The 71,315-nt window shown below is 38.8% G+C and overlaps 7 protein-coding genes across 7 annotated transcripts; 2 read left to right on the top strand and 5 right to left on the bottom strand.

Moving 5' to 3' along the window:
• The first annotated feature begins 11,955 nt into the window (after positions 1–11,955).
• LOC126686438 (protein BREVIS RADIX-like) lies at positions 11,956–16,966 on the top strand. Its single transcript, XM_050380491.2, has 7 exons — positions 11,956–12,121; positions 12,450–12,505; positions 13,559–13,681; positions 15,446–15,825; positions 16,028–16,157; positions 16,276–16,628; positions 16,711–16,966. The coding sequence occupies exons 3-7, from the start codon at positions 13,577–13,579 to the stop codon at positions 16,787–16,789; spliced, it is 1,047 nt and encodes a 348-aa protein (XP_050236448.1). The 5' UTR covers positions 11,956–12,121; positions 12,450–12,505; positions 13,559–13,576; the 3' UTR covers positions 16,790–16,966.
• A 714-nt stretch (positions 16,967–17,680) lies between these two features.
• LOC126686449 (uncharacterized) lies at positions 17,681–18,918 on the top strand. The gene is made up of 2 exons (XM_050380503.2): positions 17,681–17,915; positions 18,104–18,918. Exons 1-2 carry the CDS (start codon positions 17,855–17,857, stop codon positions 18,718–18,720), a joined length of 678 nt encoding a protein of 225 aa, XP_050236460.1. The 5' UTR covers positions 17,681–17,854; the 3' UTR covers positions 18,721–18,918.
• A 381-nt stretch (positions 18,919–19,299) lies between these two features.
• On the bottom strand, positions 19,300–20,153 carry LOC126665594 (E3 ubiquitin-protein ligase SINA-like 10). The gene is made up of 2 exons (XM_050358432.1): positions 20,067–20,153; positions 19,300–19,980 (listed from the first exon to the last, which is right to left on the bottom strand). The coding sequence occupies exons 1-2, from the start codon at positions 20,151–20,153 to the stop codon at positions 19,300–19,302; spliced, it is 768 nt and encodes a 255-aa protein (XP_050214389.1).
• A 23,680-nt stretch (positions 20,154–43,833) lies between these two features.
• LOC126665568 (uncharacterized) lies at positions 43,834–45,653 on the bottom strand. Its single transcript, XM_050358402.1, has 2 exons — positions 44,754–45,653; positions 43,834–44,661 (listed from the first exon to the last, which is right to left on the bottom strand). The coding sequence occupies exons 1-2, from the start codon at positions 45,651–45,653 to the stop codon at positions 43,834–43,836; spliced, it is 1,728 nt and encodes a 575-aa protein (XP_050214359.1).
• Positions 45,654–47,088: 1,435 nt separating this feature from the next.
• LOC126665559 (uncharacterized) lies at positions 47,089–47,919 on the bottom strand. The gene is made up of 2 exons (XM_050358391.1): positions 47,479–47,919; positions 47,089–47,394 (listed from the first exon to the last, which is right to left on the bottom strand). The coding sequence occupies exons 1-2, from the start codon at positions 47,917–47,919 to the stop codon at positions 47,089–47,091; spliced, it is 747 nt and encodes a 248-aa protein (XP_050214348.1).
• A 5,849-nt stretch (positions 47,920–53,768) lies between these two features.
• On the bottom strand, positions 53,769–57,638 carry LOC126665550 (uncharacterized). Its single transcript, XM_050358379.1, has one exon. It carries the CDS (start codon positions 57,636–57,638, stop codon positions 53,769–53,771), a length of 3,870 nt encoding a protein of 1,289 aa, XP_050214336.1.
• Positions 57,639–57,706: 68 nt separating this feature from the next.
• LOC126665542 (uncharacterized) lies at positions 57,707–58,732 on the bottom strand. Its single transcript, XM_050358368.1, has one exon. It carries the CDS (start codon positions 58,730–58,732, stop codon positions 57,707–57,709), a length of 1,026 nt encoding a protein of 341 aa, XP_050214325.1.
• Positions 58,733–71,315: the final 12,583 nt, after the last annotated feature.

The following is a 71,315-nucleotide window of genomic DNA, read 5'->3' as shown; positions in this document are numbered from 1 at the left end:
CATATTGTAGATGTACTTCTTCGTAACTTTCTTTTACTTGTCATTAGTTAACCAATAGGATTCATAGTCTAAATGCTATGATTCTTTGGTGTTCTTCTTGCGTTCTTTATTTATGCTATTATCGGGTTTCTTCATTATCTTTCCTTGCATTCTATACTTTCCCCTTCAGCGTATCTTGCACCTCATGTACTACTTGCGTTTAATATTCACAACATCAATCATTAATAGAGAGTTGTGCCCTTCTTCATCTGAATTCCTCGATGTAATGTGCTCTCAGTCATATACGTATCGTCTTATCATATTTGTACTGTCATCATGGCCATCTGTAAAGCCGATCCTATGCTGATATCGTCCTTATCATATCTCGTATATCTAACATTTCTTATTTCAGTATTCTGAACGTCGATCAATATTGTACTATTGTACCTTTACTGACATCTTAACTGTAAGTGGATTCGATCCTATGTCTTTGCCCTCTTTATCTTCCTTTATCTCTATATGTCTGCGACTATATAGAGTTCTATTCCTCTGATCTCCTTGTCAATTCTCCATATGACTTCTCTCTTTTTCTTTTCCTCGATCACTCTTATCGAGTCCCTTGCGTCATACGCAGGTTGTTCGTACTTTCCTTAACTCTAATTACCTTGACTGGTTTCTTCTTATCCATAATCTACCTTTACATCCTTATACTTTATCATACACGTTGCATACCTTTGGCATACTTTACTTTCATCTCCTATCTTCTGCCTCGGTTTATCTGCTATTACTTTCTTTAGTATGGCTCAATTCTGATATTGAGTCTCTTCTTCACATTCTTTCTTGTATTTCGATGTACAAACTTCAATCACACATCAAATACATTCAATACTATGTAGTGCATCTTAATCCTTCATACATGTACCTATGTTCTTCCTTAACCGGAACTAATGATAGAAAGAATTTCTCAAATCAGGTCACAACTTTGACCTATCACTGCTCTAATTACTCGTCGCAACTACTCATGGATTGAACCTTTTATCGACATCTTGATTGACAATACTGTTTATCCTTCATCCGTTCGTTGTATACGAGCATCTTACTTTACCTTTCCAGTGGATCTAGCATACCGCTTGATCCACCAAACTCCTTCAGTCTTATATTATGCATACCATTATCAATCTCTATAGGTGTTCCTTTCTTCACGTTGATATTATCTTTATATTCATCGTCTCATCATTGGCACACCATTCCTTATATTGGTTACTTTTACGTCTAACTGATTTATAATGGCGTTGGGTACTGCGGCACTCCCGATGCCTGTACATTCCCACTTTATCGTGTTAGGTTCCCGTTGACCTTCATCACATTTCTAGCCTTTACAGGCCAATTGGACTAGGTTGCATTCACCTTTGTCACCTCGATCTTCTTCTCGTGTCTTGTATACTTTCTGTGCAACAGCACGCGTTCGCGCAGTTCTTTATTCATAGTATAGCGATTATATAAAGGAATACTGATAAATTCCTTAAAATATAATCCTTACTAATCTTCACGTCTAATCGATGTTCACGTACGCTGGACTCTAGGGACGTCTCCTTCCTTTAGACTTTATAGGGTTACGTCTCTTATTGCAAGTCTTATGAGTGTTATAACTCATCGTATACTGGCCAATTATCTAAACACATACTCGCGTTGTATATGTTAAACGCATATTACTATCGTAGCTATAAGCATCTATGTTGGCCGAATTCAAGAAAATCAGTGTCCCCTAGATTTTCTTGATTACATATCATAACTTAAGTCTTGTGAGCATTCCGCTCACATGGACTTAATCAAACATCAAGAGTATTAAAAACATAACATACATATCATACATTTTTAATCAGATATGTTTTACTATCCGAACACATATCTATTATCCTAGTCATATACTAGTCTGTCTAATCAAGGCTAAGTTCATTAGCTAGAGGTACAAATCTTATGTTCTCACACTATACATATTCATTCGCCTCATAGCCTAGATCACAGCTTGCTCGCGAGCACTCTACTTCCTTTACAGAGTTCTGGTCTAGGTATACTCACATTAAAAACGAAACTCTTTGAAAACTCTTTCAAATAAAACGACTCATTTAAAAAATTTCATTTAAATCTTAGCAAAATTGTGCACTAGGGTGATGACGTCTCTCATCCCCAAAGAGTTGCCACATCTCACCTCTTCGTCTGAACATAATGCATATGATGCATGTTCTATTAATGCATGAATTGATGTATGTAGTGATGCATTTCTATCAATGTCGTGGCAATTATCAATGGCTATTACGGGTCTAGGCACAATTATGCTTTTAGAATCGTTAAACAAATAACTTTTAAAAGTTATAAACTTCGAGTTTTGTAAGTTCTCTAGACCTTTAAACTCTGTTTCTGGAAAGTTCCTCAACTTCTATAACTTTGTATTCCTTCTTCTCACTCTTTTGTCTGACATCGATAGCAAAGCCAACCGATGTACCTTATCTGCCTGACATCGATAGCGAAGCCAACCGATGTATCTTATCTGCCTGACATCGATAGCGAAGCCAACCGATGTATCTTATCTGCCTGACATCGATAGCGAAGCCAACCGATGTATCCTATCTGTCTGACATCGATAGCGAAGCCAACCGATGTATCTCATATGTCTGACATCGATAGCAAAGCCAACCGATGTATCCGATTCAATTCATACAAATCAATCTCATATCATGCAAGCACACCTTATCAAAAACAAAATTATACGTATATTTATCTCGTATATACGTGTCACGAAAATCGACCAAACATTTCACAAGTCAATCTATTATTCTTATCACAGAACACTTAACACAAACGACTGGGATCAGACAAAGCTCAACTCTATAGCTGCAGTAGTTCCTAGATTACTTAACCGACAAACAAATCATAGCAGAGGTAACTGGACCAACTGCTCTGATACCACAATTGTCACGACCCAAATTATTGAGCCGAGACCGGCGCTAGGGAATGGGAGTGGTAGCTCCGAAACCCGTAGCAAGCCTAAAACCACTATTAATTTTTCGCAATTAAAAGTATAATATCATATATAAACCTTTTTAGAAAACTCTTTTACATAATATAATTGAAGATATTAAAATATCATATTACAGTTTACATCCAAAACTAACTATTTGAAATCCAAATGTTTATCTAATACTGACATCTACTGACTACTGCAGCTCTAGGAACTCATGCTTGTGCAAGTCCAATGACTTCTGGCACAATGGAGATGGTTTGTCTGATCCGACTCTGCTTATCTGCAAACATCAGAGTGAGGGGTCAGTATTTGGGAAAATACTGAGTGAGTTTGCAAGTTACTTATAGTATTATCAAAATATAGCGTCACACGCTTAATACATATATAATTTTATGATATAAGCAAACATTATTAATTTCAAAAGTGTGAGTCCAACTCACTAGATACGGGGACTTCCAGACTACACCGTAGCCGAGTTCACTCTGCGTATCTAAATCATAAAGTGTGAGTCCAACTCACTGGTGGCCCAGCCACTAGATACGGGGACTTCCAGGCTACACCGTAGCCGAGTTCACTCTGCGTATCTAAATCATAATATATAATGCATAGATATATATTAATTCTTAATCATAAAGTCAAATACTCTAGACTGATTCACCAATGATCATGTAGCCTATTGACACCCAATAGGTAGTTGGTCTCTTCGGACCGCACATTAGACACTTATCTCCAAAACAACGAATACAACAACATTCATATAATCAAATCTATCAAACCAAACAGCTTATACGAGCAAATCATATAGATACGAGATATTTAATATCAATACTCATAATATAAGAAAATAACTTTTATAATAATACGCAAAAGTAAATTGCCACTCACAGTGACCGCTATCCAAAACTGCATTATTATAATCCCGCAAGCGTAAGCTCCATGCATTGTCCAATCACGTAACCACTCCGGCCCAATGGCTTGGTAGCTCGTCGATACGTCAGTTACTTAGTCGAGTTACCTGTTCGTTTAATCCATAAACGTAGGCTCAATATCAAAACCCTAAGTTTTAAACTTAGATTAATATAATCGTAGTTCAAATACGACTTTTAACCTTAATCGTATTCTAATACTTAGTCGAGATACTTGTTATATCTCTTAATCGTATTCCAATACGTATGATACCTTCAAACTTTAGGGTTTAGTTTCATTCCGATGAAGTTTCAAGTAGTTTTCAGGACAATGCGCAGGTGCTGCCTGCGCACTGACACTGTTTAGTAAAATGACGATCTCTCCCAATTGAACCGTTGGATCGAGCTGAAATTTGACAGAGGCGTTCCTAAGAGGCAAATCTATAAACTGACCGTAGGATTTCTCAATCTGGCAACATATAGGTAGTTTGCGAACGCACACAATGAGTGTGCGAACGCACACCCCAAAATTCAAGGAGTGTGCGATCGCACACTCAATGTGTGCGAACGCACACCCTTGACAGCCCCCGGAAAAGTCATTTTCCGGGCGCTGCGCCGCTTTCCGACACTTCCGACATGCTTACGCTTCATTTTAACATATAACCCAATTCGAATCTCACCAAATACGACTATAGAAACGCGATTACAATTCGTTTAATTCGTTAAAACGATATAACCCTAATTCAATCATTTCAATCTCAAAAATCACCAAATTACCTCGATTTGTTGCTCGTGGTAGATAGAGAATTGAATTCTTAATCCAACGGCGCGAGAATCACTCGATTCGGACGAGAAACGGCGAAACGGCGGCGGAACGTAATCGTTCGCCCTTTCCTTTCTCTCTTCCTCTTCTGCTCTCTGGAATCATCTGATTCCTTCCTTTCCTTAACATATAAGTTGGCTAATTAGCCACTTTAATCCTTCAATTTCTTAACTTAAACCATTTCTCTTTTAAACTTTCTTATTTAACCAAACGGTTAAATTATCCTTTTAACTCGATCATTTACGTATTATTTATATCCATATAAATAATACTAATACAAGATTATTACTTTCTGTCAATAATCTTCCAATTTCTATTCTCGAGGCTAAATTGGCTAATTTGCACTTTGGTCCTTGAATTCTTTAAAATTGACAATTTAGCCCAAAATGAATCCGCGTCCAAATTTTAAAAGGTCTCTGATTGACCTGAAACTTTTACCACCAATACTATAAAACATTTCGCGGACCTTGGCGAAATAATTTCCATTTCGAGATTTATATGGTCAAATTACCACTTTAGTCCTTGAACTCTAGTTCAGGACTTTTCTTGACATTTTCCCTTTTAATTTAAATTCCAACTTTAAAATTGGAATATGATATTGAATTCCTTTAATCTCTTGAAATTTATTTCCGATATCACCACCCTGGCGAATCAGAACTGGACACCTAGTCCAATTAAATACTTAATTATTTTGGGGTATTACACTGGGCTTTCAAAGTTGTCCTTGGCTCGTACCTGATGTCGTGCTCTCCCAGTTGTACCGACCAACTGACCAATCGTCCTGAAGTCTCAGGTCGGTACAATGCTTTCCTCAAAGGCTGGTTTGTGCGCACTATGACTGTGTGTCCTTGGAAATACGGTTTGAGCTTTTTGGTGGTTATGACGACGGCAAGTGCAAGTTTGTCTATGGTTGGGTAATTGAGCTCTGCCCCTTTTAGCGTTCTGCTTATATAGTATATCGGCCACTGCTCCTCCTCTTCCTCCCGTACTAGTACTGAGGCGATGGTCTCTCTCCCTACCGATAAGTACAGGTACAGGTTCTCCCCGGCTACGGGCCTACTTAGTAGGGGCGGGTTGGTCAAGAATGCCTTTAATTCTTCGAATGCGACTTGACAGTCCTCATCCCATTTGAATTTTTTCATGTTCCGGAGTTGTTTGAAAAACGGCAGGCATTTTTTGGCTGAGGAAGAAATGAAACGTCCCAGTGCCGTGACTCTGCCATTCAACTTCTGTACGTCCCTCACACTCTGGGGGGCCTTCATATCTATCACTGCTTGGATCTTTTCTGGGTTTGCTTCTATTCCTCGTTGGCTGATCAGATAGCCTAGGAATTTTCCTGCTTTAACACCGAAAGCGCATTTTGCCGGGTTGAGTTTCATTCCGAACTTGTTCAGGACTTTGAAGGTTTCTTCTAAGTCTTGGGCGTGTTCCTCTGCTGTTAGGCTCTTCACAATTATGTCATCCACGTAGGCTTCTACATTCCTCCCCAGCTGGTCTTGGAATATGAAGTTGACCAGACGTTGATAGGTGGCTCCTGCGTTCTTTAATCCAAACGGCATGACTTTGTAACAGTATGTCCCTCGGTCTGTGACGAATGATGTTTTCTCTTGATCCTTCTCCTCCATCGGTATCTGATGATACCCCTGCGCTGCGTCTACGAAGCTATATAGGAGATAACAAGCTGTTGAGTCCACTAACTGGTCTATGTTGGGGAGCGGATAGCTGTCCTTTGGGCAGGCCTTGTTCAAGTCTGTGAAATCGACACACATCCTGTACTTCCCGTTTACCTTCTTTACTAGGACGACGTTTGCCACCCATTCAGGGTAGAAAACTTCGCGGATAAAATCTGCTGCCTCCAAAATGTTTACTTCGTCTGCGATTATCTTCTGCCTCTCCTCAGTGAACCTCCTCTTCTTTTGGACTTTGGGTACGCTGCCTGGGATCACGTTCAGTTTGTGCGACGCTACTTTGGGATTGATTCCCACGATCTCCGTTGGTTCAGTGGCGAAAGATTCCACGTTCTTTTTCAGTATCTCTGTAATTTCATGTGCTACCTTTTCTGGTACTTCTGTGCCTACTTTGACCATCTTGGTCTCAGTTAGGTGAAGCTCTTTCATGACGCCTACTGGTTCTGCTCCTTGTGACTCCTCCTCTTCTACTGCGTCTCCTGGGAACGCCTCAATAGTCAAACTCTCATCTTCCTTTGTTGTTACCAAGCAGCATTCCTTGGCCATCTCCTGGTCTCCTCTGACCACTACTATCCCAGATGGTGTTGGCATTTTCAGGGTTAGCAGCCTGATGCTAGTTACTGCTCCCGTCTGGTACAAGAATGGTCTACCCAGTATGCTGTTGTAGGCCAGTGGAAGGTCTACTACATTAAACTGAGCATGCATCTTTTTGACTGGCCCTTCACTTCTATTTCCCAATTCTACATATAAACTTACTGTCCCTTCTGGACGTATTGGTGCTCCTCCCAGGCCTACTAGTGGGACTGAGGACTTCCGCAGGTCTGTTGTTGAGCCTTTCATCTCTTTGAATGCCTCCAAGGTTAATAAGTTCACGGAACTGCCTTCATCTACCAGTATCCGTTTTACTAGGTGATTCCTGATTATGGCTTCTATCACCAACGCGTCATTGTGTGGTCCCTTCACGTGATGTCCATCGTCTGGTCCGAACGATATCTCCGGGATTACTTCTCTTTCAATTGCGAACACCGTGGCCGACCCTCTTCTGTTTCTTTTCTTTTTTTGATTATTGCTGTAGGGCTCTCCTCCTTCTATCACGTTTACTACGCCTGCGACCTCTTTCTGCTTCTTGTTTTGTTCCTCCTTTTCTGTTAACTCCCCTTTTCTTTTGTCTCCTGGTCTGTCGTTGACAAACTTCTTCAAGAGTCCAGACTGGATTAGCTGCTCTATTTCTCTTTTGAGGTCCCAACATCTGTCCGTGTCGTGGCCATAGCCCTCATGGAAGCGACAGTATTTGCTCTTGTCTCTCTGGATGTCCGGGTCCATCTTCCGGGGTGTGTTGAACATCACTCGATTCTGTTTCATCCAGCTGAGTATGTATACTGGGGCTTTATTCAACGGGGTGAAGTCGTAGGGTCTGTGCCCTGCGCCATATCGCTGAGTCCGTGGCCGTTCTTCCTCCTTCTTCCCTCGATATCTGGAACTATCCTGCTTGGTGTGCTCATGTTGTTTCGTGAGGGTTCTTCTGGCTTCGTCTAGTTCCACATATTTGTGAGCGATCAGCATTAAGTCTTGAAAGGTGGTTGGCTTTTTCATCAGGATCTTGTCACGGAGTTCTTCAAACTTTGTTCCCATCTTCATTGCTTCGATGGCTGTGTCATGGTTCAGGTTTTCGATTTGCACTGCTTCCTTGTTGAATCTTTCTACGAAATTTTTGAGGGTCTCCTGCTCTCCTTGCTTGCACTTCCTCAAGTCGCTGGAACTCTTCTGCATGGGGATATTTGTTCTGAACCTTGCTTTGAATGTCGATGCTAAGTCGGAGAAGGAACTTATTGACCCTGCCTTAAGACATGAGTACCATTTTTGCGCCGATGCTTTTAACGTCGCAGGGAACACTCTACAGAGCATGGGATCAGTCACATCTTGTAGCATCATGATCGTCTTGAACTTTGAGATGTGGCTTTTCAGATCTCCTGTTCCATCAAAAGGCTCAAAAGTTGGTAGTTTAAACCTCGAAGGGAACCTTACCGACTGTATCTCTGAGTTGAGTGGGGAATCTTCGTCCTCTCGCTCTTCCTCTGCTCCCTTGCCTTCTTTCTGATATTTCTTCATGGCGTTCTTAATTTTCTCGTCAATGTTGCTCCTTTCGTCCGCTCCCCTCCTCTTGTTGGATGAATGGCTTTCTGCGTCCTTGCTGTGCTTCCCTGGCATCTTGGTTCCTTTTGATTTGTCGTCTTCGATTACATGAATTCGACCGCTATTCCGCACCGCTGCTTCTACGACCTTCTCCTGGGCCGTCTTATCTCCCAGGAGCGGGACTGCTCCTGGTCCCTTGTCTAGCTGCTCCTTCTCCTTTTGTAGTATGGGCTCCGATGTCCTCTTCTCGGTGCGTTTCCTCTTTCTTTTTCCTTGGTGACTGGGGGGTCCTTTCCACGTCTGGTTCCTACGTCAACTCCCTGGTTTTGCTTTTCTGCGAATTTCTCCTGATCTCTTGCTAGTCCTATCAGGTGGTCCTGGAAGTCATTGATGCTCTTCATTACTGCCTCATGATAGAGGGGTGGCATAGGCACCCCCTGGGGTACGTATGGGGGTATCTGCGCCGTTGACGTCACTGTCCCTTCTGTGTCCAGGGACGGGAAAGGAATAGGCTGGACGGGTCGCGGATACCCTGGTTGGTTAGGTTGACTCCACGGATAGTAACCTGGATACCATCCTCCTGCCTGTTGCTGATAGGTCATAGGTGGCTGGTATTGTGGAGTATAATATCCCCACGGCGAGGTTGTGTTCCTCAGTGGGTGTATGCCCTGAATGTTTCTCATCATGGGTGGTGGTGTGATGTCGTACGCGACTCCCGTGGTTGCTGGTATGGTCCCACTGGAGATCGGAACGTTAATTCTGATTCCTCCTTCGGGTATCAGGGGTGGGATGATCGGACCACTGCTTGCTGGTAAGCCTGTTGTTGTCACGACCACTCCCGGCGGTGGTGGTTCTTCTCTTCCCTCCATTCCGTCTTCAAAACCAAGATTAAAACTTATATTAGAAACGAATGTCGTTCCCACAGACGGCGCCAAATGATGGTTTTGATGATCGTCTTTGTCACTATTGTCGCTGAGCTCCCACCTGCTAAGATCAACAGGTTAGAAGGATTCGAGCCGGTGTTGGCTCGAACACCCTCCGATGCCTAAGTCAGTCTCTGGTGAGGTATCAGTGAAAGTAATGATGAGAAGTGAATATGGGAGTTACCTGGCTTAGGCTTCGTTTATATATATATATTACATAGTCTTTGTATCATAATAGGATTGTTTCTCTATTTGTCTCAGTTATCTCTTTGAGATTCGCTTCTATCCCTGATCTTAAGGGATTTCGGTGTTATCTTGATATCTTCAGCTGTTATAGCTGCGTACTGGGTCAGGGACCTGAATAAATCGGTCTCTGGGTCCATATTCAGGGCCGTTGTAGTGAGTCTTGTCCCTTGTTCTGGTCCTTTATCCATCAATTCCATTTGTAACTTGTTATGTCACATTGATATAGTTCATATTCTAAGATTTTGTGATTATTCTGTTGATTTATTAAATTATAATTTTGAGGCGCTATACATTTTTTTTGGCCTTGGCCTATCTTCAACATCTTGTAGGCATTTGATAACCAAAGGGCATAGAAAACTTGAAACTCACATTCGAATTCCATAGATACTAATAAACAACAATACCATGTGACAATAAGAAAATTGATTTACCAGTTATCCAAAGTTAGTGTATACTGTATACTGTATACAACTTGTCGTCCAGAACTCATGTCACATTATTAACCCATTTTAACTATACGTTTCTTTGTTTATCCGGTCTTTAAACTTTCATGTGGACTTATTTGATCCTTAATTTTATATTTTTTTCTCTATCTGATCCTCAATTTTATATTTTTTTTATTTATATAGTCCTTTAGTTTTATATTTTTGAGGACCCGAGAAAACAAAAAACAAAGTTCAGAGACAGATAAGATCAAGTGGAAGTTCAGGGACCAAATAAACGAAAATGTAGTTAAACGATCAGAAACAATAAATGAAAGTTTAGGAACCAGATAAATAAAACTTGTAAAGTTAAAGAATTTTTAAAATAGGTTAATCCTTTCCATGATCAATAATCGTATCTCGTTATGATAAAAGAAAAAAAAAAGAGATGAGAGCTAATAATTATAATAAAAAAAATACTAAAATTGTTCTTTGTTCAATTTTTTTTAAAATGAATAAAATCGGTTGTTTTGAGAAGGGTTAATGTCAAAAAAAATCACGAACTTTACACGTTTTCTCATTTTAATCAAGTAGTTTAAATTTTCTCATTTTCATGCACGAACCACCACTTTTTCCCAAATTCATGTACGGCGCTGAGGTGGCACTCATTCATTGGTGTAAAATGAACTCCACCTCAGCGAATTACACCAATGGAGTCGTGACACCTCAGCACCGTGCATGAATTTGAGAAAAAGTGATAGTTCGTGCATGAAAATGAGAAAATTTAAATTACGTGGTTAAAATGAAAAAACGTGTAAAGTTGGTGAATTTTTATACATTAACCCTTTTGAGAATAAGATTAGGAGATGGAGAGAATGGATTTTTGATTCTATTATGAAAAACATAATAATCAAAATTACATATGTTCAAATCAGTGATTCAAAAATAGGATCGCCTTCGGTTGGTGAACCGATAAATCGCTAAGTAGCAGCCCTTTCTGTTCAGTTGCCCCTTATGAACCAGAACTCCAATTTAACCAGATTGGATCGAATAAAATCGCTCGAACATGAGAGAGCTGGTTGCCTAAAGAACCGTTTGATTAGCAAACAAATAAAAAAAAAAGGACAAAAAGAGATGCAATTTCAGTGACTGGATGGAGTTGCATTTATTTAGCTAATTTATGTGATTAGTCCATTAATCGGTTAATTTTGATATGCTTTTGTAAAGTACGTTCAGTTGGTATACATGTAAGGTTAGAAATACTTTTAAACCTCGTTAACTTTTTAAGTGTCTAATACTCGCGCTGATTTTGATCATCGGTCCGGTCAGAACGGGTTCTCAATCAAATCATAAGAGTTGAGCGTTTCGTCGATTCAGTTCTACTGGTTTGATCTGGGGGTCGATATCAAATAGAGCTGAAATTGACATCTTAATATTGTTTTAAAATATTATTTGACCTATAAACTATACGTTTTTAATTTTTTGCAAGTTCAAACTTTTCAAATCAATTCTAAATTTTTTAAATTTGTGTTAAAATTAAAAAACACGCCAAATTTTATGATTTTTAAAGTAATTAAGTAAATATTTTTTTAAATAATATATAAAATACATCACTTTTCATTTTAAATAAAAATATATTTATTTTTTTGTCTATATGACCTCTAAACTATTTTATTATTCTATTGAATTTTTTAATTTTTTTTTTTATATAACGCCATGTCAGCAAAGGTGGGTAATTGACGGCAAAACTTGGATGGCGTCAATGTTGAGTATTATTGTATATAAATAAGAGAATCCCAAATTGTTCTTTTTCCTTGTCTGTACGTTTGGTTCGACAAAATCCGATTCTTTTCCCTTTTTATTACAAAAACTTGGTGAATTTTCTCTTTTCTTCTTCTTCTTCTTGTCATAAATTATTTATGGAAATCAACCCCATTCAAGGGATTTGATTCACCACCATTCTCATTTCGATGATTTAAGGTGGGATTTTCTTCTCCATTTCATTTCATTTTTCAAAAAAAGCTTTAAATTTGAGCTGATTTACAAAACCAAACCCATCTGGGTATGGTTTTTCTTTTCTTTTTCCAAGAAAAACTCTACTTTCTTACTAACCAAACAGGCCATTTTTATCTTTTCTTTTCTTGGACGCTGCTTTTGCTAAAGATTAAAGAAAAAAAAAAGAGTTCCAATCACTCCATTGCTTTAGTTTGAAACCCTTTTCAACTTTCTCGGCAACCAAACAGACCATCGCTTTAATCACTCCTCTCCATTGATTTTCTTTCACATTCTAAGTGAAACCCATTTGCAGGTGATAGTTGATGAAAGCTGATTTGAATTTATAATATTGAAGAAGGGAAATCAGAGGTAAGTCATTTTCATGTTTAATATATCACAAACATATAAACACAACTCATGTCTCCTTGTCTATTCACACACCCCTTTCACCTTTTTAGGTACGCTCGGTCTACTACGTTATTCATTTATGAACTAAACAAATCACTTTAAAATAAATCATCTAAATTACGGCATTAATCGTAAATTTGTCTGCTAAAATCCATCAAGTATTGTATTCTAAAATGATCGGTTTAGTTTGCAAATGATGTAGTAGACTGAATCTATTAGAAATTCCGCTTAATTCGTTTTCATTTTATTTTATTTTTGTGTACATTAATTAAAGCAAATGGGCATAGAATGAGACACCCATTTTTCTTTAGTTTTAAAAGAATGGAATGGACCCAATTTGTTTTCTCTTTTCTATCACTCCGATCCCGAGTCTTAGTTTAGTTTTTGCTTTTGCTTTTGTCTTCCACTTCATCATTTGTCTCATAGAAACAAAAAATAAATCCCTTTTCTTAAAAGAAAACAAAAACCATTTTCAGTTGTAATATATTCATATTAATGATTAGTATTTTGATATTATTTTTTACGAACTCTAAAATTGTAAAAATAGATGTAATTAATGTTTTATTTGAAGAGTCGTGAGCTAAATTATTAAAATAAATTAAATTTCGTTTACATGAATTCGTCCGGTATATTTAAGGATTAAAATGTAATTTGGTCATTTTTGTTATAATGTATTGAAGTGGTGTAGATATATAGATAAAATAGCATAAATATGGTGTTTTAAGATAAAAGGGTATAAATCCATAGTAGGCATATAAAATTATTGTACGTCAAATAATATCAAAAATATTGCTTTTAGAAGACGGAATGTCTAATTTTTTTCACCGGGTTAGAGTCAATCTTCTCGGTCTTTATTCGCTATAGTAATTTATTCTCGAAAAAAAGTAATTTATGTATGTTTTTTTTTTAATGATTAGAAGAGAATGTTTATTAATGTTTGACCATTTATAATACTACTGCTACCAGTTTGACCCGAAATAATGGCTAATAAGGTAAATATGATGTGATGAGCAGGGGTAGAAGAGTAAAAAGATGTTTACATGTATAGCCTGCACAAAGCCCGGAGCTGAGGAAGGTGAAGAAGCAGCCCGTGGTACTCCCTCTACTAAAGAAGCCGTCAAAAGCCTGACGGCGCAGGTCCTTACACTTTTATTACTTTCACATTAATCAAAATAAATATTTATTCCGTCTTAAAATAATAGTCCACATAGTTTGAAAAAAACGTAATTTACATTTATATTTTTTAATTCTTTTTCTATTGTCACGCTTTACTATAGTTAAATCATTTTTTAAATAATGATAATGAAATATAATTTTAAATATAGAAAACATAAAAAATTTAGTTTTAAATTTATGGCTTAATTGCACCAAAAATCACCAACTTTCGCGTGTTTTTGGTATTTAACATAATCTTTTTTTCTTGGCATAAAAAATCATCAACTTTCATTTTTTGGCATATTCGTCCACATGCCGTTTCCTTTGAAAAATTAAGCGTAAAACGACGTCATTTTAGCGCAAAACGACGCCATTTTACATTCAAAACGGCGCCGTTTCACAACTCGTGGACTAATATGCCAAAAAATGAAAGTTTGTGATTTTTTATGCCAAGAAAAAAAGATTATGTTAAATACCAAAAACACGCGAAAGTTTGTGATTTTTTATGCAATTAAGCCTAAATTTATTGATTTACTAGAAATGGATAATTATTTTGAAATGGATGTAATATAAGTTTTATACTAAATTACTATAGTAATTAACTTTTATTTGATACAAAATTAATAAAATAAACAAATTTGTATGGATTGGGGGGGGGGGGGAGTTTATTTTAGCTAGCTAATAATAATTAGCTATAGTTTTAAAGTTTTTATTATAAATTTGATAGAAGAATAATGTAATTAAGTGCATGGACCTCACGTGGGGACCATGGTTTTGATATAATATGAATTTGGCAGCTTAATTCATATACGTGAAAGCTGCCAAAATTCACCTAGCCCAAATGATGTGGCTAGAGTCGAGACTCATGTAGTCGATTTTTCATAATGAAATCTAATCTTTCGATAAAAAAAAAAACCTATTAATGCATATAATTGTATCAAATTCATTCATTTTTTAGTCTGTAACAATTGGATTATTCTTTTTAATAATAATGCAATTCTTTTCTTTTCAAGTATGATAATCAGCCCCTCTTCAATCTCTTATAAAGGCTAGTCATGAAAAATTTAATAAAGTGTTTTAAGAACATAACATTGTAGAAGAATTCTTATCCACAGCACAATATTAGGATTTTAAAGTGGTGGGAGATTCATTAATATTTTGTTGATAAGAAGAAAAAAAGAAGGCAAGTGATTAATGTGTGTCTGAGGGAAGAACCGATTCCGAATAGAATAGACCTCCGGTTCTCGGACAAACCGGTTGGTCGGGTTGGGTTGGTAAAGTAGTACCTCAAAGCTCAAACAATAAAATAGAATCTGCTGCTGCTGCTCCTATCATTAATTGTCTTCAACTACTGCATCTATTCACATGCTGCTTCTGCTTATTAGCTTGTTCAAAGATCCCTTTTCCTGCCGTAAATTCTACTTTTCTAAAACACACAGCCTTATACATTCTGTCATTCCAGGACAAAGTGATTCTGCTACTTATTCTCACATCAATAAACATTACAGGAAATTTCAAATTCTTTTAGTATAGCATACTCGGTCGAATCCGATAGGTCCAAAATTAATGATTCTCATGCACGCTTTATGCGGACCATTATTCGTAATGAAGATGATATTTAATAATGCACGCACTTGTACAATATTTTAGTGCTTTATGAATAACTCGATCGTTTCTTAAGTTTGCAATGACTGATATACTGCTGGTATGGACTTCTTATCAACTTTGAATTTCAATGATGTACAGATAAAAGACATTGCACTTAAATTCTCGGGTAAGCAATGCAAGCCGTGCACGGGATCCAGCAGTTATAGGAAAGGACAGAGACCTTACCCGGACTTTGATGTGGCTTCTGAAGGCGTTCCTTACCCCTATTTCGGAGGTGGAAGCTCGAGCTCGACGCCTGCATGGGATTTCCCAAGTGCAGGTCACCATAGGGGCCCAAGGGGTGACTCAAGATTTACCGGGGTATTGAGTGGTGATCAGACTCCAAGGGCAGATTCTTGTGATGTCTTGCTGGAAGAGGATGAATCTAAGGAGTGGATGGCGCAGGTTGAGCCGGGAGTTCACATCACTTTTGTGTCTCTTCCTAATGGGGGAAATGATTTAAAGCGTATTCGCTTCAGGTTTGAATGATATGTTTTCTTTTCAACCTGCTAACTTAAGACTCAAATTCAAGCGGACAATTGCAAAGTCCTTTCATAAAATTCAAACTAATATGAAGTTGGAATTAGCAACCTTAAACAGTAAGCAATACGCAATTGATTTAAGGCTAAATTATCTTGTACAAAATCAAACTGACACTGCTGGACGGTTTTGGTTTTGAAGCCGAGAGATGTTTAACAAGTGGCAAGCCCAGCGATGGTGGGGTGAGAACTATGATAGAATCATGGAGCTTTACAATGTCCAGAGATTTAACCGTCAAGCTCTTAATACTCCGCCGAGGTCTGAGGATGAGGTAAAGACATACTATACACTTCACTTGGTCTTAAGTCACACTGAGCTGTTATCAAATTGTTGATTATGTTTTTATACCACTAGAAATGCATAACTGGTAGTTGCTTATTCATTGGCAGCAAAGAGATTCTTCTTATTCAAGATTGGGATCTGCAAGGGAAAGCCCTATGGTCCCATCATACACACCAAGAAATCACTACAAACCCTCGGGAAGTAGAGGGTATTTTCCATCTGACGTTATGGAACAAGTTGGCGGCCAAAATTACCATGCGGGTTCGAGTGGGCCAAGAGGTGAGGCATCTTCTCTGGATGCATCAAGGACAACAACATCGTCTAGAGACGAGCCTTCTGTATCTGCTAGCAATGCTAGTGATCTCGAATCAGAATGGGTCGAGGAAGACGAGCCTGGTGTGTACATTACTATCAGACAATTAGCGGATGGCAACAGGGAGCTACGGAGAGTGAGATTCAGGTAATTTCTCACACAAACTATCACTTGAACGGCTATTGCTACAAGAAAATATGAAATTTACTTTTTCGGTTAATTTTCGCAGCCGGGAAAAATTCGGAGAAGTGCATGCGAAGACATGGTGGGAAGAGAACCGAGAAAGAATACAAACTCAATACCTATAAATAGAATTTACAATGTTAGCAGTTGAATTCAGGGAAAGAAGAAAAGTTTTGTCATTACCTATGAAGGTTTTTTCATTATTAATTCTTTTTACAGAGATATGGCATTGCAACATATACTGTCACACTCATTTCTTTATAATGCCAAGTTTACTAACATGGTTTCAGGTTTTGTCTCAATTCTTGTCATTTGATTTAAAAACACTACTTGTTTGGTCTGTTCTGTTCACAACTCTTAGCATCACACCTTTACATATTCAAAGGAAATGCCATCAGTTTTATGTCATGCTGTGGACCTACCAATTCTGTGATTTTTTAAATATTTGTTTTAATTTACGAAGAGTGACGATATTTCCAGAGCAAATTTTGATATGCCCAGAGCAGTTTCTAAAATTTGGACATTATTACCTTTTTACAAAGGGTGGCTCTATTTACAGAGTAAGAAGAGCAAATCTTCATATTTTTACAAAAGTTTTTCCCTCTTTTCTGACTAATAATCACCCATGGCACCTCAATTTTGGGGGTACGGGCGCTAAACCCCCTGATGTTTAAAAACGGGCAGTAAACTCCCTGAACTTTGAGGCGGCGCTCACAAAACCCCCTAAGATCAAATATCGCCGTTTTTTTCGTTTTCTGTCGACGTGGCATCCAATTTCTCGTCCGGACACCAAATGGCGGCGCCTGTCCCCCCTGCATGCATGTCTGACACCTGCTGCTTGTGTAAGAATGCGTCAGTTGACTTTTTATAAAAAAAAAAAATGAAAATTAACCGCGGTAATTTATTTTTTTCTCTCTCCTACTTTTCCTTTTCCCCACTCGCTCCCCTCACTTCTGTTTCACTATTTTGTTCAAATATTTTCGCCACGCTTCGTCTTCTTCCCCCTCACTGCCGCTTTTTCGTTTCTTCGCTGACACTGACCTAGGGTTTGTTCTTTTCCCATTTTTCTCTCAATCTTTCTCATTTTTCTCGCATTCTTCCCAATTCTTCCTCCATTGTTCAACATTGTCTTTCATTTACCGAAGTGTTTTTAAATTTTTGTCTTGTCTGTCTCTGTTAATTTTCAGAAAATGGGATCCAAAAAAACGACGAAATTGGGAAAAGAAGAAAGAGAAGGGAAGAAACGAAAAGGTATGATTTTTCTGGTCTCTGTTATTTTTTTTTTATTATTTTGAATTTTGGGGTTGATTTTTTATGGGATGTTGTTTTTTGTGGGTATTTTGTTTCTAGTTTGTCATTTGATGTTGTTTCAGTTTGGGTTTTACTTGTTCAGTAATTGAAAATTGTTTGTTTGTTTTTAAATTTGTTGGTTTGCGCAGCTACTAGTGAAGAACGTTTTTTTGAGGTCTTTGAAATTATTCTTAACTACAATGGAGACTTTGAATGGTTTGGTTATTTTAATGAGGATGTGGCTGTCAGAAAATTTCATATTGAGGATATAGGATTAAATAGTCTAGATAAGTGGTTACTTGAATTGAAGGTTCAGGGATTGTTAATGTATTATTGGAGGCGGGCTGGCATGTATACTGAAGAATTAATTCCTATGGAAAACGATGACCATGTCATGGACATGGCACTGGCTGGGGCACAAGATGGTAGTGTTGATGTGTATGTTAGGAAGTTAAGCTGTGATGACGTGTGCAACCTAAGGCCTGTATTTGGACAAACATTATTTGAGTTGAAAGAACTTGAAGATGGGGATGATGCATTGGAGCTGCAGGCTGTTGCTGAGGCTGAACCAGTGCAGGTGCTGCAGATTGAAGGTCCCGGTGAACCAGTGGAGGTGCTGCAGATTGAAGGTCCCGGTGAACCAGTGGAGGTGCTGCAGATTGAAGGTCCCGGTGAACCAGTGGAGGTGCTGCAAAGTGAAGTTGTTGATGAACCTGAAGTTGTTGATGAACCCCTGGAGAAGCAGCAGTCTGGTGGTTCAGACTGAAGATTGACACACTTGAGTTACCTTTTTTGTGCAAAGTTATGCATCAACAGTTGTAACCTTTTAGGTTAATATTTATTTTGCAATTAGTATTAATACTGAGAATTTATATTTTTGCGCTGGTTGATTAAATGTTGGAGAAGTATTGTTTGTTTGCTTATGATATTCCCGTTTATTATTGTGAATTGGTCGTTATTGAAACGTTATTTGTGTTTGTACGTGTTGGTTGGTTTGGTTTTTAGGAAGCTAAACTTAACGATCATACGTGGACCCTGAACTTTAGGACCGTTGTTCAGTTGTGGACCTTAAACTTTATTTACTTGTTCAACCAAGGACCCTGATCTTGTATTATGTAATCAAGTAAAGACCCTAAAAATAATATGTTAAGAAACATACAATAATTAGTATATTACGTCTATTTTAAAACACATATTGATCAAAAGTCTTACATATTAAACAAACAGAAAAGGTTACTACAAAAAAACTAACTTATATATTCTCAGTTTTCTAAATAAAGTTACGACACAAAAACTTAATACATCATCAAGACCTAGAATTTGACTTCGGGCAGCATCCTTGTCATTATATGTCATCCTCCGAACCAAGCTCCCATGATCGACATATACAAAGCTCCATCTTTACCAACCCGTCAGGAAAAAAATCACGATCACTGCTATCAATAAGTAACCCTGTCAACGAACGGTAGTAACTGTTGGTGTCTTGAAAATTCTTCGTAGAAGAATGAAACCTGTCAACGGAGGATTCAGTAAATTTTATTTCGATGTCATAAGGACAGCGTCCGTTTGACATTGGTCCCAGACAAAACACAGTTATAATATTCCCATAAGAAGACGTTGTGTTGTTCAGAACAAACACAGTGTCTGATGTGTCCTCTTGGAGAAGTAAGCCCCTATCATCCAAGTTCAGAGAAACACCGAATCTACGTCCAAAATGAAATGGTATAAAAGAATCTGTATGCATCTCTTTGCAGTGACCATAAATCATTTTGGACGACCCTTTGACGGTGCAGTCTGGAAGCGGGCATGAACACGCTACGAAGGAACAGTACTTCTCGTGTTTTGTCTTTGCGTCGTAACTGAAGCTTTCAGTGCATCCATAAATTTTGTTCTGGCAAAACACTGTAGCAGCCTCCACGACCGCTTCCATTGCCCGATTTCTCATTGATCCTATGGGCAAAGTGCAAGAATGGCAATTTTTAACCTTCACAGAGCATGTGCTGCAAGTTGTGTGGCCATTCTCACACTGAAGAAAATAAACTGTTATATGATAAACAATAAACTAATCAAAAAGTTCAAAAAATGAAAACATATAAATGAAATGTAAAAAACCTGAATAATTGGAGGAATTAACGGTTCGCAGCAGATGGGGCAATCCATAACTTCAAGATTAAATGAACGAACTATATTATCAGACATAGCTTTGTTTTTTTTTAATATGAAGAAGGATCTCTGTAAGAAGCAAGTCGGTTGTAATTAAGCATGATAACTTGTTTAAATAAGTTGGATACTTGTCTTTTCATATTCAACCTAACCATCGTGTTGTTTCCCAAGTCAGTGGATGTACTTAATGGGGGTAATCAAAGGGTATATACTTAATGACCAACGGATGAGTTTGTTGGTTTCGTAAACATAATTAATGATGAGACAAGTCAGTAGTTATAATTAATGATATTGGGCTGCATACTACACCAACATCCATAATATAATAATTACTGTAGTAAATTAATAATTACTGTACAAAATTTAAAATTACATAAAATTAATGATAAGACAAGTCAAGTTTTTTTCATTAATAATACGCAACATTACATTAAAGGAAACAACATTACATCTGTTAATATTTTTATCATTTTTTCTTCATGCAATGAAAGGCTACACTGCATCCTGCAACTGCACAAGCAGCACAAAAACCAAACTTCATGATCCTGGTTGACCTCTTCAAGTCTGCACACTTGACCTCCATGTCCTTGATCTGGCCCTTCAGTATGTCTATCTCCATAAAAAGTAGACCGCTTTCCTCAAACAAGATTCCATTTTCATCGCGATACATCTCAATGGACTCCTTCAATCCCTGATTTTCGTCTATGTACATTTCATGGGACTCCTTCAATCCCTGGAACTCGTCATTTTTAGCAGCAAGCAAACTTTTGGCCTCCTCCAGTTCAACAGTCATGACATTAATGTCACTTTTCAAGCCTCGGACCACCGACATTTGGTAAGGCATGTCATTGTCTAGCCAGGCAAAAAAATCACACTGATTCTGGAAAATTTAGGTCGAAAAAATAAAGGCTTCAGACATGCAACAATTTGAACAAAGAAATAAAGGCTAAGTACATGCAGTAAAGCACATCAATTACTTACAGTTCTGTTTGAACAAGTGTAAAATCTTCGACCTGGGTTTCTATCCGTTGACGAAATTTGTAAACGACATGGGATGCCGCAATCGCAAACCACTGGTGGAGATACCCGTTCCATTTGCGGACGTGTTAAAATACAGTTCGGAATTTTGCAACCCTAGAAGTCTAAGTAGTAAGCGATGGGTGAGAGATGGAAACGAAGAACGAAATAAGAAAACCAGCTACTTATTGACTATTTAAGTGGGGCGCTGTTAAAATTCAAATGTAGGCCATGCTGATATCAATTAATAACTAAAGGGCCATAGATGATCATCTATCTAAACATTAGGGTCCACGCGTGATGAAACGTATAATATACAGGTCCACGGTGGATAAGTTATATAATATGAGGGATGAACATTTTATTAACCCTCTGATCAAAAGTCTTACAAATAAACTTAAGGGCCATGAATAACAATTTATCAAATCTCAGGGTCCATGATTGATTAGTAATATTTGTTTAGGGTCTGCACTTGAATGGCAGTATTCCTATCTACTCACTAACATCATCATATATCAAAAATCGGCAAATTAATAGACAGGAAATATAATTTACATAAATAGACAAGAAATTCACAGAAAAACGACAACCAACCAACACCCACATGTTCAGGACAGATTCAGTTAGAGTATCTGGGCACAAAATAGAAGGTCCAAAATAAACATTATCTAGGCACAAAATAAATCTAGCCCTGCCTAGGTCTTTTCCTCAGATGTTCCTTGTATCTTTCAGACGCTTCTGTACTACTCTTCTTCTTGCGCTGTCTTTTGGGTGGAGCACCATCATCAACTGCACTCGTTTGGCTGTCAAGATTACAAGCAGCTTCTGTTTCAGTGGTGTGCTGGGGACGCATGCGGCACTTCAGTAGTAGCCTACAAAAAAAACACAATTAGAAGGGAGATTGTACTTACACAGGCAACCGAAATTTCAGAAAGTTACTTACTTCACTCTCTGCCATTGGTCCTTCACCTTCATTTACAGATGGCTGCTGTTCACCTCCACCCGAAGCTTGACCTCTTTCCTTTAAATGTTTCCTGATATTGTGCCCAAACTGTCCACATTCGCTACACTTAATTCGCTGACGCCCCTTTCGTGATAACTTGGCCCTCGTCGCTTGTGCATCGCTTGCTTTCTCGGCAGCCTGCTTTTCAAGCTCCTCAGCCTCCAGTCGCCTTACCGTTGCCTTTCTCCCTCTCTTCTTTTGTTGCACTGGTGAGGGTGGGAGTATGATATTGAAGGGGTTTGGGTCTGTTTCCCACATATCAGCCCCATTCATGGGATTGATAACAAAGCTATAAACTCGCTCGTACACCGCTTTGCTATAACAGTCATCAATGTACCGCCGTGGGTGTTCATTGTTCTCATGAATAGCAGCACAGGCATGGACGCATGGAATCCCAGTCAGGTACCATCTTCTACAGGTGCAAGTTCTTTCAGGCAAATTCACCACAAACTGCCCCCCGGGACCACTAACTTGAACTTGTGGGCCGCCGGTAGGGGTTGCGGTGTACTTCCATCCCTCATCGATGATCTTGTCAAGCTTCTTTAAAATTTTAGGGCACACATCAGTCTGAATTTTACTCCCCAAAAGTTGCTTGTCACTTATCCGCTTCATGAGCTGGGTTCTGATCATTTCGAACATGGTCAAAATTGGTTTCACTCTGGCAGCCAGGATGTACTTGTTGAACGCCTCGGCCAGATTGTTGAGGAGAATGTCACACTTCACTTCTGTACCAAAATAGTACCTAGACCAATGCTCTCTTAGTCTAGCACTAATCCACGCGTATGCCTCTGCATGGCTGTCTTCCAAAACCTTCATTGCCGCAACAAATTTGGATTTGTAAGAAGCTATCCCAATGTTCCATATCAGAGGCTTCAAGTGTTGATGGTGAAATGTGGACCTATAATTTGACCACAGATGCCTCCAGCAGAACCTATGCTCAGAATAGGGAAACAGCTCCTTCACGGCGTTGACCAACCCCTGCATGTGAACCATCATAACAGAATGATCAACTATGGACCCTGGATTACAAATTTCAAATCAGCAGTGGACACTAAACATTTTAAACTCATTCAGTGTGGACCTTTAACTATAAATCTGTCATCTACTAAGATCCCTAGAGTTTTTCCTAACATCAACTGCACATTATACTCAGCAAGAAACAAAACAAGCTCCCTGCATGTGAACCATCATAACAGAATGATCAACTATGGCCCCTGGATTACACATTTTAAATCAGCAGTGGACACTAAACATTTTAAACTCATTCAGTGTGGACCTTTAATTATGAATATGTCATCTACAAAGATCCCTAGAGTTTTTCCTAACATCAACTGCACATTATACACCAAAGAGAGCAAGAAACAAAACAAGCTTCTGCATTAAAGAAATTACCTTCTGTTTATCAGACATAAAAACTGTGTCGTTGCCCAAGTGCAGATCCGACTTCAGCAGCTCCATAAACCACGTCCAAGAATCTGTGTTCTCCACCTTCACCCACGCTATTGCAAGGGGGTACATGCAATCATTCGGGTCAATACCGGTTGCAGAAAGCAACTGACCCCCATACTTTCCCTTGAGCCAACAACCGTCAAGGCACACAATCTCCCTAAAGCCATTCCTGAAAGCCTGCTTCATCGCATCAAAACAGACATACATGCCTTAAAATTTCCCTCTCGTCTCTTTAAACTCGACAGTGCTGCCAGAATTTGTTCTAAGGACCTCCCTCCTGTAGTCATACATCTTCTCATACTGTCCATCTTCATCCCCCTCCAACTTATCCAATGCCTTCCTCTTAACTCTTCTTGCTTTCTGGATTGGGATGTTCTGTATCAGCTCTCTTTGGATCTTGCCCTTAAAGTGCTCAGGGGTATAGTTGGGATTGTTTCTGAACTCCTCCAAAAAACTATCTGCCAGATACGCACTTGTGACGTGGAAGTTGGTTGTCCTCTTAGGACAAGTGTGTTCCAAGAAAAAGGTCTTCACTTGGAATGTCTCGTCTTCCGGATTTGCCATATCTAGTTTTGAAGCGAAGACGAAAAAACCACAGTTGGCATAGCACTTGCACCTAACCCGCGTCTTCTCATTAGTGGGGAACCAAACTTGATACCTGTTGACTATTCCCCACTCCCTGCAGGCCTTCTTGAACTGGTGCCTATTATCAAACAACATTCCTTCGGTGAACGAGGGATTGGCTCTCGCAGCCTGCTCATCGAACCTGTTAAACCGCGCACCCGTTTATCAAAATCAGAGGCTGTGTTGTTGTCATCCGATGCAATATAGTCCGACTCAGCTTCATTCAAATCCGGATTTATGGTTCTTTCTACACCACCTGGCCCAAATTCTGGCTGTGAACTACCCCTTGGTCTGCCACCAGACCTCTGTGTTGATTGAACATCGTGTTCATCCCCATCTTGAACTGGAACTGATGACTCTCCGTGTAGTTGGCCTGTTGATCTCAGCTCTGTCAAGAGATCGTCGTCATCATCCCATATATCGTAGTCGGGGTCAACTATGTAATCATCAATATGCTCTTCATCCCCATGCCCCCCCTCCTCTTCCACATTCTGCTCTGCATCCCCATGCCCCCCCTCCTCTTCCACATTCTGCTCTGCATCCCCATGCCCCCCCTCCTCTTCCACATTCTGCTCTGCATCCACATGCCCCCCTTCCTCTTGCACATTCTGTTCTTCATTTACAACTCCCTCAGGAACATCCTTCTCTCTTTCACTGGGCATGTCGAATAGCACCCGAAGCTCAGCTGAAAGGCCATCTAACAACTCATCGAAGTTCCCCCATTTTTGCCACTGGTCCTCAACCTGACTTGGCATCTCAGGTTCCCATTGCAGATCAGCAGCAGGGCCCCTCTGATTAGCTTCTTGATTGACCTCACCAAGGTCCCCTTCGTTCCACATCCCATCACTAGCAGGTAACCCATCATAAAGCCCCTCACTAACCTCATCTATTCCCATCTGCCCATGCTCGTCGTCGTTTGGCCCCTCCATTTGGCCCTCACTCACCCCATCTTTCTGCCCCTCGTTCAGCTCCTCATTTAGCCCCTCATTCAGATTTTGATTTTCTCCCTCATTTAGCCCCTCGTTCAGCCCCTCATTTTGCACCTCCTCAAACCTCTCAGCTAGATTTTTCCCCTCACTAGGCCCCGCCCTCATCAGATCTTCCATAGTATTTTTCATCCACTGTCGAACCTCTGATTCACCAACGGCTGTGTACGGAGGGGGGGGGGGGGGTTCAGGTTCCCATTGGCCTTCAATCATTAGTGGTCCTTGACTTGCTGACCTTCTTCTCAACCATGGCCCCTGGCTCCCTTGCGTTTTCACCCCTGGCCCCTGACTTTGCACCATTCTAATGGCACCTGGCGCCTTTTTTCTGAAGCCACGATCCCCATGCTTCTCCCAATTTTCCTGACTCAACACCAGGCCCAGACTAGGATAACTGAAACTGTCCTTCGGTTCTTCAATTTCCTCTAAGACAACTGCTGATGGAGGGGGAGGACTAGGACTTCTCTTAGGCTTTAATTTCCTAACATCCCCAACGGAGTACTCCCTAACGTACACCTCAACACTCCCCGCCTTTGACCCAGCCCTAGCCATTTCCATAAAATCATCCTCATGGCTAATTGGTTTTATCCCCACGTTATATTCTACGGCTGTCTCTTTCCAATGGTAGTCAACAAGCTTCTTGGGTAACAGTTTTGCCACCCATTTATCAAACTTACCCATTGTAATGACATCAAGGTTATATACCCTACTCTTCACTTCCCCGTTATGATATCCCCACTCCCCAAGTTCCCCACCAATGTGTAAGTTGATGGTAAAACAATTTAATTCTGCAGGGAAAACTGAAAAATAGAAAAAAAAAGCAACACTAAATTCAACCAACCAACCATCATTAAGTACACAAACAATAATACTTAATTGTCTAAAACAGCAGTTCCAACACATAAAGACATATTAAAAACTCTACTATCGCAATCACCAAGCATAGCAAGCATATTCTATTATTCAAAAAGCATATACAGCCAAAAAAAATGGTCCCAAACCAATCAACCAATTTATCTCTAAAAAAACAATTTGACATGTTTCTTAATTAAGTGGTCCTACAAATTTATCAACTTTTACAGTCATCAACCCCCGCCAATTTCTTACAAAAATGTCCTATAAAATAGACTACAAGCATACCTTCAACAACATCATCGCTGCTGGAACTATCCATCAAGCCATACCCAGCAGTTCCAGGAGGCCCGCTTCTGGAATCACTCTTTTCTTTTCGTTTTCGTCTACTGAATCCTTTTCTCTTCATTTTTTGCAGCCACACAAACTAAAAACCTGCCAACATGTTAGTGGAGTTAAAATTTCTAACCAACCCACAAAAAATCAAATAACGAGTAACTTTAAATTTCTAACATTTAATCACTTTCTTAATCACTTTCTTGTTCTTTGTTGCAGAAGTAATGTTCTCTTTTAGTTAGGTTTTTCAGCGATTTTACTTATATTTTTTACACTTCGGTAAATGAAAGACAATGTTGAACAATGGAGGAAGAATGGGGAAGAATGCGAGAAAAATGAGAAAGATTGAGAGAAAAATGGGAAAGGAACAAACCCTAGGTTAGTGTCAGCGAAGAAACGAAAAAACGAGGGGAAGAAGACGAAGCGTGGCGAAAATATTTGAAACGAAAATAGTGAAACGGAAGTGAGGGGAGCGAGTGGGGAAAAGGAAAAGTAGGAGAGAGAAAAAAATAAATTACCGCGGTTACTTTTCATTTGTTTTTTTTATAAAAAGTCAACTGACGCATTCTTACACAAGCAGCAGGTGTCAGACATGCATGCAGGGGGGACAGGCGCCGCCATTTGGTGTCCGGACGAGAAATTGGATGCCACGTCGACAGAAAACGAAAAACGGCGATATTTGGTCTTAGGGGGTTTTGTGAGCGCCAGCTCAAAGTTCAGGAAGTTTACTGCCCGTTTTTAAACATCAGGGGGTTTAGCGCCCATACCCCCAAAGTTGAGGTGCCATGGGTGATTATTAGCCCTCTTTTCTAAATAAGAGATTTATGAACTCATAATAAATAAGGGTGATTTTGTCAAAACGAAAAAATTTGCTCTGTCTTTATCAAATTCTGCTTTGGAAATAGCACCACCCTTTTACAAATAGATAATTACTATTTCCTTTTTTTAATTTACTATTATTATTCCTAAATTAGTTTTTTTTTGGAAAGTAATAAATACCTAAATCTTCTTTGCATCAATCTCTTTTTTTTTTCATTCAAACATAACTCTTTTGATAAATTGAAAATTAAATTTGAACAATAAAAGAAATTTCTGACGTAGTATCATTCAGGTAAGCTAATATTATAAACTCTTTACAATTCCTTTGATATTTTTTTCATTGGTATAGTGCTCACATCCTCCTATGCTAATTCTTATTTGGGTTATTTTGCTAAACTAAACATTAAACTACGATATTTAGTTTTTATTTTTCAAATAGATTTATAAAATTACATTTCAAAATATTAATAAAAATATTGAAAACCACAATTTTTTTTATGCATGTAGAAACAATTTTTTTGAGTTTAATATAACTTTATACTACGACAATGTCACTAATCGTTTCTGTATTATATATGCTAATTAAGAAAAATAACATATTGGCAAAAAAAATAACATGTTAAATTATATCGATTACTTCCCAAAAAGACCAAGCTAATTTAGGAATAAAAATATTAAATCAAAAAAGGAGATAATTGACTAATTATAAAAGGATAATGATGTTCAAATGTTAAAATCTTCTCTGTCCCTATCAAAACTTGCTCTGAAACTATCGCCTAAATAATAACTAAGCATAAACACTTTATTTTCATATAAATATTGCAATTTCATGTTTTTTAAGATGGTAAGAGCATCTCCATTGCATGTTGTATTTTTTGTGCTATTTTTAGCACAAAATAAGATAAAATGCTACATATAGCACATATTATTGAAATTCACTCCATTGCAAAATGCTAAACTAAATGCTAAATCTATAATTTTATAAGTGATTATCATTATTGATGGCAAATCTGTAAATAATTTAGATATAATAAAATTTGGCATATGCTAAACTTTCTAACAAATTTGGCACAAAATTTAGCATATGCTAAATTTAGCACATGAAATACAAGTGCAATGGAGATGTATTTTGTATACTAAATGCTAAATTATAGCATTGTGAGGTAATTTGGCACTAGAGTGGAGATGCTCTAAGAGCATCTCCATTTATATGCTAAACTAGCCTTACAATGCAAAATTTAGCATTTAAAATGAAAAGTATGGCTCCATTGCTATGTTATATCATGTGCTAAATTTTGCATATGCTAAACTTCATGTTAAATTTGTCACCAAATTTAACATATGTCAAATTCTTCTATCTGTTTAAATTAATTACTCCATAAATGGTAATTTTATTTAATATAATAAACTTTTTTATAAGAATAAATAAATTATTATTAGTAAAAAAATATTTTGAATAATTAACTAATAACACATTTTATAAAAAAAACATAAAATAATTTATATTTTGTTATTGTTTTTGAAGTTTTTTATTAAAATATATATTATAATATTTAATTAATAATTATTAATGTGATTTAAATATCAAATAAAAGTTGAAATTATTAATTAATATTTTATGTTTATTGCATGTAAAATAAAAATCAATATAAAATTGCAAGTTTGTCATTTAATATAGCATTGTGCATTGGAGTAAAAAAATTAAAATTAATGCTACATTTTGTGCTAAAAATAGCATAAATTATAGCATATGCAATGGAGATGCTCTAAGCAAACATCAAATTCTGTCAATTTATGTAATGAAAAATACCGTTTGACCAATATCAGTTAAAGAAATTTACTTCCTGGTTTGAAGTTTACGGTTTCTTTTAAAAGGTAACAAATCTCTTCAAAAAATCAAAATCCAAATTAAATGATTCTCTCAACTATTGTTTTTTCAAATTCAAAATAAAAAACTGAATTCGGACAATTTCTTCACAATCACTTCCATAAAACAACAACAATCAAGTAGAATTCTGATCAAGATCAAAAATAAAGAACAACAATCAATCAGAATACTAAAATCAATGATTCCAGTGAGCTTCTGTTCAATTGCAATTGTCTTTGATTTCCATTAAAATCATGATTATATAAGATAGAGTTTATTTGAATATAATAACTCGCAATTAAGGAAACTGTTTAATTTTAGTCTAATACTTGTTATAGAGAAGGTTCAATCCGTTTTAATGTGTTAATATAAGTTAAAATCAGTTTTTCAGGTAGTACAACTAAAAATATATATGTATCAATTTTGAAGTAGCTATTGTCGGTTAATGTATATATTAGGTTAAATCAGTTTTTAAGTTGATTTTTAAATCATTTAAACTACTCATTGCGCTTCAAGTATACTGGCGGTGTTATATATATATATATATATATATATATTGGCGGAGCTTGACTATATTTTTTTGGGGGGAGGGGGGGGGGGGCCAATTAAATATATACAAATTAAATGTTTAAGAATATAATTTAAATAAAAATAAATAAAATTATAAATGCATAAATTAAATGGATTTAGACATAAATTCTAACCTTTATTTTTTTTTTAAGAAAAACAAATAAAAATACAAACTTGCTCGTTTGTATTGGTTCTGGACTCAGTTTCAATGAAAAATTTTGGATGAATTAGGCTTAGTGAGAATGGAAGGTTTAAATTGTTTAGGTGTTTTATTAAGAGTTAAAGAGATAAATTAGTGCTTTGTTATTTTTAAAAATTAAAAAGTTAAAATAGTATTTAGTAACTTTTTGAAAATTTGCAGGAGACATTACCCCTCCATACCTTCAAGAAGATTCGCCACTGTGTATATATATGTATATATATATAGATATATCTACATATGTAGATATATCTATCTATCTATCTATCTATCTATCTATATATATATATATACATATGTAGATATATATGTATGCGCGCGCGCACTTAAATGTGAACATATGAGAATTTAAGTAGTATTTTCAGTAGTGCTCTTTATTTTAAAAAAACATCTTTAATAAAATAAAGAGCATCTTTAAAATAGAGAGTGATATTTGTATTTTTACTCCAATCAACTCTTTAAATTTAATTTTAAATTTTTAAATTTTCATAGATAATAATAAAAATATTAAATATTAATTTAATACTTTTCTAAAATAAAGTTTTTTATTTAATTCAATTTTTATAAAAAAATAATAATAATAATATATATTGATAATACAAATTTATTTTTATTTTTAAATTTTTTATTTATTCAGTTTTTATATTAAAAATAATTAATATTATATTTTAAAATAAAACTAACTAACTTATTTTTTTTAAATTTAAAATTTTATGCTTTAAGTTTTGAAGTAGAAAGTGAAAATGTCTCTCTACATGTGGAGAGCCATTTTCACTCTCTTCTCTAAATTTAAAAAATAAAAAGTTCATTAAACCTTTTATTTATTGCCAAACTCTCTAAATTAAAGAGTTTGACAATTTTAAAGATTTTTTTAGAAATGCTCTAAATAACTTTCTTGTGTTAATTCATAGCGAAGTGTTAGCATATATGATGGGCATGTACAATGACAGAACCAGGACTCCGAATCAAGAGGGTTAAATTTTTTTGTGTTCATCTATTTAAAAAAAATACGACATTAAATAAGTAAAATAGCACTTGTAGGGGCAGTTAAAATAAAAAATGGCTTCTATCACTTGTAGGGGCGGTTATAAAAAATATATTTTTTTTTTACTTTTTTCCGGCAGGAGGGTCGCCCCCCCTAGTTCCGCCCATGGGCATGGAACACTATATGCTTACATTTGAGAACATGACTTACAAAGAATAAAACGCAAAAAGCTATGTTATTAATTTTTTTTCCAAACGATAGAAATTCATTAAGAAGATATAAATACAACATATGAAAGTCATATCACAACACATTACGATCTTTCAAATTTGAAACCATTAGAAGCTAAGTAACAATTCCGGATAAGCAAAAAATAATCAAAAGTGAAAAAAAATTCGTGACTATGTTCCCGCATAAACTTAACAATGATGAAACTATGTTTCTCGTAGACGGAGTACTTGGATAGTTCTTCTTCCGATTTGCTTTTGAAACCGCTCTATCCGGTTGAACCTAGCATTTCAATCTTCATCTTCAATAAATTTTTAACAAAGATAACCCAACAAATCTCCCTACTTTTAGATCAACCAAAGTTTAAATGGGTTTTCAAAACTCTCCAAATATAGATCTACAAGAACTTTGATAGATCTAAAAATCCCCATTTTTAAGATCTTCAAAAACTTGTATAGATCTAAAAACACCCCACATATATTTTAGATCTTAAAGAACGGATCTCAAATTCGAAAACCCACCAAAAACCTTAATAGATCTAGTACCTACAAACACCAAAGACCTTCTAACTTATTCAAATATGAAAAATACAAATCACAACCCAAAAACTTCAAATCCAAATACTTTATTCAAATAAAAAAGAACATAATAGATCTATAGTGAATAATATTATGGGCGGAGAGAAGATGATTTTCCGGCTAGCCGGAAAGATCATCTTCTCCCACCCTCAAAAAAATGAGAAGATGTGAGTTTTTTTAGAGAGAAGGGAGAGAACAAATTTTAGAGAGAGAAGTTTTTTTTTATGTTATTGCTTATTTGAATTTATTTGTTTATTCATTTTCTTCATATTGGCAGTAATTTATTTTACATGTAATTGTTAACCTGCTTTTGTATTTGAGTTTTTAATTTAAACAAAAGTTTTGATATAATATATTCTATTTTTTGCATGTTTTTTTGAATACTTGTGAGGCTCAAAAATTCATATTGCTGATTGGTTTCAGTCTTTAGATTTTATTCATGTGGAGTAGATTTGAATCAAAAGTTTGGATATCGGGTAATTTTACTTGCATTGGATGCAACTACACTGGTGTGTTATATCTAATGCAATTTTCTTGAGAAAGATTTAAATATTGTTGTAGTACTATGATTATCTCCTGTACATGACATTGTTCGGTTTCTTGTTTGTGAACTAGACCTATATGTGCCAATGTGGGTCTAACTTGTATGGCTAATGCAACTCTAAATGCATCAAGAGGTTGTGAGTTCGAACCACGCCTCCGTAACTAACAACTAACAATTGAAACTATAAAGAGTCGATTACCATCTTTGATTAAACAAAATAAACCAATGTGATGGTAAGCAGAGTACTAGTTTAATTGATGGCCACAGGAGTTGGAATTGTGAATTTGTGCAAATATTTTTTGTTTATTTGGTATGTTGTGTGAACTAAATTAGTAGCTTACTGAAAGCATCTTATTTTTTTAACAGAATAACAGTCTGCTGTAATTGTTTGCTTCTTCTCAAGGTGGATATTTTGAACTGAAGAAATATAGATTTTCTGTGCAGGAATAATGCAGACATTAGATGCAAGGCACATCAGCTGTTATAGTATGTGGATTTTAAGAATGGGAACTGGAAGTATGAATTTTGTTCTGGTCCTATATTATCATGTTTAACTAATTGATACAAAACCTATATTGCCCGATTATTCATTATTCGCTTAACTACTACATGTCATGGCTAAAATAGGTAGTTGTCTTTTTATGATAAACTTGTGTTGTTCTTTTTATGATTTATAGACGTGCCGACTTCAACAATTGACTACCGAAACAATTTTTTTATTCTATTTTATTCTTTTAATTTTTCTAGTCCAGTATATTTTTAAAAAAACTAGTTTATTTTCTAACAAAAAATTTAGCACCAACATTTTTTGGCAATTTTAATCTTTCAAGTAGCAAATATACGTGTGGCTAATTTTGAATTTTTGGCTGCAATTATACTTGTGGCTAATTGTGAATTTTCTGCAGCAATTACAAATGTGGCTAATTGTGAACTTTCAAAAACAATTATAAATGTGCTAATTGTGAATTTTCGGCAGCATTTATACTTGTGCCTAACTGTACACTTTCGGCAGCAATTATATTTGGGCTATTGGTGAACTTTTCGCAGCAAGTTCTATTGTTACCATTATTATGTTTTCAGCAATAATTTAAATTTTATTACTGATAACTTGTGAAAATACGGTTGCTCTCTGATCCGGTGATGACTTCGCGATCGTACCTGAAAGGCACAATATAACCGTTAAAAGGGTGCCGGAAGGAGATTCCGGCAAACCACTCTGACGGTCTAGTTAGTCGATGTTTCAGTGAGAGAAAGAATAAGAAGTGAAAGGGAGTTAAGAGTTGAGAGAAAAAAGAGAATTAACCTTTTCACCTACTTTTTCTTAGCCTTTTTATACTATGCCTTTGTTTCTCTTTGTTTGGGCCGACAAGTCTGACCTCATTCTTTTTGTCTGTGCAGAAGTTGTCTAGAATGTCAGGGTACAGTCTGACAGATTTGTTCGGTGTGGTCAGAATGGTTGTGCTCGGTGAATCCGAGATGTGATTAATTCGATGAACCCGATTTAGGCCTTTGCTCCGATCTTGGTTGTGCTATGTGACTTGGCTTACTTCAGTTTTATCTTGGCTGTTCAGTTAGATGTGATTCGGCTCAGTATTCCTGTCGTTGTTCGATTTTATTTGTGGACAATCTCTTATTGAGGTCGGTTTATTTGTCTTATTATCACAAGTCCCCCCCCCCCTAGCGTGTCGGATATTTATGTCCGACTATGTTCTTTACTTTTGACAGTCTGTTTTTGCCTTTATTGTATTCATTTATGCCGCCGTTTTTTGTTACACGTGTCGCTTTTTTGCTGTTTTGTAACTGACGTTGTCCCCCACTAATGAATTTATTGATGCGCCTTTTGGTTTTTGGCTCGTTTATTGAGGTGACTCTTCAGTTGTCCTTGTTCGGTTTCTATATAAACCCTCATTTGTTTGTTTTCCCATTTTCCTCTTTTCCGTTTTTTCTCTCTCTATCTTGCTGTTCTTGCTGTTCTTCCTTTTGTTCATTCTTTTTTTTTTCAAGTTTCTTCAAGTTCTTTTCTCAAGATCAAACATAAGTTCTTGAACTTTTCTCTCTTTGATCTTTTATTTTGTTTTTGCGTTTCTTTTTTTTTATTTGTCTATTGAGTTTGTATACTTAGGGTTTATTTTCTTTGATTATCTGTTTTTTAACCTTAGTGAATAAATGTCGAGCGAAGAAGATTCTCAGAACCTGTCCAAGCAAGACCTAGGTATTAATATTGACAAAAACATTAGTAGTAGTGATAGTGACCATGTCGAGGATACCGAGGATGGTATTATTGGTGAAAATAGGTTGGATGATTTGGTATGTTCGGAGGCGACTTCCTATGCTCAGCCTAGGCGAGTTAGACCTAGAAAATCTAAAACTGCGGATGTTAGGAGGGTGATGATGGAAACCATGTTTGCCGAGCTCACCCAGGACTATTTGGACTACCTAGGGTCGAAACTTAAAATTCCGGATGGATATACTCTAGAGTTGTCTCCTCCGGGCATAACTATAAATGCCCCGGTTGACCCGGAATATGTGATCATTTGTGTAGAACATCTTTACTCTGGGGTTAGGATTCCTTTCCAGTCCGATCTTATTGCTCTTCTTCGGTGGTATAACATGCCCTTGAGTCAATTTCATCCGAACGGTATTAGGCATTTTTTTACCGTTCGGGCTTTTTGTTTAGGAGATAAAATTCATTTCTCGGTTAAGATGTTTGCTAGTATGTATGGTTTAGTTTTTAACGGCGAGTATGACTTCGCCTATTTTAAGATTCTTAAGTCGGAACCTAGGCGGGTAGTTGATAATGTCACGATGTCTCTTAAACGGTTTACGGTAGACTGGTTCCGACTCAGGCATCCCTCTGCCTTTGCTGATTTGCCTTGTTGCTGGTCTTGTGTTTCTCCGGAGCATACCTATATTAGGAGGGATAAGGCCCGAGAAGAGGCACATGCCCGTCTTCAGGTTTTACTGGGACAAACTGGTCCTGTAAGTACCGAGGAAGTCCTTCCTCGATTGAGGATTGTAAAGTTTAACCCCAATCGCAAAGGTTGTTATCGGTTCTTATTTTGTTCGTTATTTATGTTTGTTTTTATGTTGTCGAGTTACTGATCGGTTTCGGGCTTTTTATGTAGCAATGGATATGGCTGCTTTTGCTACTGGGAGGCGAGCTAGGCCAAATAAGGGGCAAACGTCCCGAGCTGTTGATGCATCTCAGCCGAAGATGCCTGATATTTTGAAGGTAAACGATAAAGGTGTTACCTCGGAGGCGGTGCCCCAACCTGCCGAGAAGAAAAGAAAGCGGGGAAAAACCATTGGTAAGAGGCCCTCCGATCTAGGTGCTGATCATATGTTGGTCGAGATTGACGCCTTTCAAGATTTCTCTAGCGGGGAGGAGCAAACTGAGCCTGTAGTGTTGGCTTTAAATGCCGGTGTGGGGGCTGCTGGAAGTGGGGCCGAGATAGGGTCTGTCCCAGTTGTGAATGTCAGCGCATCTCTAGCTGACCCGAATTTGTCTCGGGTTCGGAAAGGGAAAAATAAGGTTGGGGATTCTTCCGAAGTCCCCGTTGATGCTGATGCTGATCTTTCCTTGACTCCTTCTACCGTTGCTCGGTATTTGAAGAGGAAAACCTCGGATGACTATGTTGAAAATTACCCTACTACCCTTTCCTTGGCCCGACTCTGCTTTTTGCCCAAAGATGTGGATAGCCTGAAGATTACCCATCCTCGGGATTTTATTGATGGGGGTTGTTCTTTAGATTTTTAGGTATGTTGTTTTTTTTAACGATCCTGACTTTGATTCGTTTTTGATAGTTGATCAACCATCTGCTCGGCGCTCGTTCAGTTCAGGACGATTTGGTTAATCAGGCGTCCGCTGATCGGGAGAAGGCCGAGGCTGCTGCTGCCACTCTGGAGTCGGAACATATTGCTCGGGCAAATGTTCAATCGGTGCTTGATAATCATATCAAGGAATATAATGCGCAGATTGCCGAGCTGAAGAAAGAGGTAGCCACTTTGACCGAGACTCGAGTTGAGCTTAAACGCAAACACGAGCTTGATCTCATCAAGCTGGGGGAGCAGCATGATGTACTTTTTGTTAGTGATATGCACTAGGTCAATCATGTTTGACCATGTTTTGACTTTATCATTAGTGATATACACGAGCTGGATCTCATCAAGCTGGGGGAGCAGCATGATGTACCACCGCCTGGGGCTCTGCCCCCGGGCCCCGCCAGGGGCGCTGCCCCCAGACCCCGCCAAGGGGACGCGCCCCTTGGACCCCGCTGATACACCCCATTAAGGACCGTTATCCTTTTAAGCCGGCGTGTTTTTGTCATGTATTTTATTTTAATACTTTAATGATAAATTTTAAATATGATTTAAATTATCATGAATAACATATTTATATGATTGTTGTTAAATATGATTTAAAATAGTGAAATAATATGTTTTTAATGTTTATCTTATTGGTTATATGTTTTGCATGATTATTTTATATGTGATAAGATAGGATAACTAAATAGGATAAATAACAAACCCTTATTTAAATATTAAGTCTTCAATATACCTCCCATTGTAATAACACTTATCAAGACTTAGATTGCAATGTATAGGTTATGCCAAAGCATGATGTATAAAGTCATCTAAGTAAGATAAGTTGGATAAAAGTGATATCCATATGTTTGATTTGGTTAGACTTAACTAGGTTATCAAAATAGTTTTGAACCTAGGGTATAAGATAGAATATCAAGCTTACATGTGATGTTAATATTCTATGTTCAAGAATTGCATGAGATGTAATTGGTAAAGTGTTACCTACCTAAATAAACCACACTTAAAGTGATAAGCCAAAGCTTACTTGAAGTAGGGTGAAATATGGATCTTGTCCCACTATTATTTTTCAATTGTTGAAATTATCATTAAGGGTTTTTATATGAATTATGGATATATGTTGTGGGAATTTTATTGTGCCTTTTATTAAATGCTACTTGTATATTTATTGTTGTAGAGATGGCTACAAACACTACACATACTTTATCAGTGCGATCAATCCTTGAGAAGGATAAGCTCAATGGCACTAACTTTCTGGACTGGTACAGAAATCTAAGAATTGTTCTTAGGCAAGAAAGAAAGGAATATATCCTTGATCAACCCCTCCCTGAAGAACCAGCTCCTGCTGCTACTAGAGCTCAAAGGGATGCTTATACGAAGCATCTCAATGACTCTACTGATGTCACTTGCATTATGCTTGGATGCATGGAGAATGAACTCCAAAAGCAAATGATGGAATTGGATGCGAACACCATGATTACTGATCTCATGGAAATGTTCCAAGAGAGAGCAAGAATTGAAAGGTTCAATACCATCAACGATTTGCTTTCATGCAAGTTGACTACTAGCGGCTCAGTTAGTCCTCATGTTTTGAAGATGAAGGGTCATCTTGAACATTTGGATAGGCTCGGTCTCCCAATTGCCCAAGAGTTGGCTACAGACATTGTTCTCCAATCTTTGCCTGAGGCTTATGATGGTTTCATCATGAACTTCATTATGCATAATATGGAGAAGACCACCACAGAGTTGCATGGGATGCTTCAAACTGCTGAAAAGAACATCAAGAATGAGATTAAGGATGTTCTTATGGTCAACAAGGGAAAGGGTATGAAAAAGTCTGGTAAGGGCAAGGGAAAGGCTTTCAAGAAGTCTAAACCCAAGTCCAAGCCCAAGACCAAGGATGAACCCAAAGCTAAACCGCCAAAGGAAGGAACTTGCTTTTTCTGCAAGGAACCTGGACATTGGAAAAGGAATTGCAAGAAATATCTGGATGATCTGAAGAAGAACAAGGGTAGTGAGACTACCACTTCAGGTATTCATGTTATAGAAATTAATCTTTCTACTTCTGATTCATGGGTATTAGATACTGGATCTGGATCTCACATTTGTACTAATGTGCAGGGTTTCAAAAGGAGTAGAAGTTTGACAAAAGGCGAAGTGGACCTACGAGTTGGCAATGGAGCAAGAGTTGCTGCTTTAGCTGTAGGGACTTATGAGTTATCTTTGCCTAGTGGACTTATTTTATCTTTGAACAATTGTTATTATGTACCTACCATGTGTAGGAATATTATTTCTGTTTCTTGTTTGGACAAGGATGGTTTTGAATTTATTATTAGGAATAATAAATGCAGTATTTCGCATAATAACATTCTTTATGGATATGCTCCACGCAGTAGTGGTCTTTATATTTTAAATGTTGAAGACACTAATGAAAAATCAATCAATAACATTAATGCTAAGAAGTTTAAGTCAAATGATTTAAACTCTACTTATCTCTGGCATTGTCGTTTAGGCCATATAAATGAGAAACGCATCTCAAAACTTCAAAAAGATGGACTTTTGAATTCATTTGATTATGAATCATTTGAAACATGTGAATCTTGTCTAATGGGCAAAATGACAAAAACACCTTTTATTGGACAAGGTGAAAGAGCTAAAAACTTATTGGGCCTTATACATACAGATGTATGTGGTCCATTAAGTACAAATGATAGAGGTGGATTTCAGTACTTCATTACTTTTACTGATGATCTCAGTAGATATGGTTATGTTTATCTGATGAAACATAAATCTGAATCTTTTGAAAAGTTCAAAATATTTAAGAATGAAGTACAAAATCAACTTGGTAAAAATATTAAAACACTAAGATCTGATCGAGGTGGTGAATATTTAAGCCAAGAATTTGTAGATCATCTAAGAGATTGTGGGATCGTTTCTCAATTGACTCCACCTGGAACACCACAATGGAATGGTGTGTCTGAACGGAGAAATCGAACTCTATTGGATATGGTTCGATCAATGATGAGTCAAACTGATCTTCCAATCTCATTTTGGGGTTATGCTTTAGAAACCGCTGCATTCATTTTGAATAGAGTTCCATCAAAGGCAGTTGAAAAGACACCATATGAGATATGGACTGGAAAAACTCCTAGTTTGTCTTTTCTTAAGATTTGGGGATGTCAAGCTTATGTGAAGCGACTAATTTCAGATAAATTAGCACCCAAATCTGACAAATGCCTTTTTGTAGGATATCCTAAAGAAACTAAAGGATATTACTTCTACAATGCTTATGAGAACGAAGTGTTTGTTGCTCGAAATGGTATCTTTTTGGAAAGAGAATTTATTTCCAAAGGAACCAGTGGGAGTACAGTACAACTTGAAGAAATTCAAGAACCACAAAGTAGCATTGTACCTAGAATGGAACCTCAAAAGAATCAACAAGCAATTGCTGAACCAGTACAAGTACCACAAGGCCAAAGGAGGTCTGATAGGACACGTCATAATCCTATGAGATATGGATTTCTCATTACTGAGAACAATGATGTGATGATTGTGGATCAAGAAGAACCCACATCCTATCAAGAGGCCATAAATAGTCCTGACTCTGAAAAATGGCTCGAAGCCATGAGATCTGAAATGCAATCCAAGTATGATAAGTTTGGACTTTGATTCACCCAACGGATGGTGTAAAAACTATTGGGTGCAAATGGGTCTTCAAAATGAAGACTGACATGGATGGCAATGTGCATACCTATAAAGCAAGACTAGTTGCAAAAGGTTTCAGACAAATACATGGTATAGACTATGATGAAACCTTTTCACCAGTTGCTATGCTCAAATCCATTCGAATTCTCCTTGCCATAGCTGCATATTATTACTATGAGATATGGCAAATGGATGTCAAAACAGCGTTTCTTAATGGAAACTTACTTGAGGATGTGTACATAACACAACCTAAGGGTTTTGCCAGTCCAGAGAATTCTGGAAAGGTTTGCAAGCTTCAAAAATCCATTTATGGATTAAAGCAAGCTTCTCAGAGTTGGAATCTTCGTTTTGATGAAGCAATCAAAGAGTTTGGATTCATCAAGAATGAAGATGAACCTTGTGTGTACAAGAAGGTTAGTGGGAGCGCGATTGTTTTCTTAGTGCTTTATGTTGATGACATACTACTCATTCGAAACGACATTCTCATACTGCAAAATGTTAAATCATGGTTAGGGAAGTGTTTTTCAATGAAAGACTTGGGCGATGCTGCTTATATATTAGGCATCAAGATCTATAGAGATAGATCTAGAAGACTCATTTGCCTAAGTCAAAGCACATATGTTGATAAGGTATTAAACATGTTTAGTATGCAATACTCCAAGAGAGGATTTTTGCCAATGTCACATGGCATCAGTCTCAGCAAGACTCAGTGTCCTAAGACACAGGATGAGCGAGACCGCATGAGTAAGATTCCATATGCTTCTGCTATTGGATCTATCATGTATGCAATGTTGTGCACTCGACCTGATGTCTCGTATGCTTTGAGTACAACGAGCAGATACCAGTCAAATCCGGGTGAAAGTCACTGGGCAGCAGTTAAGAACATCCTTAAGTACTTGAGAAGAACCAAGGATGCATTCTTGCTATATGGTGGTCATGAAGATGAGCTGATTGTAAAGGGTTACACAGACGCTAGCTTCCAAACTGACATTGATGATTATAAATCACAGTCAGGATATGTGTTTTGTTTGAATGGAGGTGCTTTCAGCTGGAAGAGCTCGAAGCAGGACACCGTTGCTGATTCTACAACAGAAGCTGAGTATATAGCTGCTTCAGACGCAGCTAAGGAGGCTGTTTGGATCAAGAAGTTCATAACTGGATTAGGAGTTGTTCCTAGTATATCCGATCCAGTGAACTTGTTATGTGATAACAATGGGGCCATAGCACAAGCAAAGGAGCCCAGATCACATCAGCGATCCAAACACATACTTAGACGTTATCATCTCATTCGAGAAATCATTGAGAGAGGAGACGTGAAGATATGCAGAGTTTCGACAAATGATAATGTTGCTGATTCGCTAACTAAGGCTCTTCCACAGCCTAAGCATGAGAGTCATACTAGGTCCATGGGAATTAGATTTAATGTAGATTGGGCCTAGTGCATGTGGGAGATTGTTAGTGATATGCACTAGGTCAATCATGTTTGACCATGTTTTGACTTTATCATTTTGTTATTTATTGATTGGCAGTTTTATCATTTTATATTAATGATTAAAGACTTGAATGGTTAATTCTTTCTAAGGTCATCAAGTATGTGACTTGATAGTAGAACCCTTAGGTTTAATAAAAGAATTATATATACCATATATCCCTAGTCTTAATAGAACTTTGAGACTAGTATGATGTTGACTAATGATTATGTTTTACTAATCATGTATATGAGATATTAAGTCAAATCATAGGTGCTATTTGAGAAATAAGGCACTGGATGACCCACTGTGAGAATACTACATAGATCACTGTCATAAGTAATTCTCATTACAGTTCTATTAGTATAATCCTTTGACCTTGAAATCATCATGGATTTCTACATAGCTGTTTCATATTTTGATACAGTCTTACATTATCTTTAACAGGATAATGGAATAGATTGTCATTGGATATGAAAGTAACTATGTGAGAAATGTGAGTGACTGAGAAGGAATTTGTCCCTCATTTATTTGAGTAAGATATCTATGGGCCCCTTGAAAAAGATAGACTGAAGGAAATGCATGGCCATGCTAATTGATAAGGAGTTATCATTTTCAGTCTACTTAGAGTCAAGAAACTAATGATTGAATATTATAAGGATGACAGAACTATGCCTTATATTCAATCTGGATATCGAGAGACAAAGGGATTAAAATATTATTGTAAATGGTTAAATCAGATTATCGATATTCGTATAACTTGGGTAGTCATAATGTCTTGCTAGAGGCCACTTGTGACTTGTGGGCTGAAATAGGGATTTCGAGCCTACTGCCAACGTTATATGAACCTACAGGGTCGCACACTAAAAACAGGCCCAAAACAGTTATGGGTTGTACAAGCCCAATGTGATTAAGTGATTAATTATTATATATATATATATATATAATTCGTAATATATATATATTAATAAATATATATTAATTCGAAATTAAGGATAAGTGTTTTCCTTAATTCATTATTTTTTAAAGATAATAAATAATTAATATATATGGATGATTATCAAAAAGGAGTTTTTGATAAACATAAACTTGTAAGAATTGCAATGAGATTGAAATTCGAATTTGTCTCAAACCCTAGTGTTATTGTATCACTATAAATACACATTAAGCAATTGGTTTGAAGATTACGAAATTCATTATTCACTAAATCATTAAAAATTCGAAATTGCTTGTGAAGCAATAGTGCTAGCACACAAGCACTAGTTTTGGCTAAGGTCTGTTCGTGTGGATACTCGTAGAGGACGCGTTCTTTTGGAGGTGTTTCTGATCCGAGGCCAGGTATCACCAAAGTGAACCACCTCCTTCCTTCCTACATTGCTGTTGAATTCGACATACAAGTAAGTACTTATTCTGTTAATTCGAATTACATGGATCTTGGTTTGGGTTTTTAGATAAATTTTTGAAATTCTGCTGCGTTATGAACCTAGAAAACCCAACACTTTTGGCCGAGCAAAAGAAGGTCCCCTCGGAAGAGCTTGAGAAGGCCGTGAAAGCTGTTCGGACTGAGGTAGCTGCCGAATTTGGTCAATTGACTGATTTGCTGGAGGACGATCTGAAAGAGAGGGTGGGTCCCCTGCTGTTGCCCGATGTTGATCCAGAATGTCTCTATCTTGATACCGGCATGTATGAGGTGCTTATGCGGAAAAAGACCGAGGTGTCTGATGCTGCTACGGTATTGGTGGCCCAGCTAAGTAAAGAGTTTGAGTAGATGGACCGGGAGAACGCCCAATCTGTTGCTGATCCAAGCGCCCATCTTCCCACTGTTCCTCTGATGCCCGGGCAGCTTGATGTGAGTCATTATGAGGAGGCTGGTGGTTCTAAATCGGGAAATGGTTTGAATTTGCCTGATGATGTTACGCAAGCCGTAATAGATTAGGGATTTTTATGTAATTCTATCCGGTGATATATCAGGTTTTTTTTTCGGGTTGCTTTGTTTTGTTCTTCCTGTTTATATCTATCTTTATTTATTTTCATGTGCTCAACTTTGTCTTCGGTTTTTTATAGTATCGGATATGGTTTATCTTAATTTGTAGTGATAGCTTATATATATATATTTTGTTTTTCTAGTAATCTCTGTGCTTGGTTGGAGCTATTTTTTTGACTTGTTTTGAGTTGTGTTTTATCTGGGTGAAAGCAATTGCTTGAGTTGTTTTAAGCTATAACTTTCTTCGATTTAAAGCACTTGGTTTGAGCCGTTTTAAGTTATGGCTTAATTTGGGTAAGGTAATTATTTTGAGTTGTTTTAAGCTATGACTTAATTCGGGTAAAGTGATTGCTTGGGGTAGTTTTAAGCTATGGCTTAATTCGGGTAAAGCAATTGCTTTGAGTTATTTTAAGCTATGGCTTAATTCGGATAAAGCAATTGCTTTGAGTTGTTTTAAGCTATGGCTTAATTCGGGTAAAGCAATTGCTTTGAGTTGTTTTAAGTTATGGCATAATTCGGGTAAAACAATTGCTTTGAGTTGTCTTACTATCTTTGGCACATTTTGTTTCTTCTTTGTTTTCTTTTATTGATAGGGGAAAAATATGCATTCTTGCCTACAACTGACTTTGACCGGAATGCAAGTGAAAAAATCCTTGACTGACTCGATTAACCTGAATGTTGTCTAATGATACAATCTTTTAAGAACTCTGGCATTCCAGGTTCTTGGTAGATCTCGACCTGACAAATATGTTAAGTAATAGGCCCCTCCTTTTCCTACTTTCTTTACTTGGTAGGGTCCTTCCCAATTTGCTCCGAGTTTGGATACTCCAGCATTACCTCTTGCTATATCGGCTCTTCGTAGTACTAGGTCTCCTACTTCAAATGTTAGGGGTTTAACCCTTTTGTTATGGTATGTTGCTATCCTCTGCTTGTATGCTTCGATGTGCAGTAATGCTTGTTCTCTTCTCTCTTCTAGCAAGTCAAGGCAAAGTCTGGTGTTTTCTTCGTTTTGTTGCTCATCGAAGTATTGTACTATGATGGTAGGCATGCCTATTTCTACTGGCACCATTGCTTCACATCCATAGGTTGTGCCGGCCTTTGCTGTGGTTCTATATGACCATAGAACACTGTGTAACTCGTCGGCCCATCGACTTTTTGCTTCGTCTAGGCGTTTCTTCAACCCGTTGACAATAGTTCTGTTGGTCACCTCGGTCATCCCATTGGTCTGAGGGTGGGTGACCGATGTGAACCTTAGATCGATTCCTTTTCCGGTGCAAAAGTCTCTGAAATTTTTGTTGTCGAATTGTTTACCGTTGTCGGTTATGATAATTCTTGGGATTCCAAACCGACAAATGATTTGCCTTCGGACAAAACTTCGCACTCGTGCTTCGGTTATGGTGGAGACAGCTTCGGCTTCTACCATTTGGAGAAATGATCGACTGTTACTATTAAGAATCTCCTTTGCCCACTTGCTGTTGGGAAAGGGCCAACGATATCTATACCCCACGTGCTGAATGGCCAAGAACTTATTATCGGGCTTTGTTCGGCTGTTGGTTGATGATGTAGGTTTTGGTGATACTGACACTTTTCGCATTTTTGTACCAAATTTGCTGCATCTTGTGCCAGTGTTGGCCAGTAGTATCCTTGTAGTATTGCTTTTCGGCAGAGTGCTAGGTGAGAGATGTGGCTTCCATACATTCCTTCATGTATTTCGGCTAGGACATATTTCCCTTCCTCAACCGTGAGACATCTGGACCATGGATGTGAAAATGATTTTCTGTATAAGGTGCCATCTCGGTATGAGAAGTGCGGTGCTCGGCGTTTTACTTTTTTTGCTTCTTTTTTATCTTCGGGAAGGCTCCCATTTTCTATGTATGATATGATGTGTTCCATCCATCTATCTAGAGGGTTGATGAGGAATGTTGCCTCGGGATTTTGGATGTTGCTGAAGTTTTGTTTGGAATATGGTATGCCCTGTCTTGTTTCTTTGACTGCTCCGGCCTTTACCAATGTGTCCGCCTCTGTATTTTCTTCTCTGGATACTTGCTCTAATTTCCATTCTCCACCCTCTTCGGCAATTTTTGGTAGCAATTCTTTGACTCGGTTTACATACTTTTTCATTTCTGGATCTTTGACCTCAAATACTCCGAGTACTTGGTTAACCACTAGTTGAGAATCACTTTGAATTTTAATGTACTCGACCTTGACTACTGTTTCCATTCTTAATCCTCCCATTAAAACCTCATATTCTGCTGCATTGTTGGTTGCTGGAAAGTTTAGATGGATCGAGTTTTGCATTTTTATCTTGTGCGGTCCCCTTAATATCATGCCTGCGCCTGCTCCTGCCATGCTTGATGCTCCGTCTACTTGTAATATCCAGCTGAACAAATCTTTGTCTACCTCGGTGGGTTGATCGTGTGTTGTTGTTTCGGCTACGAAATCTGCTAGGATCTGAGCCTTCATTGTTGTTCTTGGTTCGTATTTGATGCCGTACGATCCCATCATGACCGACCAGTTGATTAGTCGTCCAGAGGTTTCTGGTCTTCCGAGTGCTTTTTCAGGGGTTGGTTTGTTCGGACTACCACTGTGTGAGCTTGGAAATATCTCTTGAGTTTTTCTACCGTTAGTACCAATGCGAACGCAAATTTTTCGATCTTGTTGTATCTGAGTTCAGACCCTTTTAATACTTTGCTCGTGTAGTACACCGGTTTCTGCTCGGTTGTCTCTTTCTTGACAAGCACGGATGCGACTGTTTCATTGATGGCACTCAGATATAGGTATAGCACTTCTCCTACATTGGGTCGTCCGAGTAGTAGTGGTGAACTTAGGAATTTTTTAAGCTCCTCAAAAGACTTTTGGCATTCTTCAGTCCATTCTCAAATCGGCCGAGGGCCGTAATTCTTCCATTGAGTTTTTGAACTTCTTTGGCGGTTTTCGGGGCTTTCATGTCTATGATTGCTTTTGTTTTCTCCGGGTTTACTTCAATGCCTTTTTGAGAGATGAGGTAACCGAGGAATTTTCCTGCTGGAACTCCGAAGGAGCACTTGTCCGGATTTAGCTTGAGCTTATATTTCTTCAGCTTGGTGAAAACTTCTTCAAGGTCTTTCGCGTGATCTTCTACTTGTTTGGACTTGACGATGATGTCATCAACATAGACCTCCATGTTTTGACCAATTTAGTCCTTGAATACGAAGTTCATTAACTGCTGGTAGGTTGCCCCGACATTTTTTAATCCGAATGGCATTTGTTTGTAGCAGTATGTGCCGTTGTCGGTTATGAAGCTTGTTTTTTCTTCGTCTTCTTTGTACATTGGTATCTGGTGGTATCCTTGGGCAGCGTCTATGAATGAGTAGACCTCGTAACCACTTGTTGAGTCGACCAGTTGGTCAATGTTTGGCAAAGGGTAGCTATCCTTGGGGCATGCTCGGTTTAGGTCTGTGAAGTCTATACATAGTCTCCATTTACTGTTTGGCTTTTTTATGAGTACGACGTTTGACAGCCATTCCGGATAATACACTCTTCTGATGAAACCTTCCGCTAGTAGTTTGTCTACTTCGATTCTGATTGCTATTTGTCTGTCTACTGCAAAGGCTCTTTTCTTTTGCTTGACCGGCTTGTGTTTTGGGTCTATGTTTAGTTTGTGCGAGATGATTGTCGGATCTACCCCTTCAATCTCGCCCGAGGTGTTGACAAATTCCATTTCGTTTTTTATTAGCATGTCTGTTATCGCCTTCTTTACTTGTTCGGGTAGTTCAGCGCCTACTTGGACTGATCTTGGTGTTACTCCTGCTAGGTTGACTTTTTCCAGCTTTCCATGGGGTTCGAGCTTGCCCTCATCTGAGTCTGGTATCTCCATTGTTTCAATAGCGAGGGTTTCTGGTACATCTCATTGACACCAAGTAGCATTGTTTGGCTATGTCTTGCCTTCCCTTGACTGTCACCACTCCTTCTTCGTAGGTATCTTCATCGACAAGTATTTGATGCATGTGACTGCCCCGGTGTTGTATAGCATTGGTCTGCCGAGTATCACATTGTAGGCCTGTGGCATGTCTACAACCATAAAAAATGTTTTGAATTTCTTCGTGACGCCGATTAGGCCTCCTTCCAGTGAACCGTTTTCTTTTCCTAGTTCAATTGTTAATTCTGCCACTCCTTCAGCTCGCACCGGTGTTCCTCCTAAGCCGACTAGAGGAGTTTTGACCGGTTTTAGGTTGAGGACCGAGCAACCTATACCGAGGTATGCCTATTTCGTGATGAGGTTAACTGAGCTTCCTTCATCTACCAACTATCTCATTACCCAGAAATTATCTATTAGTCCCGAGATTACCAAGGGATCTTGGTGGGGGAAGTCTATTCCTTCGCCGTCGGCTATGCCGAAACTGACCTCGGGTAAAGGTTTGGCCACCGATATGTTCATCACCATTTTCTGTCTTTTAAGCCTTCCTCGCTTGTACTCTGGATCGGCCATTCCACCGGCTATGGTGTTAATTACTCCGGATACATTTTGCCTTTTTGGTGGTGGTGCTTCTTCCCTTTTTCCGCCGTGCTCGCCTCGGTTTCCTCCTCCCGAGTTATAATTTTTATTTTGTACTACAAAGTCTTTTAAACGACCGACTTGTACCAATCGGTCGATTTCTTTCTTTAGGCTTCCACATTCGTCCGTGACGTGGCCGTGACCATCATGGAATTGACAGTATTTCTTTATGTCCCCTTCATACTGCAGCTTCGATGGGTATCTTACTGGTTCATTGTTGTTTTGAATCCACATTAAGATGTGTGATCTCGGCGTATTAAGCGGGATGAAGGCTTGGTCTTCTACTTTCACTGGTCAGTGTGGTTCCATTCGTGGTGGAACACACTGCCGTTGCTCTCTTGGCCTAAATCGATCTTGCCTAGCAGGTGGATTAAAAGTTGTTCTCGGTGTTTGAAACTGTGTTGTTGTTTGTGTAGCATTTCTTCGTTGTTCTTCATCCAGATTGATGTAATTCCAAGCTCGGTCCATGAGCTGGGAGTAGGTTTACACCGGATTTGTTATCAGGTTGTCTCGGAATGCCATCATTGTTGTGTTATCCTTCATTGCGTCTATCACGGTGTCGTCATTCAGGTTTCCTACTTCGACCGCCTCGGCATTGAATCTGCCGATGTAGCTTTGCAGGCTCTCCCCCGGTTTCTGATAGCAAAGTTTGAGATCACTGGACTTCTTCTTTCGTTGTATTCTTGGTGCGAAATGAGTTCGGAAAGTTGTCGCTAGCTCGTCGAAACTTCAGATAGAGCCTTCTTTCAGACTTTGGTACCAGATTGTCGCTGGTCCCTTCAGAGTTGTTGGGAAGAGTTTGCAAACGGCAGCTTCGGACAAACTTTGCACCATCATAACCACCTGAAAACAGCTCAAAGTGTGTGATCGGGTCCCTGTGCCGTTGTAATCGTCCAGCTGTGGTGTCTTATAATTTAACGGGAAAGGCTCATCTCGTATCTCGGCTGACAATGGGTTTCCAATATTTAGGAAGCTTGTACTCTTCGGTTCTTTCCTTCTGAATTTTTCCATTTCAGTTCTCACCCTTTCAGTGATTTCCTGTTCTAAGTTCTTTTTCTTTTCTGAGTCCGCGCCCGAGCTGTGCACACTTTCCTCGTCTACCCGTTTTGGGGTCTTTTTCTGTCCCTCCGGCGTTTTATGCCCGGTTTGGATCCCCTGTCCTTCCTTTGGGTTCTGCTGTGTTTGTGGATTTTTCTCATGGTTTGCTTCTTCTGGCGTTGTTTGGCCTTGGTAAAATTCTGGTGGGTGAGGTGGTGGGTTTGGTATGTACGGTAGGGTGGTAATATTGCCTTGAGATTTGGTGGGGGCTGTTGGCCGAGTGTGGCCTTGTTGCACTTGTTGAAGGAAGGCTAATTGCCGAGCATGGAACTCAATGTATTCTACTATCTGTGCTGGTGTGGGGTTTTGATTTTCAGTGATTGGGGCTGGCCTGGGCGTGGGGGTAGTACTCGGTGTGAATGTGAGATTGACTGGGTGATACAGGTCGATCTTAAAGGGTCGCCCGTACTGTTTCTCCTGCACAAGTAACAGATGTAAGCTCAAGGGACCCCAGGCTGGTTTAGCCTGGAAGCCGCTCCGATGCTTAAGTCAATAAGGGTTTTTTAGTGAGTAAGTGAGTGTTGAAGTGTTTAAGTCTTTTTCTGCGTACCTTTCCCAGCATTCTGCGGCTTCCTTTTATAGTGAGTTTATGGCAGTTGTCATCTGGTAAATCGTGGGTTTGTCCCACGATTTCTGATGATGGTTAAGGCACGTTCTCCGATTATCCCGGGTAGTGGAGATAAGGGAACGAAGTGGACGAGGTAAGCTTGATATCGATCGGGCGAAGTCTGATTAAGACCGAGCTGGGCGATATTTATATCATATCTGGGCGATATTCCTTTCGGGGTGCAAAGTGGGCGAGTATAGCGTTTCCTAGGCGATGCTTGGAGTTCGGATATTCTTAGGTCGGTATCAGATGTCCCCCCCCCCCCTAATGATCTCGCTTAGTCAAAGACTTGAAGCGCCAATTTTCAAAATTCAAATTTCCGGATTTTTCGAGATTATTTGAATTTCAAACGTTTCCTTCAGCAGTTACGAATTTCAAGCGTTTTTTGGCATATAAAAGAACGCAACCTTTGGTTTTTTTTCATTGATTGATTGATTGTTTCGAGGAGTTCCCTGCCACTAGGTACTTGAGTGCCCTATTTCTGACTTGACATATAAAAGAGGTACTAGTTTCTCATTTTAATTTTTATTCTTGCTCTCTGTTTTGTCTAGTTCTCTCATCGTTGCTAATCATCTTTTCTAAACAGGCTTTCTTCGAGTTATATAGTGCCAGATTCTCTTCTTTCATCAGTAAGTGACTTAGCTTTCTTTGCTTTTCTTCTAGTGTTCTTTTTATTTTCTGCTCTATTCTTCAGTTAGCGCTTTTTAGGATGTCTTTTTCCGAGGTTTCCTCTACTACTTCTTCTTCTCCTTCTTCTTCTTCTGGGGGCGCTTCTAGTGGTTCTCCTTATCCTACTCCTCTTGCGGTGCTGGTTGATTTGAGTTCTGATGAGGAAAGGTTATCTCAGAAGGTGGTTCCGGATAGTGAGGAGGGCGTGCCCCCTGTGGAAGATATTGATGCGCCTTTAGGGCTTAGTGACAAAGAACCGGGAGGCGAGGTTCCCTTGGGAGGGGTTGATGATGACGAGGGCGAGTTGGGCGATGATGAGGAGGATTATGTTTTGAAAAAACGTAAAGCTTTCAAAAAACGTAAAGCGTCTCCTGGGGCGTCCTCTGGCAAGAAAAAACCTTTGTTCGAGTGGCCCATTGTCCTTGGTCAAAGTGCCCTTGTATGGATTAGGGCGAGGTACGAGATTCCCCCCACCATCGGGCTCCGGATTCCTTCTGAAGGTTCGGCTGTTGACCAAGTCCTAGGTGACGACGAACAGTTGATTTTTATAGAAGATTTTGAGGCGGGCTTGAGGCTACCACTTGATGGCTTTACACAGATGGTGTTTGACCATCTTAAAATTCCTTTAGGTCAACTTCATCCTAACGCCCATCGCCACTTGACGGGGATTTTCATTCGTGGGCTCCATCTGAAGAGGTCGGTTGGCTATGAAATTGTTCGGGCGATTTATTCTCTTGGGAGGAAGAAAAGTGATGAGTTCTTCTATCTACAACCCGGCCGATCTCCCTTTTGTGGCCTTCCCAATTCTTTAAAGCGGTGGAAAGGTTCCTTCGTGATTGCTAAACAGGAAGGGGGTTGGGGCTCCATCGCCAATGTATTTTTGGAAGGTCCTAGGAAATTGGACAAGGTGAAGTTGAACGAGGATGGTCAGAAAACGCTGCTTTTGCTCCGGGATGGCGAGAAGGTTCATGTGGTGAAGCTTATTCATCATTATTTTGGCTGGGATCAAGGCGTTGCTTCCAAGAGAAGCAGGAGAGTAAGGAGTGGCAAGAAGGGGAAGAAGAAGAAGAAGAAGAATGATGATAAACAGGAAACCTCGCCTAAAAACGAGGGCGAGTTTCCTGATGGGGGCGAACCACCTCTTTCTTCTCCCCTTAATATTTCTTCTATGCCCCTTAGTCCTTCGGGTACCTTGTTTGTACCATGAAGCTTTTGTTCTCTTTGAATTCTGATTTTTAGTTCCTGATATTTGTTTATTTTCTTGGAATTCTCAGTGGTTAACTTCAAAGAGCTCCAACAGAAGGTTATGGAGGATAGAAGAGCTCGCCGAGAGAAAGAGGTGCGGGAGAAGGAAGCTCTCGCCCAGGCTGTCTCTGCGAAACTCTCCGAGGTTGGGAAGGGGCCTCAAGAGAAGGTGGGCGATGTTCCTTCCCAGACTGGAGATAAGCTATCTTCTTCCCAGAAGGATGATGGCTCTGCCCCAAATCCTCCCGCTGCTTCCAGGGTGGTGCTTCCTAGTTTTGCAATTAGGGAGCCTGTTCTGAGTCCTCCTTCCGCTGCTGTTCCCTCTTACACTGGTAAAGGGAAGAACAAAGTGGAGGTTCCCTCGAAGGAGAAGAAGTCCAAGTCCATTCCTCCTCCTCCTCCAGCTGTAATGCCTGCTTCTTCGGGCTCGAAGAGACGAGCTCCTTCTTCTGGGGGCGAGGATGTTGCTGAGGAGGGTCCTTCCATGAAGAAGCCGCGGAAGGACGTTATGGTGACTCAGGTCGACCTCATCCTTCAAAAATACGGGATGGAGGCCACTAGCCGTTGTCCGGCTGTTGCGGCTGACATCTTTAGGGGTTCTTGCTGCCCTTCTGATGTTGATTATTATCTGAAAAGGCCGGACGACGTGCTGATCGACGACTGCTTTACCGGCCTGCTAAGGGTGATTATTTTCGTGCCTTTTTTCCTCCCCTTCCTCTTTTTTCTTTTGTTATTGACTTTATTTTATTTTGTTTCCAGACCGGTTTCGCCCTCCGCCAATATCGCTCAAACCGTCTGAATGACGAGGATATGCTAGTCAAGCTGAGGGCGGAGTACAAGCTTTTGAAGGGGAAGCATGACTCCCTTAAAGCTGAGCATGGCGGATGTGCTCCTAAGCAAACCTCTCTTCTCGCCGATGTGGATCGGTTGTCGAAAGAAAGGGAGAGTGCCGTTAAACAGCAGCAGGCGCTATCTGCTGAGGTCGCCCGCCTTAAAAAGGAGAATAAGAGTTTATCGGCGGAGGTGGTGATCAAGGGGAGTGATTATGAGGAGCTAAAAAAGGAATTTGACACCACCGTCCTGGCTCTTACTGAGAAGGTGTCTGCTGCTGAGAAGAAGCTTTATTTGAAGCGGGGTCGACTGACTCGTGAGAAGGAAAGGCGTCGCCGCAATACCGCCCAGCTGGCCAACGATCTGACTGATTTTACTGAGGCCATTGTGGGTACTTACTTAGAGCGTCATCCTGATGGTGACGTTGACTTTTTGTACGGCTTTCCTTCTGGGGTCAACAGTGAGAGCGAGCCAGATTCCCCCGAAGACTTGTTTGTTTCCATCAAGTCTGAAAAGGGTGGAAGTGTTGCGGAGGTCGCTAAGCAGTCTGCCCAAGGGGCCTAGGAACCTGCTAAGGCTGGTGAGAAGCCTCTCGTTCCTGGTTTGGGAGGTAGTCCTGAGGAGAAGGACTTCGGTTTGATTATTTCTTCTGAGCGCCCTTATGCTGCTCTGGAGTTATTGGATAGGCCCTCTGATTTGGATTCTATTCTTCCGGGGGCCGATCCTCTTAGTCTAGCCGACGTCCCTTCTCCTACCCGGTCCGGCAACATTGTTGTCGCTGCTTCTTCAGTTGTGGGGAATTTGCAAGAAGTATTATCTGACCCCGCTGCTTCCGAGGTGGTTAAGGGAGCTCTCCCTGAGAAGATTGAGGATGTGAAGCTTTAGGAGCCCCTCCCTTTTTCCTCTTTTTTTTTTGTTATGTACTTTGTACATTTGTATATTTTCTTTTGTTAGGAATTTTATTTTTCCCTTGTAATTTTTGTGGGGCGTTTTTTACCCTCTTTTTAATATATATCTTTTTTGCATCCTTTATATTTGAGATAGCTAGTTTCTGTGTTCTCTTTATTTTGGGCGATATATATTTTGACCGTGTATTTTCCTTTTTGGGAATGAACTCGTCAGTCCTCCTCTTTGGAAATATTTTAAATAATCAATAATTATGGTAAAGAGACGATATCTGTGGAAATTCCTCGTCCGAGCAAGGGTAAATTAAAATACTTGCATGAATTCAAATACAATACCGTGATGAAATATCACTTGTAGAAATTGAAACACAATGCTGTGATTAAACATCACTTGGAGAAATTGAAATACAATATTGAAACTAAACATCGCTCGACTAATTATGTTAATTCTTAAGGAATAACTAATCATGTTGGATGGTGACCCATTGTCGCTAAATTTTCCTCAAGTTGTTGGCGTTCCATGTCCTTGGTATGATTCTTCCCATGGAGTTAGTGAGCTTAAATGTTCCTTCCTTAATGACCTCGCTGATGGTGTAAGGTCCTTCCCAGTTTGGCTGCAGTTTTCCGCTTCCTGCTTCTCCTTTTTTGACTTCGGTCTTCCGCATGACGAGGTCGCCTAGTTTGAATTTTCTTTTCTTTACATGGCTGTTGAAATGTTTGGCCATCTATTATCTGTAGGCTTCCATCCTGGTATCTGATCTGTTGATTTTTTCAACCAGGAGATCCAGATTGTTCCTGAGCTCTTCTTCGTTTTCTTCTAGGTTTAGCTGGTTGTCCTCTGTCCTTGGTGTGGGTGCGCCGATCTCTACAGGAATTACAGCCTCCGTTCCATAAGCTAGGGCGAATGGAGTTTCGCCCGTTGATTCCCTAGGGGTGGTACGATAGTTCCATAGGACGCTGTAGAGTTCTTCTACCCATCTTCCTTTGTATTCGTCTAATCTTCTTTTTAGTCCGGCCAGTAGAATCCTGTTGGCCACTTCGGTTTGCCCATTTGATTGTGGATGATAAACCGAGGTGAACCTCAAATTGATTTGATATTCGGCACAGAACTTTCTGAATTTCGCTGAGTCGAAATGCTTTCCATTGTCTGTGATTAGCACCTTCGGTATTCCAAACCTGCACAAGATAGATCTAAAGAAAAAGTTAGTTATGCGTTGCTGGGTGATTTTCGCCAGTGGTTCTGCTTCTATCCACTTAGTGAAGTGGTCGATTGCCACTACCAGGAACTTCCGTTGTCCTGTAGCCAAAGGGAGAGGTCCTAGGATATCCATACCCCACTGGGCGAAGGGCCATGCACTGCCGATCGGTTTCATTTCTGAAGCTTGCTTTCTTGGTACCAAAGCATGTTGCTGGCAAGGCCAGCATCCTCTTACTAGCGTTGTAGCTTGTTCTTTCATCGTGGGCCAATAATAGCCTTGTAACAGGGCTTTCCTGACCAGTGTTGATGCTCCGTCATGTGCTCCGCAAGTCCCCTCATGTAATTCTTTCATGATGTACTCTCCTTCTTCTTTGTTCACACATCTTAGCCAGGGATGGGTGAATGACCGTTTGTACAGCTGGCCATTGTATATTCCGAACTTTGATGATAGTATCACTATTCTTTTGGCTTCCTTTCTATCCTCAGGGAGTATTCCATTAGCCAAGTATGCTGTGAGGGGGGTCATCCAGGTTTCTTCTCCTTCTACCATCAGTACTTCGCCTTCTTCAATTTCTTCTTGGAAGCTAGGCTGTCGTTTGATTTCATGAGGGATGTTTCTCATTGAATCGTAATTCTTTGTTGCTGCCCACTTTGCCAATTCGTCTGATCTTCCATTCATTGCTCTAGGTATTTGCTGTAACGACCAAGATTGCCCATTATTGGCAAAGAAGGTTTTGGCTTGCTTGGCGTATTTCTTCAGTGTAGCTTCTTTTACTTCGAAGTTCCCTGAGACTTGGTTCACGACCAGTTGTGAATCACTATAGATCTGGACTTCGGAGATATTGAGTTCTTCGCACAATTGCAACCCTGTTATCAGCGCCTCATATTCCGCAACATTGTTGGAAGATGGAAATTCGAGTCTTGCTGAGTATTCCATTTGGACTCTCCCTGGTCCTTTGAGCACGACTCCGATACCCGCTCCTTCTCCGCAAACTGCTCCATCGACGTGTATCTCCCAGGGAGTCGTTTTGTCCTCCATGGGTTCCTTGAATGTTAATTCTGCGAAGAAGTCGGCTAGTGCTTGAGCTTTCAGTGCTTTTCGAGCTTCATAGATAACGCCCAAGCTTCCTATTTTGACAGCCCATTCTGCTATGCGTCCACTTGTCTCCGCTTTCTGGAGGATTTTTCGTAATGGTTGGTCGGTCCGTACAATGACTTGGTGTCCTTCGAAGTAATGTCGGAGCTTGATGGTGGCGGTGTATACACATAGCGCCAGCTTTTCCAACTTTGGGTATCTTAGCTCCGCATCTCTGAGGACTTTGCTAATGTAGTAGATCGGGTATTGTTCTCCTCCTTTTTCCGATACCAATACTCCTGCTATTGTTTCGTCAGAGCAAGAGATGTATAAATATAATACGTCGCCCGGATCTGGTCTCGCCAAAAGTGGGGGTGAGGAGAGGAAGCTTTTCAATTCCTCGAACGCCTGCTGGCATTCTGCTGTCCATGTGAAGTTCTTGATCTGTTTCAGGGTTTTGAAGAAAGGTAAACATCGTTTGGCCGAGCAAGACATGAATCGACCTAGGGCTGTGATCCGGCCGTTGAGTTTCTGGACTTCGTGAATGGTCCGAGGTGGTGCCATTTTCAGGACTGCTTCAATTTTATCTGGGTTGGCTTCAATCCCACGCTGGGAGACCATGTATCCCAAGAACTTTCCTGCTGGTACTCCAAATACACACTTCTCCGGATTTAGCTTTAATTGGTATCTTTTCAGCGTTTCTAAGACTACCTTCACATCCTCTGGATGGTCTTCAGTCCTGACGCTCTTAATAATCATGTCATCCACATAAACTTCCATGTGTTTTCCAATCTGATCTCTGAATATGAAGTTCACCAACCGCTGATATGTGGCTCCCGCGTTTTTTAGGCCGAACGACATCATCTTATAACAAAATAACCCCTGGTCCGTTACGAAAGCCGTTTTTTCCTGGTCTTCTGATGCCATGGGTATTTGATGGTATCCTGCTTTGGCGTCCAGGAACGCGTATAGGGCGTGGCCCGCCGTGGAGTCCACTAATTGATCGATGCTTGGCAATGGGAAACTGTCTTTAGGACATGCCTTGTTTAGATCTGTGAAGTCTACACACATTCGATAAGTGCCGTTGGACTTTTTCACCATTACCACGTTGGCCACCCACTTTGGGTAATAAGCATCTTTGATCACGTTTGCTTCCTTCAACTTGGCGATTTCTTCTGCAATGGCTAGCTGTTTTTCGGGTGAGTGTCTTCTTTTCTTTTGTACCACGGGCTTTGAGTCGGCCGCTATGTTTAACCGATGGCATATGACATCCGGGTTTACTCCGATCAGTTCGTCTATTGTCCAGGCAAAGGAGTCTCCCAGTGCTCTGAGATTTTCTGTCAGAGACCGCCTGATCCCTTCCTCCAGCTCGTCTCCGACCACTATCTCTTTTCCTGGGGATAGCTCTATCTTCGTGGTTCGCTCATAATGTTCTGCCTTCTCTGTCCTTTCTGGAGGTTCCATTGTTAACACTGACAAAGTTACGTGAACCTTTTTGAGGGCCGTAAAGTATGCCTCTCTTGCTGATTTTTGACATCCTCTGACTTCTGCATCGCCTTCCCTGGTCGGGATTTTCATCAGTAAGTACCTCACGCAAATGGATGCGCACGTGTCGTGTAGTAGTGGCCTTCCCAGGATTGCGTTGTAGGCGAAGTCCATATTGACTACCATGAATTCCGCTCGGACTTCTTTATAGATCTCTCCATCCCCCAGTTGGATGCTTATCTCTAATGATCCTTCCACCTGTACAGATTTGCCTCCCAGTCCTACCAATGGAGTGGATACTCGTGTCAAACTTTCCTTTTTTAGTCCGATCCTTCCAAACACCTCCATCGTGATCATGTTGACCGAACTTCCCGTGTCTACAAGCATCCGGGATACTTTGAAATTGTTTAGTCGCCCCTTGACAACCAGGGCGTCTTCGTGGGGGAGTGATAAGCCATGGCTATCACCTTCTGAAAAAGATATGCTTCCAAACTTCTTTGCTTCTGGTGCACTTGGGCTGACAGAATAGACCGTCCTAGCCGCTTTCTTTCTTGTGGTGTTGCTGTCTCCTCCGGTTGATCCGCCCATTATTACGTTGACCACGCCTGCTGGGTCCGGCCTAGGTCTTCTGGTGGTCTCTTCTTTTCTTTCTTTCTTTCTTTCTGCTTCCATTTCCCTGGTTTCGGCGTCCCTTTTCACGAACTGGGAAAGGGAGCCTCTTTCTATTAATTTCTCTATTTCTTCCTTCAGGTGCCAGCATTCATCTGTGGTGTGGCCGTTATCTCTGTGGAATTCACAGTATTTGCTGTTGTCCCTCTTCCTGGCTGATGAGGCATTCATTTTTCTTGGCCACCTGACCTTCTCCCGGTTGTCTTTCACCCAAAATAATACATTGGTTCTGGTTGTGTTTAGGGGGGTGTATCGCCTGTCCTCGTCCGTTTTCTCTTATTTCTGAAACGGTCGCTGCCTTTTTCCCCGAACCTTTTTCCTATGGGCGATCTATCCCCATTCCTTCTTTCTGAGAATGTTCTTTCTTCCGTCCGTCCATGCCGGTTTTCTATCTCTCTCTGTCCGTCATCCACTCGGATTTGTGTATGCGCGATGGTCATCAACGTAGTGAACGATTTTGGTGATTTAGCCAGCAATTCTTTTCTCAGGTCTGAATTAGTGGTCCCGTTGAGCAATGCTGTATAGGCGATCTCCTGACTCAGTTCTTCTATCTGCATCGCCTCCTTGTTGAACCTTTCTATATATTTCCTGAGTGTTTCTCCGTCTCTTTGCATGATGGCTAGCAGGTCCGTGGACAACTTCTTTTGAGGAATGCATGCTACGAATCTGGCCTGAAATAAACCTGAGAATTGCTTGAATGTTTGTATCGAGCCTGGCTTCAAGCTTTGGTACCATTCCTGTGCCAGACCTTTCAGGGTAGTGGGAAACAGTTTGCACAATACATGATCCAGGTTTGTCTGAACATTGATTACTGCTTGGAATTTATGCACATGGCTCTTGGGGCAACCGGTCCCATCATAAGATTCCAAATTTGGAGGATACTTGAATTTAGCAGGGAACTCGTGAGAGATGATGAGATCTGTAAGAGGTGAATCACTCCGAAGGGAGGTATCTACGTCTTCACATCTTATCCCGAGCCTGCTCATGACCTGACGTACTTTTTCCTCCAGACGTTCTTCTCTTTCCTTGGGAGCGTGTTGTTCTTCCATCCACCTTTCCTCGTCCGGGATTGTTATGGGGGCGTTTTGTCTCTGGGCAGAGTTGTCCGGCGTCTTTTCTAGTCCGAGCGGTTCCTTTCCCTTATCTAAGGATGACGTCGACTTCTCTGCAGATGATTTTGTTGATTTGGGCTCTTGCGATTGTAACGATACTGTCTGTTTGATGTCTTTGAGTAAACTGGTGATCTCTAGGAAAGCTTTGAACATCGCCTGACTACTGATGGGCTCTTCATTCGACGTTCCAGTGATTGGAGGTGCCGTCTGTCTTATCGCATGAGGGTCACTGGTTTCTCCTTCTTCACTGCCTGGGGGAAACAGAATTTAGGGCCGGCGGTTCTGTTTCCCTGTCTCCTCTGTTGGTGGCTGGCGGGATATCATCTCCCGGGGGATCCATTCTGGAAAAGCAAAGTCTGAAAAAATAAGGAACGACGAAACTAATAAGTTCCACGCTCACCGCACCAAATGATACAGGTCGATCTTAAAGGGTCGCCCGTACTGTTTCTCCTGCACAAGTAACAGATGTAAGCTCAAGGGACCCCAGGCTGGTTTAGCCTGGAAGCCGCTCCGATGCTTAAGTCAATAAGGGTTTTTTAGTGAGTAAGTGAGTGTTGAAGTGTTTAAGTCTTTTTCTGCGTACCTTTCCCAGCATTCTGCGGCTTCCTTTTATAGTGAGTTTATGGCAGTTGTCATCTGGTAAATCGTGGGTTTGTCCCACGATTTCTGATGATGGTTAAGGCACGTTCTCCGATTATCCCGGGTAGTGGAGATAAGGGAACGAAGTGGACGAGGTAAGCTTGATATCGATCGGGCGAAGTCTAATTAAGACCGAGCTGGGCGATATTTATATCATATCTGGGCGATATTCCTTTCGGGGTGCAAAGTGGGCGAGTATAGCGTTTCCTAGGCGATGCTTGGAGTTCGGATATTCTTAGGTCGGTATCACTGGGGTTACATCCGGCCTTAAGGAAAAAATTTGTGTGGTTTGTTGCATAGGTGTGAAGTATGAGGCTGGTTGGATGTTCCCCGACAATGGCATTCCCCACGGGTATTGGGTGGTGATCCCAGATGTGGTGCCTAAATGTGTTCCGCCTCCAGATGTCGTTGCCGGGCAGAACGAGCTATCTCCGGTAGCTCTTCGTGGTGGTGCATTGAGTCCATCTCCAGTCACATTATCGTGTGTGTCACGTTCTCTAGTTGAGTGGTCGTCTCGTTCTATCCTACTCATCCTATCGCCCTCTGGTGAGATAGAAAGGGGGAAACTTTCTTACTTTCTTTCCCACAGACAGCGCCAAATGATAACTTGTGAAACTACGGTTGCTCTCTGATCCGGTGATGACTTCGCGATCGTACCTAAAAGGCACAATATAACCGTTAGAAGGGTGCCGGAATGAGATTCCGGCAAACCACTCCGACGGTCTAGTTAGTCGATGTTTCAGTGAGAGAAAGAATAAGAAGTGAAAGTGTAATACCCTGTAAGTTCAGGTGCCGTTTAGTGCAACGTGTCCGGCAGAAAAGGACCGGAGTTGCAAAGATAAAGATATGGGATATTAAAGAAAAGGATAATATGGAGTAAGACGTATATGTTTGAAGATTAGAATAAGAAAATAAGGAAAAATATCAAGAAAAGTTACAAACTAGAGTTCAGGGACTAAAGTGGTAATTTAACCAGTTAAGTCCGAAAATGAAATTATTTCGCCAAGGTCCGCGAAATGTTTTATAGTATTGGTGGTAAAAGTTTCAGGTCAATCAGAGACCTTTTAAAATTTGGACGCGGATTCATTTTGGGCTAAATTGTCAATTTTGAAGAGTTCAAGGACCAAAGTGCAAATTAGCCAATTTAGCCTCGAGAATAGAAATTGGAAGATTATCGACGGAAATAATTATTTTTGGAGTAATATTATTTATTGGGATATAAATAATACGTAGACAATCGAGTTAAAAGGATAATTTAACCGTTTGGTTAAATTAGAAAGTTTAAAAGAGAAATGGTTTAAGTTAAAGAAATGAAGGATTAAAAGAGTACATTAGCCAAGATATATATATATGTTTCTTAAGAAGAAGGAAAGAAAGAATGATCAGGAGCAGACGAAGAAAGAAAACGGCGATCACTTCGATCCGTCGCGGTTTCGCCATTTCTCGTCCGAATCGAGTGATTCTCGCGCCGATGGATTGAGAATTCGATTCTCTATCTTCTACGAGCGTCAATCGAGGTAAGCTTGACGTTTTGGTTTAAGGTTTCGAGCGGTTTTATCGTTTTAACGATTTTGGATTCGAATTTGACGTTTTTGAAGTTATTATGACGTTTTTGAAGAAACCGAGATATGGGTTTTGAGTATGGATGTGTGAAGCATGTCGGAATGGTGATAAAACCCCGGAAATCAACTTCCGAGGAGCTGTGCACGTGGTGCACGACCGTGTACCACGGGTGCACGAACGTGTACTGAAAGTACACGAACGTGCACCTAGCAAGGTACACGATCGTGTACCTAAAGTACACGAACGTGCACTTTTCATGGTGCACGAACGTGTACTAGAAGTACACGAACGTGCCCCTGAGGTGCACGAACGTGCACTTGGTTGCACGATCGTGAACCCACCTCGGGGCACGCCCGTGTACCCCGGCTCGTATTCACGAGTGTATGACGTCTATTTGATCTAGAGATTTGATATTTTCGAGAAAATTGGATTAAAATATTATCAAAGTCAAGAGTCGTATCGGGAATACGATCATATCGAACTAAGTTTATAACTTAGAGTTTTAGTATTAAGTTTACGATGATGGATTAAACGTACATATGATTTGAATAGGAAGTGGATACATCGACGAGGTACGAGATCGACGAGCTGGAATAGTTAAAAGAGTGAATGACGTGTGGAGCTTACGTTTGGATATAAGGAATAGCGATCGTTGTGAGTTAAACTTTACTTTGAGTATTATTACGCAATAGATAGTTTTTATATTATAAATATAATATTAAACTACATCGCATGCTATAGTATTTTATCGATAGAAATGAATTTGTACATCGTATTATCGAATATATATAGATTGTGAAAACTAGTATATGATCCGGGGGAAACAAGCTACCTATTGGGTGTCAATAGGCTGTGTGATCACCAGCGTCCGGGTAAGTCATAGATAGAGATTTCATGGGTCGTCTATCATACTTGTTTGTGCATGCGATACAGAGCCTATCTGGTTGAACTATCCCGGGGCCTGTATCTGCGAGTCGGCTGGTTGAACTATCCCGGACTCATATCGATCGTTCGTTAGATGTTGTGATAATGTTCATTATGCATACTAAGATATTAGGGTTTCGATCGGATCAAATGCTCGAAGTATAATATGTTTGTATATATGTGTTTTGTTTTAAATGCGATGTTATTTTCTATTATACCCTAGTAATGTGTTTTCTCACTCAGTATTTCCCCAAATACTGACCCCTCACATTGATGTTTTCAGGTGTTTAGAGTCGGATCAGACAGACCGTCTTTGGTGTGCTGAGTACGAGTCCCCTTGGTGCTGCAGTAGTATACGTGTGACGAGTCTTAGCCTAGTATAGTTAGGTTTTATAGGTTGTGTACGTATTTAATGTTTGTTTGATGTGACGTCTTTTGGTTGTCAGTTTTGTATTGATCGATAGACGGGCTAGTACGTACAAGTTACGGAAGTGAGATGCCCACTATGGTTGTATCGATGATGTGATATATATGATGTACGTTATGATTGTAAACGTGTCTTCTTATTACATGTTTATAGGATAGTTGTGTTTGCGTTTCCGCGAAAAAGTTAGAGTGGTTTTAGGCTTGCTACGGGTTTCGGAGCTACCACTCCCATTCCCTAGCGCCGGTCTCGGCTCAATAATTTGGGTCGTGACAAAGTTGGTATCAGAGCAGTTGGTCCAGTTACCTCTGCTAATATGTGATTTGAGTGCAGTTAGTCCATGATACCACTGCAAGTCTGTGATTGATGTATGTTTGTTCCTAGGTATTAGGTCATTAGACTAAGTTAGGAACTACTGCAGCTATAGAATTGAACCATGTCTGATCCAAGTCGTTTGTATTATTTGTTTTATGATCGAGCTGATTGATAGTAAATTATTGATTAATCGAGAATTTTTGTTCGTTTCATTATGATAAGTATGATCGATGGATTGTGAAATTCTTGTTTGTTCCATTATGATAAATATAATCGATAGATTTGTGAAATCTTTGTCTGTTCCTTTGCAAAATACGACGTATAGATGGTATCGAAATTGAGTTATCGAAATCAATCGAAGGGTTATGGTATGCATGAAGAAGAAGTATGAAGTTACAGAAGTGGAAGAACCTACCGTGTACAGAGTTTAAATGTCTAGAGAACTTACAAAACTCGAAGTTTAAAACTTTTTGAAAGTTGTTTGTGTAAACGATTTTGAAAACATAGTTGTGCCTAGACCCGCGATAGTCATCGATAAGTGCCACGACATTGATAGAAGTGCATCACTACATATATCTGTACATACATCAATAGGACATGCATCATATGCATTATGTTCGGACGAAAAGGTGAGATGTGGCAACTCTTTGGGGATGAGAGACGTCATCACCCTAGTGCACAATTTTGTTAAAATGAAAATGAAATTTGATTTAAAGTTCAAAATGAATCGTTTTATCGAAAGAGTTTTGAAAGAGTTTTGTTTTCATGTAAGTATACCTAGACCAGAACTCTGTGACGGAAGTGAAGTGCTCGCGAGCCAGCTGCGATCAAGACCAAGAAGCGAATGAATACGTATCGTTGCGAAAATATAGACGTTATGCTTCTAGAATATGAACTTAGTTTCGAGTTAACGAGCTAGTATATAGTTAAGACCGTGAATACGTTGGACAGTGATATGTATCCGATTAGTGGTAAGTTAGAAAGTAAGTATCTCTTTGACGGGATGTCAAAGATCTTAAACAAGGATATAAGAGAAGAAGTGGATATGAAGGATGAAGTTTGTATAAGAGAAGTGAATGATAGATGTACGTGAATAGCGGAATGAAAATGATTGGACGGTGAACTAGGACGTTCACATTGTATGATAGGAGTATGAAAAGAGGATAGTTGAGTATAGGAATCGATTTATAGTTTATGCTTTGAAGATAGAAGATTGCCCTTATGATAAGATGAGGTGGATATTGTGTGATATTAGAAAGACGTCGGATTTAATAAGGATATCGGCGATAGATGTACAAGGATAGGAGCGACGAGTCAAGAAAGCGTGTGATGGAATACAAAGTACATAGTATTGAATGTTAAACAAGGAACAAATGAAAAGGGTCAAGGGTTTAAGATAAGTAAAAAGGTTGTATGAAAATTCGAGGACGAATTTTTATAAGGGGGGAAGAATGTAATACCCTGTAAGTTCAGGTGCCGTTTAGTGCAACGTGTCCGGCAGAAAAGGACCGGAGTTGCAAAGATAAAGATATGGGATATTAAAGAAAAGGATAATATGGAGTAAGACGTATATGTTTGAAGATTAGAATAAGAAAATAAGGAAAAATATCAAGAAAAGTTACAAACTAGAGTTCAGGGACTAAAGTGGTAATTTAACCAGTTAAGTCCGAAAATGAAATTATTTCGCCAAGGTCCGCGAAATGTTTTATAGTATTGGTGGTAAAAGTTTCAGGTCAATCAGAGACCTTTTAAAATTTGGACGCGGATTCATTTTGGGCTAAATTGTCAATTTTGAAGAGTTCAAGGACCAAAGTGCAAATTAGCCAATTTAGCCTCGAGAATAGAAATTGGAAGATTATCGACGGAAATAATTATTTTTGGAGTAATATTATTTATTGGGATATAAATAATACGTAGACAATCGAGTTAAAAGGATAATTTAACCGTTTGGTTAAATTAGAAAGTTTAAAAGAGAAATGGTTTAAGTTAAAGAAATGAAGGATTAAAAGAGTACATTAGCCAAGATATATATATATGTTTCTTAAGAAGAAGGAAAGAAAGAATGATCAGGAGCAGACGAAGAAAGAAAACGGCGATCACTTCGATCCGTCGCGGTTTCGCCATTTCTCGTCCGAATCGAGTGATTCTCGCGCCGATGGATTGAGAATTCGATTCTCTATCTTCTACGAGCGTCAATCGAGGTAAGCTTGACGTTTTGGTTTAAGGTTTCGAGCGGTTTTATCGTTTTAACGATTTTGGATTCGAATTTGACGTTTTTGAAGTTATTATGACGTTTTTGAAGAAACCGAGATATGGGTTTTGAGTATGGATGTGTGAAGCATGTCGGAATGGTGATAAAACCCCGGAAATCAACTTCCGAGGAGCTGTGCACGTGGTGCACGACCGTGTACCACGGGTGCACGAACGTGTACTGAAAGTACACGAACGTGCACCTAGCAAGGTACACGATCGTGTACCTAAAGTACACGAACGTGCACTTTTCATGGTGCACGAACGTGTACTAGAAGTACACGAACGTGCCCCTGAGGTGCACGAACGTGCACTTGGTTGCACGATCGTGAACCCACCTCGGGGCACGCCCGTGTACCCCGGCTCGTATTCACGAGTGTATGACGTCTATTTGATCTAGAGATTTGATATTTTCGAGAAAATTGGATTAAAATATTATCAAAGTCAAGAGTCGTATCGGGAATACGATCATATCGAACTAAGTTTATAACTTAGAGTTTTAGTATTAAGTTTACGATGATGGATTAAACGTACATATGATTTGAATAGGAAGTGGATACATCGACGAGGTACGAGATCGACGAGCTGGAATAGTTAAAAGAGTGAATGACGTGTGGAGCTTACGTTTGGATATAAGGAATAGCGATCGTTGTGAGTTAAACTTTACTTTGAGTATTATTACGCAATAGATAGTTTTTATATTATAAATATAATATTAAACTACATCGCATGCTATAGTATTTTATCGATAGAAATGAATTTGTACATCGTATTATCGAATATATATAGATTGTGAAAACTAGTATATGATCCGGGGGAAACAAGCTACCTATTGGGTGTCAATAGGCTGTGTGATCACCAGCGTCCGGGTAAGTCATAGATAGAGATTTCATGGGTCGTCTATCATACTTGTTTGTGCATGCGATACAGAGCCTATCTGGTTGAACTATCCCGGGGCCTGTATCTGCGAGTCGGCTGGTTGAACTATCCCGGACTCATATCGATCGTTCGTTAGATGTTGTGATAATGTTCATTATGCATACTAAGATATTAGGGTTTCGATCGGATCAAATGCTCGAAGTATAATATGTTTGTATATATGTGTTTTGTTTTAAATGCGATGTTATTTTCTATTATACCCTAGTAATGTGTTTTCTCACTCAGTATTTCCCCAAATACTGACCCCTCACATTGATGTTTTCAGGTGTTTAGAGTCGGATCAGACAGACCGTCTTTGGTGTGCTGAGTACGAGTCCCCTTGGTGCTGCAGTAGTATACGTGTGACGAGTCTTAGCCTAGTATAGTTAGGTTTTATAGGTTGTGTACGTATTTAATGTTTGTTTGATGTGACGTCTTTTGGTTGTCAGTTTTGTATTGATCGATAGACGGGCTAGTACGTACAAGTTACGGAAGTGAGATGCCCACTATGGTTGTATCGATGATGTGATATATATGATGTACGTTATGATTGTAAACGTGTCTTCTTATTACATGTTTATAGGATAGTTGTGTTTGCGTTTCCGCGAAAAAGTTAGAGTGGTTTTAGGCTTGCTACGGGTTTCGGAGCTACCACTCCCATTCCCTAGCGCCGGTCTCGGCTCAATAATTTGGGTCGTGACAGAAAGGGAGTTAAGAGTTGAGAGAAAAAAGAGAATTAACCTTTTCACCTACTTTTTCTTAGCCTTTTATATTATGCCTTTGTTTCTCTTTGTTTGGGCCGACAAGTCTGACCTCATTTTTTTTGTCTGTGCAGAAGTTGTCTGGAATGTCAGGGTACGGTTTGACAGATTTTTTCGGTGTGGTCAGAGTGGTTGTGCTCGGTGAATCCGAGATGTGATTAATTCGGTGAACCCGATTTAGGCCTTTGCTCCGATCTTGGTTGTGTTATGTGACTTGGCTTGCTTCGGTTTTATTTTGGCTGTTCAGTTAGATGTGATTCGGCTCGGTTTTCCTGTCATTGTTCGGTTTTATTTGTGGACTGTCTCTTATTGAGGTCGGTTTATTTGTAATCAATTACCAATTATTTACGACAATGTTTTATTAGCAGCAACATGCCACAATTTTAATTTTTGCTGCTATATGTTAATAACAGCAATTTTATCACTTTTAGCAGCAAATATATTTACTGCTCATGATACTACCTTAATAAAGGAGCAATATAAATATTCATCTGTTTGTTAAGGTTCTACTTGAAGAAGAAAGAAAAAGTTCATCTACTTATTCTTCAAAATCGCATTTCATCATCACTTTCATCTTTCAAATTGAATGACAAACTTTCAAAATTGTTACTAACATCATCAATAGTGCCACTTTCAAATGAAACATTCATGTCAATATTATTTCTTGTGGAGCATAATTGTATCAACGCGACCAAAACTGTCAAAACGAATAAAATCAATATTTTTCTGATATATGTAATTCATAATCACTTTCTCTTTCTTCATCTAATAAGACAAGAATAACAAATAAAAATTTAATGAATTATAAGAAGTGGCAATTACAATAATTTTATATTTAGGACATGCAAACCTCGAGTTTGTGCTTGACTTATGAATTATTCATATGCTGGAATCGCATCCCCCTTATAAACTGCATTATCTAATTCTTCCATGTCAAGTTTTTGCGGTGGATCCTTTTCCTCTATCCAAAAATCAATTTTGTTGATGCATTCATAGTCTACCGGGTCATAAGATCTTTTCTTGTAATACAGTCTAAAAATATAACATAAAAATTATTTATATATAACAAATTAACAACAAACAATTTTCACCAAAAAATACTTAAAAAGAAAACTAATTTAATATCTATCTTTAAGGCGCAAATTATAATTGATAAACAAGATCATTTAATTTCTTATGCTCCAACCTGTTTTTTTTAGTGTGAATACGATCAAATAAACTCCAATTTCTTTCACATCCAGAAGAAGACGATTTTTGACTAAAAATTTCAATGACTAGTTTTTGCTAGATTTGGGCACTATGACCTAATAATTTCCACCATTAATCTATATATTTAAAAAAAACATTAAGACATGTTACTAAAAATGAGGTATAAAGTTAAATAAGTTATAAACTATATATTACAATTAATAATTTGAGTATCTTACATGGCTGTAATATTTTACACAAAGTTAGAGCAGCTTGTCGACTAAAACTTTTCAAGCGATCTCGATATATTTTTATTTTAGCCATTGCACCACTACCATTAGAGTATACACTTTTTGAATCAAGCAAATCAAGAAGACCCCTTATAATCTCAATTTTTTGCAGAAGCTTGCATCATAATGAAAGTAGGATTTAACAAATATGCAGCTACATGAACATCACGACGAAGGTGCTTATCCCATCGATCATCAATAATTTGAACATATGTTTGACTATTTTGTGTGCCTTACGCATTCCTTCATAAACATAACCCATTGACGGCTTCTCATCTGAATCCACCACTCGTAAAAGTCTAATAAGAGGAACAACAATCTTCACCATTACCAAACAGTCATTCCAAAAACTTATTGTCCATAAATGAACTACTTTTCCTTTAGCACTTTTTGACAACTTGTGATTTGTGTAAAATGTACTTATCATTAGAGCTTGCAAATCATACTTATGGTCATAAAGATTTTTTTTAATGTAATAAAAGTAGTAGCAAATCGAGTTACCGCTGGCCGTACAATATCCTTCCAACCTGACCTTCTCCGTAACCATGATAAAAAATAATATGGTTATATACAAAATAGTTATCTTAGAAGCATTAGATGCAAGAAAAGCCACATGATCCATACTACTTATATCATTCAAAATAAGATTTATGCAATCTGACGCACAAGGAGACTAGTAAATATTATCATACTTTTCATGCAAGAAAAGCCACATAATCCAAAGTAAACCACCTCTCTTCCTTCCTACATTGATGTTGTGTTCGACATTCGATTAGGTTTAATTATACAACCATGTCTATCTTTCAATTCATGGATCTTACTTTGGGTTTTATATAAAAAAAATTGGAATGTTGATGCGTTATGAATCTAGAAAATCCAACAGAAGTCTTATTATTAGACTTAAGACCTCTATTAAACACATAGCATACAATCAATAAAATTTCACCCAATCAATTAGAAGCAACGCCATAGTTCAATAAACATGCTTGATTCATATTCACTTTCTCTATCACTGCGAAATCTTTTTATTTTCTTATTAAATTGATCTGCAGTTTCTGTTACAAATAACTTAAGCATGTCAAGCATAACTTTATATATTTCATCAAATACACAAAGGTAAAATCAAAACAACCATTTATAAAAATGATAAAATTTTACCATTTTTTGTCAATATTACGTTAAGTTCATATGTATCTAAATGAATCAATCTAAAGAATAAAAAAATCAAAAATCAAATTCTTTCTAATCATAGGAATGTGCATCACATCCTTCGAATCAAAGTCTTTCATGAAGTAAACTTTCATTCTACACTTTCAATTCCAGCAACTATAGTGGTGCAAGTGTCACATAAAAAACTGTTCCAGTCATTTCTAACAAGTGATTATGGTCTTACATTTTGGTTTCTTTAAAAGGATACAATTGTTATTATTTTTAAGATTATTTATGGTTCTGATATAAGATTCATCCTTTTTCGCAACAAAAAAATTATGAAATATTTAACATGATTACATCATGATATATGACACTGACAAGTCACCTCAAATCAAGTACAATCATGTACAGTCATATCAAAAAAGTTATTCATGTAAGTCGTCCATAACTAAAAAAATATATTCATGTACGTCCATAACCAAAAAGAATAGTTAGGTAATTGACCTGGATGAATTAGGTTTACATATAATACCACATATCCAAACAAATATCACGGAATTACATGACATACTATTAATTCAAAAATAGCCTTATTAGTGTATGTTAATAATATGTTGAATGACTTATAAATAGATCATTAAAATTATTTTAATTAAATCTGAAATAATTTAATTTTTTCATTCAACCTGGTAAGGAAATAAAATTATAGGGGCTAAATTGACCTTTATTCCATCATAACAAAATTACATGTGCACATTCATTCAAAAAATACATACCAATCCATAAATAATGGTGTAGAAAAGATATTAGAAATTAAATTGACCTTATAGCCATATAATCATGGCATTTAATGCCATCGTTATGTTAAAGTCTAGTAAATGCAATCAAATGATCAAACTGCAGAGAAAATAAATTGAATACTCTCATATATATCTCCTAACAAATTTTATTTGCATGTATGAAATAACACACAACGATTTACACTTATGTCATCAAACCATTACACAAATTTTAAATTTTATGTTTGGGTTGCATAGACATGAAAAAATAAAATAAAATTTATAATGAGAATCTCAGTTGAAATTATTAGATTTTCTATTTAGAAACATCTTAAAAAAAAGACATTTCACAACGACAAAATAAACTGATCAAAATATTTAAATCGCATGAAAATTATGAGACAAAATAATCTTGCTAATTTACACAAACAAATTTCACCAATAATTAATATACCCAACTCCAGAAGTCTCATCAGTAATAATGGCAAAAGAAATTGTCTTAAAATAGTTAAAACAATTAAATAAATTGGAACGAAATTACCGAATGAATAATCTGGCCGAGTCTCAGACTAAGTCGCTATCTTTAAGACGTTTCACGACACTGTCTAAATGGTGCAAGACAGATGATCAACCACGTGGTCCCCAGGATAAAACGGCCACACTTTCGGATGGGTACTGCACTGTACCAAACCGTTCTAATAACACTCAAATCAAATAGTTTTTCAAGAGAATTCAGAGAAAGAGTTTTTTTTTATCAACGTGTTTTCTAAACTTGCTTTCTTTCAAATGAAATTCATAGTTTATTTATAGGTAAAGAACTTATAATGGTAATAATATTAATAGTAATGTGGTTGCAAAATATTAATTATGATGGTTATAAAATTATTATATTTTGGTAATTCTATGAGGTATCCTGAACGGGTTTCAACTATGAAACGACACCTTTAAACCTTTCACCTTCAGACTAATTCTCACTCGAGCCGAGTAGGTCCCTTGCACGAGGGAAAGCTCCAGCCCTAAGTTTTAAACGACTGCATACATGAGTATGGTTCGAATTCGCGACCTCATTTAGGCCAGGAGAGTGCCTTACCAACTCATCTGCGCCTTGGGATTATGATGGTTATAAAATCATTAACAATACTAATAAATAATAGGCTTATTCACCAAAAAATGCCAAACCTTTGCGTTTTGAGTCAGATTTAGCCAAACCTTTTAAAACCACCAGATTTAGCCAAACCTTATATGTTATGTGTCAATTGTAGCCATTTTTGAATCGAACCGAAATTGTTGTCCACATGTCATCCATGTCACCTACAACTCAGTAAAATTTGCTGACATGGCACATTCACTAACCCAACTTAATCAAACCAAATAATAAACCAAAAAACATCAAACCCAAATAAATAAATAAATTATTAATTAATTAATAAAACTCATATTTCAATAATCTCAACATTATAATATTAAAAAAAATTCACCGTCATTTTAATTAATTTTAATTAATCAAAAATCGGCCGCCACCGAGACGCATAC

The sequence above is a fragment of the Mercurialis annua genome, linkage group LG1-X, assembly GCF_937616625.2.
Source record: "Mercurialis annua linkage group LG1-X, ddMerAnnu1.2, whole genome shotgun sequence".
Classification (NCBI taxonomy): domain Eukaryota; kingdom Viridiplantae; phylum Streptophyta; class Magnoliopsida; order Malpighiales; family Euphorbiaceae; genus Mercurialis; species Mercurialis annua.
Note: the sequence above shows the minus strand (reverse complement) of the source record. Positions and strands in the feature narration are given on the sequence as shown.

Coding starts and splice junctions, on each gene's coding strand:
- LOC126665594 (XM_050358432.1), bottom strand. CDS start 20,153: ATGTCTGATAATATAGTTCGTTCATTTAATCTTGAAGTTATGGATTGC. Junction 19,981..20,066: donor TAATTCCTCCAATTATTCAG/GTTTTTTACATT, acceptor TATTTTCTTCAG/TGTGAGAATGGCCACACAAC.
- LOC126665550 (XM_050358379.1), bottom strand. CDS start 57,638: ATGAATGCCTCATCAGCCAGGAAGAGGGACAACAGCAAATACTGTGAA.
- LOC126665542 (XM_050358368.1), bottom strand. CDS start 58,732: ATGTTCAAAGCTTTCCTAGAGATCACCAGTTTACTCAAAGACATCAAA.
- LOC126665559 (XM_050358391.1), bottom strand. CDS start 47,919: ATGTGGATTCAAAACAACAATGAACCAGTAAGATACCCATCGAAGCTG. Junction 47,395..47,478: donor TCCCCCACCAAGATCCCTTG/GTAATCTCGGGA, acceptor ATCACGAAATAG/GCATACCTCGGTATAGGTTG.
- LOC126686438 (XM_050380491.2), top strand. CDS start 13,577: ATGTTTACATGTATAGCCTGCACAAAGCCCGGAGCTGAGGAAGGTGAA. Junction 15,826..16,027: donor TTAAAGCGTATTCGCTTCAG/GTTTGAATGATA, acceptor TTGGTTTTGAAG/CCGAGAGATGTTTAACAAGT. Junction 16,629..16,710: donor CTACGGAGAGTGAGATTCAG/GTAATTTCTCAC, acceptor TAATTTTCGCAG/CCGGGAAAAATTCGGAGAAG.
- LOC126665568 (XM_050358402.1), bottom strand. CDS start 45,653: ATGGGATCGTACGGCATCAAATACGAACCAAGAACAACAATGAAGGCT. Junction 44,662..44,753: donor CACAAGATGCAGCAAATTTG/GTACAAAAATGC, acceptor TTGGCCATTCAG/CACGTGGGGTATAGATATCG.
- LOC126686449 (XM_050380503.2), top strand. CDS start 17,855: ATGGGATCCAAAAAAACGACGAAATTGGGAAAAGAAGAAAGAGAAGGG. Junction 17,916..18,103: donor AGAAGGGAAGAAACGAAAAG/GTATGATTTTTC, acceptor TGGTTTGCGCAG/CTACTAGTGAAGAACGTTTT.